Source organism: Salvia splendens, chromosome 6 (genome assembly GCF_004379255.2).
Source record: "Salvia splendens isolate huo1 chromosome 6, SspV2, whole genome shotgun sequence".
NCBI lineage: Eukaryota > Viridiplantae > Streptophyta > Magnoliopsida > Lamiales > Lamiaceae > Salvia > Salvia splendens.
Window position 1 is genome coordinate 3,716,407 of NC_056037.1, and position 60,948 is coordinate 3,777,354.

The following is a 60,948-nucleotide window of genomic DNA, read 5'->3' on the forward strand; positions in this document are numbered from 1 at the left end:
AATTTATAGAGTCATCGACATACATAGTAAACATGTCCAAATTAGCCAATAAACAATTTTCCAATTTAGTTTCATTATTAATATATTACATTATATTAATATATCACATATCAATTTTGCATTTTATTGAAGTAAATAATTAAAATAAACCATTTTTAATACAATCCTTAAATATTTTGGGGGGTTTTATAATTGTATAGGGATAGTTTGAATTCCATAGGGTGGAACTGTAGTTGGTCTTTTGAGTCAATTTAGTAACGACAAGTTAGATGTCACGCTAATCTTAATTACGTAATAAAAGATGAGTATAATATATATAAATAAGATATGAATAAAAGGATCACATATACGTATATATAATTAGCACTTGGGTTAGTTGGTGCGTTGCTACCACTTTCTATAATTAGAAAGGCGGTGATCCGTCAACATTGTTGTTTGTATTTTTTTTCATATTTCTCTCAATTTCTTTTCATCAACATGTAAACCTTTTTAATTACTACTACTAGACTTCAACTCGATAAGTAACTGATTATTTTTCTATAATTGCATGAATTAAGAATTAATCAACTCTCATCCTTAATCAAGTTCATGAATCTAGCTAGTTTCTTAGATAGCTCTAGCTAGCTAGTTAGGCACAACTCTATCTCTCTCTCAAATATAAAAATAAAATAAAATGATGTTTCATGGAAACCTCGTATGATCTAGTAGCCAGCTTCTCGAACAACACAAAATTGTTTAATTTATTCAAGTGCAGCCACAAAATTACAAAATGTAAACAGAGAGGCGAATATATAAATTGAAGGATTTAATTGTCACTATCAAATATGGGTAAATCAATCATAGTGATAAATTAGGTCATCATCGGAGTATTTCTACTGATACAGAGTACTTAGTCGATTTTTTTTTAAAATCTCTACGTTTCTTTCTTCCCATGGTCCTAGTTATAAATCATTAATTTATCTCCTTTCCTCTTTCTTGGAAAATTTTGTATTAATTGTGACATTCCAAACACTTACTAGTTCACACTTGGTTTAACCGGATGTTATAGATATGAATTTTGGGAAACAGAGGATTTCGTCCAGTTATATGCGAGTTAACACTTTCGTAATTTTTAAAGTTATAATTTGTTGTTTGAAGTCAAAAGTTAATAATTAGATCAATCTAGTACAATGTATTTACAAGAATATGTCTATTCGACGTAGGTGTCCGGTAATTATGTTACTTATGACTTATTGCGATTCTTAGAGTTAAAATCGGTATATTCCGCAACATGTTCCAATTTTTTAGTCGTATGGAGTAACATATAAAAAAGAATATTACTCCATAATTTTCGAATTTATTTTGCAACTAGTTTCCATATGGTGAAAGCAACTGACAACATCGTCACTGAAAACCTATAGAAATACGTCTAATAAAAGATATCAAGGCGGAAATGGACGTATATTGGACAGGGTGAACAAGCGATTGACGAGGGAAAAAAAATTGATTTTTGGACTATTTTTAAATATCTATACAATTTTATCTATTTTCGGCATCAGAATATCTATACAGTCATCTGAATGCGACGTGGAACATGCGCTATCTCTCGCACATGCTCATAAACGATGACACCATTCTAATATTACAAATAACATTTCGATCCGTAAAATTGGCTAATATACTCTCTCTGTTCCATAATAAGTGTCACATTTTGTCATTTCGATCCGTCCCACAATAAAAGTCATATTTCAATTTTATTATTATTAGTAAATAGGGCATACATTCCACTAACTCACTTCACTCATATTTTATTACAAAATCTAAACAAAAAAGTGTGTCTCATATTCCACTAACTTTTCTAACCCACTATTATAAAGTACATTTTTTAAAATCTGTGTCCATGTCAAATGTGACTCCTATAATGGGACGGACCGAGTAAAACATATCAACAAAAACTAAATCATTTTTATTTGTGCATTAAATAATTATATGCAGCACTCCATATTTGTTTCTTAGTGGACTGAACGTGATGGACTCACTAATAGTTTTGGACAAAATATCAGGCCCGGCCCATATTTAATAAAGCCCGTTATCCGTTGTCATTCAGTTATGGGCTGAACTACAACCGACAATTACTCGTAATTTTGTTTCCTTTATACAAAATGGCAAAATAATACTAGTAATTAATAAGTTAGGTATGTAGATAGGGTATTTTGATTTTATTTTTGGTAAAAATTTACGTGCAAATAATCTAATAAAAATGTTGAAATATGGGAGATATTGCTACTTGGATAAGTAATTCACCAAAATAAACATTTAAATATTGAATGGCCAATATTGTTTAATCATATCTATATATATATAGCACTTATAAAGTGGAGGATGCCTATTGATGCTCATCATTTTCAGATTAGTAAAGATGTTTAATTTATTTAAGAGAGCTTAGTGGTGAATAATACTTTGCCCCCTAAAGCTGTGTTGTAAACAGTAACACTAATTATTCCCCTATAAATAATCTCTATTAACCGACACCTATTGAAAAACTATGGATTCCCAATTCTTACAAAACATAAGGCTCTAGTTTTTACATTCAACTATTTATTTAATTTGAGTCTATGCCTTTCCACTTTAGTTTACCAGGTTGACTGATTTCAAATAAATTCCACTGAAAAGGAAATTTCAGAAAAATTGTACCAACTCCTACTGGAAGTATCTCATCATTTCAAATAGATAGATTGGTGGTAGTTCAATCATCACTATAATTAAGTTTGAATTTTTCAACTCTGTAGTGAAATTTTCAACTGAATAGTGAGTGATCAATATTTGTCAATACTGAATCGGGCTGACTTCAATAAATCGTTTCACTATTATCTTCCTCTTTCAACATCATGCTTATTTGACCTTCAACTAGAGGTAATATTTCGAGTGTAATACAAACTTAACATGGTCAAATGTGAAACATTTTTTACTTGGGTGAAAGAGAATGTGGGGTTTGATTCCTAGACCTCTCTCTCTTTCATCGCTTATATGCACTCCGCTCATACTCATATGAGTACTATATGATAACTTTGAAATATTACCTTCGTCCCTTAAAAATAGAAACTATTTACATTTTAGGTCGTCCCTTACAATTAAAAACTTTCTCAACTTTCTATTTTAGGACGTGCACACTATAATCCACCAACACTACTTCCACTATTTTTTTTTCTTTTCCTCTCTCTTACTTTACTAATTCTTTTTTTCTTACTTTAGCAATTATGCATTTAAACCTGTATCATTTTAAATGTTTCTATTTTTCAAGGAGATAATAGTAAAAGTTACAAAGCCAAGTCGCAATTAGGGGAAAAATGCTTCAGAAGAAGCACCGCTAGAAATGCAAAATCAAAACCTAGTTATTTCTTATGTTTTTTATCATCGAGAAGCTCATCAAGGAGCGTATCGTCGTAGTACTCGAACTCGAACACCTGTCGTCCCTGCTGCGAGCCACCGCCCGGGGCAGCGAAGTGAGAGGAGCTGCTGGGCAGATTGTACTCCTCGGGGAAGTTGAGGATCGCCAAATGGCCCCTCATGTCGTAGGCCGCCCGGTCATACGCCCTCGCTGCCTCCTCGGCCGTGTTGAACGTCCCCAGCCACACCCTCGTGCCCTGCCTCGAGGTGTCGCGTATCTCCGCCGCGTACTTCCCCCACTGCCGCTTCCTCACGCCCCGGTACTTCACCTCCTCCTTCTCCCCGCCGCTTCTCTTGCCTCTGTTGCTCGGACCTTCTTCCATGATTTTGTGTTTTTTTTTGGTATGTTGTTGGATGTTTGTGGCATTTATATACTTATCGTGGAACATTCTAATAAAGCCTTAAAGGAGACATGGAGTTTTTTTATTACATAATCTTAGTCCCACTAATTATTAATTAAAAGTATCTAGGTCAATTAATACTCTCGAATGTTTAGTATATTAAGGCTAAAAGAATAAAGTAGATAAATAAAAGGACTATAGAGTACGATCTCTCATTTATCTCGGGACACCGAAAAATAAGTTCACGTCTTATTTTTGTCGTAGGTTAGAAGGAGAATATTTTTAACTGATTTTGATTAATTTTGCGATGGAGACTGATTTCCGCCACATTTTTTAGTGTTCGATATGGTATGTGTCGGTTAATTCATGCAGCAATGCTGATGAATCGGCGAATTTTCGATGATGATAAATGCTCGTAAAAATAAATTACGACACAGAGAATTTTACGTGGTTCGATTTACTGAGGTAAATCTACGTCCACGGGGAGAAATGAGGGCAGGTTTGTATTGCTTGATCTGCGAATTACAGCTTACAACACAGACTTGCTATATGATTATTTCTCTAGAGTGATTCCAACCACTTTCTACCAGGTCTAAGTTCTATTTATACATTGAACTAAGATCGTGGCTTACATCATCACTCTAGGTCGTGGAGGTCGTGTAGGTCATGGCCTAAGATCGTGGCCTGAGTTGACGCCACGTGGTAGTGGGTGTGTTGGAAGTTGTGGAAATCCTGCATGGGTCCACTAACTCCTTGTTCGGTCGAAAACTGAGACCGAACTGCTTTGGTTGCCGATCGGAGAGTAGAGCTTGATGCCGACCTAAGAGCAGAGCTTGATTGGTTGGCTTTTGCCGAGCTGTAGGCTGAGGGCGAACTCTTACTGAGACCGAACTGCTTTGGTTGCCGACTTGAGAGCAGAGCTTGATTGGTTGGCTTTTACCGAGCTGTAGGCTGAGGCCGAACTCTTTGGTAATGCCGGACTCATACTCTTCCTTGGGCTTTGGGCTGATGGGCCGTCACTGCTGTTGGGCTTGTTTAGTCCGTACCCCATCACTACCCCCCCCGAAAGACGAAGTGAATCACTTCGGCGAAGCGAGTCACTTCGGCATTCTGGATAAAGGTACGGGGGAGGCTGACGTCAGGGGACGTGCCTTGCATGTGACTGCATTAAATGCGACAGTAAAATTCGGCCGTTGAATCCTGAAAAGGTGGGATTCGAAACGGTGCGACGATTTTGAAATCTTCGCCGAATCTGATAAATATGCTCTTTCTTCCTCATTTGAACACCTTTGCTGTTGCGTCTTCTATACTCTCTTTCTCGAGAAATTTTCTTCCGCTTTCAAGAGCTTCTTCAGACTTTCTTCACTTTCGAAAAGTAAGAAAAATGTCTTCTTCTTCTTCTTCGGTGTCGGGTAGCGGTAGGAAAGGGGATAAGGGGTCTTCTAGCCGGAAAGAATCCGGGGAGAAGACCGTAGAGTATTTTCACAGTATCTTGAGTAAGGATACTGTGATATCCCTTCACGAGAAATATTTTTTACCTGGGGGGAAGGCGGTGGTTCCCGACGATGATCATAGGGCTAACGACCCGCCGGAGGGTTATGCCACCGTTTACGAAGCCTGCTTAGAATGCGGGCTTCGTTTTCCTCTTCCCCCACCTTTTGTAGAGCTTCTTGATTTTTTTCAACTCCCTTTAGGTCAGGTGACTCCGAACTCTTGGAGGCACTTATCGGCTTTTGCTGCCGAACTGCGTAGGCTAAATAAGGATCTGTCTCTGAGGGCAATCCTTAATTTTTTCCAGTTTAAAAGGAAAGGATCTTGGTTTTACTTGATCCCTTTACAGCCTTTTAGGGCCTTCTGCAAAACCAAGTGGCCGAAATGGCAAAACCGTTTCTTTTTTTATAATAGGACTTCGGCTCCGGGCTTTCCTTGGAGAAGGCCGAAGTCCGTGATTCCCCACCCTCGGTTAGAACCGTTGGCCGAGCTCGAGGGCGAGCTCAATAAGATTCCTATGATTAGGAAACAGTATTCGGAAACTGAGCTCGTCAAGGGCGACCTCGTGTTCAATATCTCGTCTTCGGACGAAGAGGCCGAGGGTGAGGATTTCTCTTTATCTTTATGCTCTACTGCTTTAACGAAGAAAACTAACCTTGTTTTCTTGCTTTTTGGCAGTGTTCATGCTGAATAAGGCTATCCGAAAGTCCTCCGAGCTTGAGGAGCCGGAGAAAGAGAAGGCTACCAGCTCGGCGCCTGATGCCGAGAAGAATCCGAAGAGGCAAAAGACCTCTTCGGGTCCAAAGAAGCCGGAGTCGACTTCGGCAAGTAGGAAGGGGAGGACCCAGAAGCCCCCGAGAGCGCCAGAGAAAGACGTGGTCTTGGCGCCTCCTTCGGAGCATATCTGTGAGCCATTTTTATGGCCCACGGACTTCGCCGAGGTGAATTGTCTTCTTGATTCTTTGGCCTGGCTTCTGTCCTGTATTTTTGGTGCCCTCTGTTGACTTTTTTCCTTATCCATTTTCAGAGGAACGATATGCTCTCCAAGCTCGTCGCCGTCGAACTCTCCAAAGCGTCCAATGACTATGCCGAGATGCAGAGGAAGTTGGCGGCTGCTTGTCATCGGGCCGAACAGGCTGAGGCTAAATTTGAGAAGGCCAGAGCTGCTAGGATTTCGGCCCAGGATGAAGCTCAGTTTGCCAAAAACCAGCTCGTCATCCAGCGAGAGCAGGCGAAGCGGAGCGATGCTGCTGCCGTGGTTGCCCAAGGGGAGGCTCTCCGTGTTTACACGGAGAAACTCTTTTTGAGCAGCCAGTTCTCGGCCTTTGTCGGTAGCCTGGTAAGGCTAATTGCCGATAAGGGCGAGCAGGGGGCCGATGTCGTGCTGCCTCTGTACAGCCGAGAGATAGCAGCTCGGCTTCAGAATCTGCCGCTCCTTGAGGAGCTCGCTTCATCCTCGGTCCTGCTTTCTGCAGACCGAGTCCGGAGTTGTCGAGCTGATCGGGACGAGAACCTGGAGGCTATCTTTGCCTCCGTGGGACCCGTTTCACCCGCTTCGACTTACAACGGAGAGGGTGAGGCCGAGCCGCTGGAGCGGGAGGCCGAAGTCGAGCGAGCCGGGCATCCGGAGAAGGAAGCCGATCAGGAGACGCAGCAGATCGGCTACGGTGGCGCCGAGCAGGCTGAGGAGAGCAAGGAGGCAGAGGCTGAAGCTGAAGCAGATGAGAAGGAAGCTGAACCTCACCGAGAAGGTGGAGACGAAGCTAGCGAAGTATGATTTCGTCTCCCTTCTCTTAGTTTAGTTTCTTCCTTTATGTAAAATGGCCTTGAAGCCCTCCTTGTATAGAAAAATTTTTTTCTTATGAATGAAAAAATTCTTCTTTCTGCTCTTGTGTCTTCGTATAGCCTTTCGTACTCTCTTACTCCTGTTGTGGTTTACTACCTGCTCGGTAAGCTGAAATGCCGAACTGACGTAGCTGCTTTGTATTCTTAACTCTCCAGGAGCTGGAGGTACTTCACTGGAAGCGGCTGTACTCTTCGGCTTTAGACGAAGCTGAGAAAAGAGCTATAGCCGATCAGACGAAGAATGACGAGCTTCTGGCTCGTTTGGTGAAGCTGGATGCCGATAATAAGGACTTAGAGTCCGATAAGAATGATCTGGAGGCCGAGCTGAATACGACCATTGCTGAGAGGACTGCGTACGAGGATTACATCCGTGTGCGCGGGGGAATGACCATATCAGATGTTCAGAGTCGAGTTGACGAATTGTGGGAGGAATATAATGTACTCCGGAGGAACAATGCGCTGGAGAGCTCGGCTTGCCAACAAGTCGTGACATCATTGCGGCGCTGGGCTTCTCGGTACAACATTGTTCTTTCTCGGCGCCCCTCCATAGAAAGATTCCTTCGGCATATCGTGCCAACAGATGCTCGCACTCCAGATCAAACCTTTGATTCACTTGCTCAAAACCGTACTCCAAGTCAGCAACGAACTCTGGAACAGCCGGAAACGTCAAGACGAGAACAGGCTGAAGTTCGTAGAGAAGCTGTGATTATGAGTGAGCAAGATCAACAACTGCTTCGTGAAGAGACTCTTCGCCGCCGAGGTGCTAGGGCTTCCCGGGCTCAGAGAAGAGGTGGCAGGTCGATTAGAGCATCTCGTCGACCTGCTTATTCTGCAGCTGCCTGGAACGCCCGAACTCAGCTTCACGAGGATTTTGTGAATAGATGGCTCAACTTTAGCAACCCTGGACAGTAGAATAGTCCTTTGTAATAGCGTAACGCCATCTTGTAGGGTAGCGGAGTTGTGTGCCGAACAAGATTTGAAAATGAAATTTTGTTTTTGTTTTCGCTTCTAACACTGTGTATTTACAGCTTAGCGAAAAAATTTCATCGTACTTGTCCTCGGTCTTATGAAGTAAACTTCTTTGACCGGACTTGTCTTTGGTCTGATGAAATAAACATCTTTGACCGGACTCGTCTTTGGTCTGATGAAATAAACATCTTTGACCGGACTCGTCTTTGGTCTGATGAAATAAACATCTTTGACCGGACTCGTCTTTGGTCTGATGAAATAAACATCTTTGACCGGACTCGTCTTTGGTCTGATGAAATAAACATCTTTGACCGGACTCGTCTTTGGTCTGATGAAATAAACATCTTTGACCGGACTCGTCTTTGGTCTGATGAAATAAACATCTTTGACCGGACTCGTCTTTGGTCTGATGAAATAAACATCTTTGACCGGACTCGTCTTTGGTCTGATGAAATAAACATCTTTGACCGGACTCGTCTTTGGTCTGATGAAATAAACATCTTTGACCGGACTCGTCTTTGTGTTCTAATTTGGCGATTTTCGTCGCCGGGATCGAACTTTCCCTTGTCCTAATTCGGCGAGTTTTATCGCGTGGATCGGACTTTCCCAGTTAACCGAAGTGGTCTTATGCAGTAAACCTCTTTGACTAGACATGGTCGTCCTCGGTCTTATGAGGTAAACTGCTTTGACCGAACTTGGTCGTCCTAATTCGGCGAGTTTTATCGCGTGGATTGGACTTTCCCTTGTCCTAATTCAGGCAAGTTTTATCGCGAGAATCGGACTTTTGTTGCAGTTCGTTTCAGACGAAGTGCTTGATTCTTAAGCAGAATTGTGGTCTTGTATCTTTAGAAGCTTTGACACACAATCGTGGGCTTGTTGCAGCTCGTTTCAGACGAACTGCTTGTTTAAGCTGAATTGTGGTCTTGTATCCTCTTTAGAAGCTTTGACACACAATCGTGGGCTTGTTGCAGCTCGTTTCAGACGAACTGCTTGTTTAAGCTGAATTGTGGTCTTGTATCCTCTTTAGAAGCTTTGACACACAATCGTGGGCTTGTTGCAGCTCGTTTCAGACGAACTGCTTGTTTAAGCTGAATTGTGGTCTTGTATCTTTAGAAGCTTTGACACACAATCGTGGGCTTGTTGCAGCTCGTTTCAGACGAACTGCTTGTTTAAGCTGAATTGTGGTCTTGTATCCTCTTTAGAAGCTTTGACACACAATCGTGGGCTTGTTGCAGCTCGTTTCAGACGAACTGCTTGTTTAAGCTGAATTGTGGTCTTGTATCTTTAGAAGCTTTGACACACAATCGTGGGCTTGTATGTTCTAAAAAGGGGATCAGCCTTTGAAGAACGAGATACCTCAGTTTTATTTGTAAGAGACGACACTCACATAGACAGACACAACGCACGTAGAGACAAGAACAAGTAAAAAACAAAGAAAACACATAAGACTGACTGACCGGACTGTCTCTTACAAATGGAACTTCTTGAGGTTGGAAACGTACCATGTTCGGGGTACTTGTGCTCCTGACGCGTGAGTCAATTTTTAAGACCCTTTGCCGAGGACTTCTGACACCCGATATGGACCTTCCTATGTGGGCTCGAGTTCGCCCAGCTTTTCTGCTCGGCTTACTTCGTTGTTTCTCAAGACGAGATCTCCCACTTGAAATTGCAGCTTCTTCACCCTTTGGTTGTAATACCGGGCTACTTGCTCCTTGTACTTGGCTGCTTTTAGGCAGGCCAATTCTCTTCTTTCTTCGGCAAGATCTAGTTCGGCTCTCAGTCCATCACCATTCATTTCTGAGGAGAAATTGAGTTCGGGGACTGGATATGCCGATCTCAACCGAATCACGGCTTCAGTGCCGTACACCATCGAGTTCGGCTCCGGTGTGACTTCGGCCATTTCGCCGGCCTCTGATTCCGGCTGCTGTGATTGCTATGCTTGATGGTGCCGAACTGATTGCTCGGCACTTTTAAGCGCAATCTGCGAACACACTTGCTCTTTTTCGATCACCTCGGATGACCGCTATCTCTCCTTTAGTGGAGAAGGTGTTCGGCGAGGATGCCTCTGATCGCTATGACCGGGCTTCTTTTTGTCTTCTCTGGATGAGCTGTCTAAAGACCGTTTTCGACGGTCTGCCTCATCGGCACGAGAAAACTTGTCCGCAATGTCCCACATCTCTTGAGCTGTTTGCGGACCGCACTCCACGAGCTTTCTGTAGAGAGCTCCGGGCAGGATTCCATTTTGGAATGCCGAAAAGACAAGTAGATCATTGAGATTATCTACTTGTAGGCATTCCTTGTGGAATCTCGTCATAAAATCGCTGATCTTTTCGTCGCGACCTTGACGTATAGAAAGCAGCTGAGCCGAAGTGATCCGGGCTTCCGCTTTCTGAAAGAACCTCCTGTGGAAAGCATCCATTAGATCTCGGTAGGATCTAATGCTGCCTTGGGGGAGGCTATCGAACCACCTTCTTGCGTTCCCGATAAGCAGCTCGGGAAACAGCTTGCACATGTGGACCTCGTTGAGACCCTGGTTCGCCATGTTATATTGATAGCGTCCCAAGAAATCATGAGGATCCACGAGTCCGTCATAGGTCATCGACGGAGTTCGGTAGTTCTGTGGTAGGGAAGTTCGGGTAATATCGTCCGAGAACGGAGTCCTCAATGCTCCGTACATGGCGAACCCGACATTTCTTCGGTATGGAGGAGATGGAGTTCTCCTGTGATTCCGGTACCGAGGATTCTTTCTTCTGGAAGACATGATACTACTGCGGTAGTGACTGTCTCGTATGGAGGGAGAGAGAGAATCCGCCGTTTTCGCCTCCGGCTGCTTTTGGCTTCTCTGCAGGAAGGTTAAGAATTCCTCCTGCTTTTCAGCCAAAAACAGATTGACAGCCCCGTTCAAATCGGGCTGATGGGAAGACTCGGTGTGACGGCTTTTGGAGCGGCTTGTTCCTCCGCCATGAGAACTGGTGGTGGATTTATCCCTAGGCTGTTTTCCAGACCTATGGGATGGATTGGCTTCCTCCTGGTTCTCACGGGCAGGAATACGGGTACTCTGCGATCTGGTATGCATTTTTTGGGTTGAAAAAATGGTCAAAAATTCGCTTTATCACAAATTTGGTTCTCTGCTTCCCACAGACGGCGCCAGTGATGAATCGGCGAATTTTCGATGATGATAAATGCTCGTAAAAATAAATTACGACACAGAGAATTTTACGTGGTTCGATTTACTGAGGTAAATCTACGTCCACGGGGAGAAATGAGGGCAGGTTTGTATTGCTTGATCTGCGAATTACAGCTTACAACACAGACTTGCTATATGATTATTTCTCTAGAGTGATTCCAACCACTTTCTACCAGGTCTAAGTTCTATTTATACATTGAACTAAGATCGTGGCTTACATCATCACTCTAGGTCGTGGAGGTCGTGTAGGTCATGGCCTAAGATCGTGGCCTGAGTTGACGCCACGTGGTAGTGGGTGTGTTGGAAGTTGTGGAAATCCTGCATGGGTCCACTAACTCCTTGTTCGGTCGAAAACTGAGACCGAACTGCTTTGGTTGCCGATCGGAGAGTAGAGCTTGATGCCGACCTAAGAGCAGAGCTTGATTGGTTGGCTTTTGCCGAGCTGTAGGCTGAGGGCGAACTCTTACTGAGACCGAACTGCTTTGGTTGCCGACTTGAGAGCAGAGCTTGATTGGTTGGCTTTTACCGAGCTGTAGGCTGAGGCCGAACTCTTTGGTAATGCCGGACTCATACTCTTCCTTGGGCTTTGGGCTGATGGGCCGTCACTGCTGTTGGGCTTGTTTAGTCCGTACCCCATCAAATGCCAACGACTATATAAAGTGATTAAGTACGTAGATGATTTTAGGCGATCATGCTAGCCTTGATTAACGTATGATAATTTATATAGTACTCTCTCCGTCCGCAGTCACGTGTTTCATTTTTTTTTATTTTGGTTTGTCCGCCAATAAGAGTCCCCGGTTTATTTTTATTATAAATGGTAAATAGGTCTTACATTTCACTAACTTTTTTCAATCATATTATGAAACTAATATATAAAAGTAGGATTTATATTTCAATATCTTTTTTTTACCTATTTTTCTTTATATTATTTCTTAAAATCCACCCAAACTTAATTGAGACTTCTATTAAGGACTGAGAAAGTATTATTTTATTATGTTATGACTCGATATAGTTGGAAGAGTAGTTTGTAACGACATTTTTTTCAAACAATTTGATGTAACGTAATAAAAATTGTTATGTGATTAGATGAGTGGGTTCTAATGGTATTGACAAAAGAATGGTTCAAGATTTGCCATGTAAGATTATCATATGAAGGAAAAGTGTTTGACACGTGGGAGAAATGTCTAATGTTGACCAAATATATGACATGCTCTGAATCTGGCCTAGTCAATGTGATGGCTTTAGAATTTCTTTATTTTCGAATGTTGGTATACATCGATGTAAAAGGCCCAACAAAAATTTAATCACATGATTCCTATTCGCTTCCTAGAGCGGGATAAATTGGTTAATGGGCACTTTACATACTATACATTTATAATAAGAGTTTTTATTAACTATTTTTGTTAATAATTGTAAAGCAAGATTAGATCATAATTAACTGTAGAAAAATTGAATTGACAATCAGTAGTCTTGTTCGAAATTTCAAACAATGTTATTGGGCACTTTATATTCTATATACAGTATATTATTAGAGTTTTAATTTTCTATTCTTGTTGATACTACTATGTAAAGGAAGATTAGATCTTAATTAATTGTGGAACAATTCAATTGTCAATCGGTAGTCTTGTTTGAAATTTCGATTCTGCACATTTGGTTAAAATGAATTTGTCTTTGTAAAAAGAATTAGTTTATGAATTTTCTCTAGTTTTAAACACTAAAACAATGATCTAATAAATGGACAGTGAAGTCAGTTTAGGTGACGTCCCGTATGACGTAGTGTAGACAGTGACCGATCTTTACCTTAAACTTTACGATTATAGCTAGGATTTGAGGTGGTACTATATATTCATAATTAATTAATTAACGATTTTAGAAGGACAATCGAAGGGAATTTTTGTGGGTCCATGATCAAATTAGCTTGATTTGATTCGCGTGACGTCACCGCTTCTAATCCAATGACAACATGTTCTAAGAGCACCAGCAGTGGCGCGGAATTCCAAAAAAGATCTTCTGTCACGTCATACGGACTTTTCACTGCACTGCCACGTCATAAGGACTTCCCACTACACAGTTGCGGACATCCCAAAACTTCCCGAAGGACTTCACACAATTAAAAAAACCACAAATTCACAAATCAAACAATTTCCGGAATTAAACAATTTACGGAATTAAAATTTCGACACAAATAAGAAAAAAAATTCTATTAAATAAAAAAAAGTACATTTCACCAAATTAAAAAAACCATTTCAACAATTAAAAACTACATCAACGACGACCCATCCGCTTTAATAATATCGTTCTGGAGCCGAACATGGGCTTGTCTTTGGCGCATGTCGTCAAATGCATGGACTCGATCGACATCGTCATGGGGTATCCCCATGCGTACATTGCTAGTGGCCACGTCGTGGCTTCGACCCGCAGCACCAACATCATCATTGGTCCAATCAGCCAGTGTTGGACCTTCATCTTCGACAATCATGTTGTGCATGATAATACATGCGTACATGATGTCGGCGATGCTGTCAACATACCACAGACGTGTTGGACCCTTCACTGCCGCTCATCGAGCCTTGAGCACACCAAATGCCCGCTCCACATCTTTGCGCGCTGCCTCCTAGCGACCCGCAAAATATATCTTCTTTTTATCTGCTGGGCATCTGATCGTCTTCACAAAGACGGGCCACATAGGGTATATCACATCCGCCAAATAATAGCCCATATTGTGCTGGTTATCGTTGGCGATGAAGTTGACGGCCGGACCAACGCCCATGCACTGCTCGTTGAAAAGAGGCGATGACCGGAGGACGTTGATGTCGTTATATATTGAAATTTTAAAAAAAATTAATGCAATAAACGGAAATTCCGCGCGGACGTCCGTGGGAGTCAACGCAATGGCGGACGTCCGCATGCCCGTAGCGATGGAATTCCGCCTAACGCCGCGGAACTGCGGTGTCCTCGGCGGAATTCCATATCCGTGCATACCATGCACAATGGCGGACGTTCGCCGGGACGGGCGCCATTGTTGATGCTTTAATGTAAACGGAATTAAAGACTAAAGAGGCATTGTTAAATAATTCGAATTAAAGAAGTATTGTTGATTTCTGATTATATAATGGTGGATAGTAATCTGCATAAAGGGAAGAAAGCAAGAAAAGTGCTCTAGAATAAATCAAATTATAAATCCATAATTAAGCAATATATGTAACTTCCTTGTTCACTCCATTTATATATAAATAAATACTATATTCACATCAGTTCCTCGGAGTTGAGATAAAATTTGTCATCAAGACTTCAATTTTGGCCTCTCCAAGTATGGTATAGGTTTTGATCTCTAGAAAATACATCGATTTAGAGATGACAAACAATATGTTTGTGGTGTTGAGGATTGCATGGTCTCAAGACTCTTTTGCCTTTTGGGGTAGTACAAAGATGAATAAGAACTTCACATGTATGATAATTGATACTTTCGAATTTATATCTGAAAAGTGAAAATTGTAGTACTAACATTAGCTACAAACATTCTTTACAGAAACTGAAGTATTGTTCATGTCAAGTGTCGACCATATCGGAAGTTGCCACTAATCATAATCATCAAACATACTTAGTTACAAATTGAAGTGGATGGGTAAAATAAAACCAACAAAATGCTCTCAGATTAACCACAGTTATACATGCATTGCTGCTGTCAAACAATTCAAAATAACAACAGTTATTTGTGGATATGTAATGGACAAGATTCATCAACAAGTACAAGTCACAAGAACCTTTCTCTAAACCATGTTAATTTGGGCAAGTTTAATACTAGTACTTATTTACAGAAATACTTGATTATACTTTCTCTTCAATAATTAAAATAGTCCGCTATAATCTATCTAGCAGATCTAGAATAGCTAATCAAACTTCATCTAGACTTGACACATAAATTACCAGAAAAGCTTCACCTGCTCACAGCATTCAACCCTTGCGCTTTCTTCTGCTGCAACATGAACTCGTGACATCTCTCCGCTTTTCGCCTCATCTCTGCCAGCATCTCCTCCGTTTCAGCAATGATCTGTTGAGGCTCGTATACCGCCACAAAATCAAGCCATTCGCCCAACGTCATCTTACTCAAATCTGCCACCATCTCCCCTTTACTAGTAGTAGCTCCACCAGCAACACATTCTTCCACTCCAGCGCTTCTCACTTCATCAGCTGCAATATCTGATCTGTTTTCCTTTTCTTGTTTTGCTTCTTCATTCTCTGTTTCTTCACAAATAGTCTCCACAACTAGCTTATTCCTCCCCCTTCCTCTGCCTCTCGTTGCCTTTTTGCCCTCGATCAGGCTCGAATCGACTACAGTTTCTTCGACATTGTCTTCCCTCCTCTTCCTCCTAGTGCTTACACCTCTCAATCCTTTGATTTCACTTGGCCCCAAATCATTATCCTCTTCAACATTCAAAACTGAACTAGCAGTAGCTCCAGCAGCAACACATTCTTCCATTCCAGAGTTTCTCACTTCATCAGCTGCAATATCTGATCTGTTATTCTTTTTTTCGCTCTCCCGATTTGCTTCTTCATTCTCTGTTTCTTCACAAATAGTCTCCACAATCAGCTTCTTCCTCCCCCTTCCTCCACCTCTCGTTGCCTTTTTGCCCTCAATCAGGCTCGAATCGACTACAGTTTCTTCGACATTGTCTTCCCTCCTCTTCTTCCTGGTGCTTACGCCTCTCGATCCTTTGATTTCACTTGGCCCCAAATCATTATCCTCTTCAACATTCAAAACCTTGGCCAAATTCACATTTCTCGCCGAACTTCTAGTCCGCCTAGCGCTTACGCCTTTATCCTCTTCCACATTCAAATCCTGGGCCAAATTCTTACTTCTCGTCGAATTTCTGGTCGTCCTAGTGTTCGCATTCCTCCCCTGATTCACCTCAACTTCGATTTTAACCTCGTCGACATTGTTCTGTAACCCTAGCTCGGCAAACTCGTCAATTACCCCCAAATCGACGACCTGCTCCCTCACGCGCCGCCGCGTGTTCCTCCTGACCTCGGAAACAACTTCATTATCCTCCCCGCTAAGGATCTCCACCCTAATCGACGTTTCCTCGCCGATTTTGATAACGTCTCCATGGGACAGAACCGCCGATTCGAATGGCTCGAGCTGCGCGCCGTTCAGAAAGCTGCCATTCGAGGAATCGAGGTCGGAGACGGTCCAGCGTCGGCCGTCCGGATCCGGTGCTTCTTCGGCTTGGATGAGCAGGTGTTTGGAGGATATTCCTGAGTCCTTGATAGCTAGCGTGTTGCCACGGACAAGGCGGCCGATCTTGACCGCGGTTCCCGGCCTGAACTCACTTGTGTTTCCGGATAACGGTCCCTTGTCCACGATTAGCTTCAGCGTGGCGCCTTCTCTGGCAGCGGCGGAGGCTGAAGCGGATCTTCTCGGAGGCATTTTCCGGGTTTGGTTTGAACTTTCGGGTAGGGTTAGTGATTTGGGGGAGTATAGAGAAAATAGGTCTTTTCGTAATTTTAGTTTTTGTTTTCTTCAAAAGTTTGAATTTGATTTGAGCGCGAGAAACACTTCAATTAAACGATGCGTTTTAGTCCTATTTTAAAATTGCGAAAAATTGTACTGATAACTGATTATGCAATCTAATTATGAATTTATTGATATATATTAATAAAATCGTAATTGATAAACTAAAATAACTATATATCATTGAATATTATAAACGCTTAACCTTAACAGCAAACTTTAACTAAAATTTGAAAGTTAGTAACAAAACAACTGCATGTAATAAATTGATCATAAAATAAGCTACTGAATGAACTATGGAATCAAATAAAGGTCTTCGTGGTAAACAAAAAGGTTTAGTGGTAAAATTATTTTGTTCCTCAATAACAAAGTCAAAAGTACCAAAGAAAAATAGGCCGAGTTCCAATCGATTTACAACTTGAAGGTTTATTCTTCCAAAAATATTATACTCCTACTTGTGTAGCTTATTGAGCCTTTTGTTGATGGTGTATTTATTTAAAAGAAAAAAGAATTACGAATAGGCGGTAGACCTCAAGCCTCAAGGTTCGGAGAACAAATGTAATTTTTGTGGAGGAGCTAATTGTCCAAAAAATAAGTCGAGTCTGGTAGAGTAATAAGAGCATCTCCAATGGTCGGCGTCACCACCGGAGCGCCGATTTTTCGCCCACGCCGGTTTGACGCCGAACCATTGGAACCGGCGTGGGCGAAATCGGCGTCAAAATCGGCGTCGCCATGCCGATTCCCGCGCTGACGCCGGTTCCCACGCCGATCCTCACGGGCGCCATTGTGGCTCCCGGATCGGCGCCAAACCGGCGTCGGATTTAAATATTTTTTTTTTTTTTTCGCAAAACACAATATATACGCGCGTTGAACCTCATTTTCATTCGCACCACTTGTTTTAACGAGTACTCTCTCTCTACCTTACTTTCTGTACAAGATCAATAACGAGCAATGGAGAACAACTACGAAGGTACTCCAGTTAATCCCGGGGGATGGTCTCAGACTCCCCCGGCTCCCGGTGTAGGGTCTCAGACGCCCCCGACTCCCGGGGCAGGGTCCCATACTTCCCCGGCTCCTGGGGGAGGTGGTTGGCCTCCAATGAGCGGGTACTACAACGTGTACCCGTGGCAGCAGATGATTCCGGGGTGGGCACCCGGCATGCAGCCCCCTATGCAGATGATGCCGGGGTGGGCACCCGGCATGCAGCCACCGGCGCAGCAGATGATGCCACCGGCGCAACATATGATTCCACAGTCGCAGGCGACGCACGGGGGGGACAACGCCTATCGGCCGACTTTTGATTTTTCCACCGGTTCTTCGCACACATCGACCCCAACGGATGCACAGTATTCGGAGACCTTCTCCTTAGCGGACTTGGGTTTTGATATTAACGACGTTTCTGAAACTCTCATTCAAAGCCAGGGAGTAGGGCGGGGTAAGAAGAAGGGCAAGGCGAAGAAGGTCGGCGAGTCGTCGCAGCCCCGCGCCGAAATCCGGGGCCGGAGGAAGTGGACGGACGCGGAGAACGTTGCGGTTGCCAAGGCGTGGGTGAGTGTTTGCGACGATCCTCTCGTTTCAAACAACCAGAGGATCGTCAACTTGTGGGCGAAGATAGCTGCAGCCTACAGGGCATTTTGCCCTGAAGGGAGACCGTGCACCGGGGAGGAGGTCCGGAAGTGCTGGGACCGAATCAGGGCTGGCGTCTCTCGATTTTCGGGTTTGTACGCCAACGCCCTCCGCATGCAGACCAGTGGCCAAACAGAGGAAGACTGCAGGAGGATTGCGGAAAGAGCCTACCCCGATCCGGATAAGAAGTACTATGAGTTCACCTACTGGAACTGCTACGTTGTGCTCAACGAGTCGGAGAAATTCCGGGCAGGCGTCGACGCTGGCTGGCCGAAGAGGCAGAGACTGAACTATACCGGAGATTATAGCGGCAGCAGCGGTGGTTCGTCAGACCTCCCCGAGACGGCCCAGGAGGTCCCGACTCCTCGGTCGTTCGGTCGCCGACCTCGCCCGGTTGGGCAAAGGCGGGCGCAGCAGGTTGCGAGGGGGGGCACACCGAGTTCCCAGGATGTCCATTCGGCATCCCCCCTCGGCAGGTCTACCGAGGAGCTCAAATTCTTCGCGCGCCAACAAACGCGCGCTCAAATGGTGAAGACCTTAGCCGACTTCCAAGCGGCGGTGGACCCCGAGGTGAAGGATTTTCTTCGCGTATTGCTCCAGAGCCAGCGTGAAGAACTGGAGGCGATGAGGAGGGACACCGGCGGGAATAGCCGCGGCGTAGGTGGCGACGGAGGCGGCGGCGACGGCAGTGAAGAAGCGTTGGGCGACGACGGAGACGAGGACGGCGGCGATGAGTGATTTTGTTTTACTTTTTTAAATTAATGTACTTTTTACTTTTTGTAATTTTTTTAAATTGTTGTACTTTTTTTTAAAAGTAATGTACTTTTTAAATTTTAATATTATTATTCGAATTTTCCGTATTTGTCTCGTAAATTAAATTATGTATGTTGATACAATTGTAAATTAAATTATATAATTGTTATTAGTGATGTGGATAGGTAGTGTGAAGGCTATTTGATGGCTATTTGATGTCCAGTTGATGTGGCAAGCTGATGTGGCAGGAGAATTGTAGTGCTGATGATGTGGCAGTGTGAAGGCTATTTGACGGCTATTTGACGTCCGCCAGCATTGGAGATGCTCTAAATAGAACAAAAAAAGATCGCGTGAGGTGGAGTAGTAAGGGCGGGCATCCACTACGCGACGCGCCACCGTCCCGCGTTCCGTCGCGGAGGGATGGAACGCTCGCGCGACGCGTTGCGACACGCCGTCCCGTCCTGCTCCCGTGCCTGCGAGACACGGGACGGGCTGTCACGCCACACGCCGTGGCGACATGGCGCGCCCCTGCGCCATGCGTGACGCCCACTCGCCGGCCCGCGAGTGGGCGCGTCACGCTGACGCAATAAATCAAGTTTTTTTCCAAAAAAAATCGAATTTTAAAAAAAAACTTTTCATTTATAAAAATTGTTTTTATATTTAAAAACAATTTTTACAAATAAATAAATACAAGAAATTCGTAATAGCCCACATATATTTGATGGGCTTGCGAATTTATGAAACTCATTCTTGGTTGCTTCTCTTTTATAGAGACAACCTTGAATATTTTATGTTCCACTTTCGATGTGGGACAATGTCATTCTTGATTGCTTCTCTTTTATAGAGACAACCTTGAATGTTTTACGTTTCACTTTCGATGTGGGACAAAGTCATTTTTGGTTGCTTCTCTTTTATAGAGACAACCTTTAATGTTTTATGTTTCACTTTCGATGTGGGACAAAGTCATTCTTGGTTGCTTCTCTTTTATAGAGACAACCTTGAATGTTTTACGTTTCACTTTCGATGTGGAACAAAGTCATTTTTGGTTGCTTCTCTTTTATAGAGACACCCAATAATGATTTTGTCACACATCGAAAGTGAAACATAAAACATTCAAGGATGTCCATATAAAATTGTATTTTAAATTATGTCATTTTTATTTTTTTAAGATTTTAATTATGCTTTTTTTTTTAAATTTTAAGTTGTATTTTTATTTTATGCTGTAATGTTATTTTAATTTTAATGAAGTGTGTTTGTTTTAATTGAATTGTGTTGGAAATATAAATAAAAAAATGAAATTGAATGAATAGTAATTTAAGGGACGGTTTAAGGGATGGTTAAGGGATGGAGCATTGTAGGTTCCGTCCCTTAGTTAAGGGATGGAGTAAAAAAGTACAGTGAGGCTCTCAAATAGTAGTTTAAGGGACAGTTAAGGGACGGTATGGAGACAGCGCAGTGGATGCTCTAATAAATAGGAAAAAAAACAAACAATGATAAGCAGATTGACATAGAGTGAGGTGATAAAATAGAAGGAATAATTAAGATAATTAGATTGACCTAAAGCTCTGGGCATAGATGCAATTTCTTGTTTTTTTTTTTTTTTTTTTTAGATGCAATTTCTTGTTGAGAGTGCATTTGTTCAAAAAGTACAAAAGAATATTAATGAAGCAGGGTATACAGAAATAAAACAAGTGATGTATCTATATATTAGGGTGTTTCTTATGTATTGAATTTTCATTTTAAATAGCGATCTATTGAAGTTGTATGTTGAAATATGGTAATGTGATTTGCGCAAAATTCAAATGATATAGATGGCGCAATATGCCCAGAAAATGGGAATGGTAACAAGCGGATCTAGATCTTGATTAGATATAGATTGGATCCTTCTATTCAAGATCTAGATCCAAATTTTATCTATTTGACTTTCTATGGATCAGATATAAATTGAAGATAAACATATTTAGGTTCAATCATTCCTCTAAAATAAATTCGAAATAAACTAGAAACTATCGTAATCACTACAAAAACCGCTAGATAGTGACGGAAAGTAGTGACGGCGGCTGCTAGCTCAACAATTAATGACGGAAAAAGCGTAATCACGAAATAGTGACAGATTATTCCGTCATTTGGTGGGATTAATAGCTTTAGTGACGGACAAATCCGTCACTAATATTTTTTATTGACAAGTTTTTTAGTGACATAGTAAGTTGGCAGATCCGTCATTAAAAAACTTGTTGAGCTAGCAGCCGCCGTCACTAATTTCTGTCACTAATTGTTGAGCCAACAGCCACCGTCACTAATTTCCGTCACTATCCAGCATTTTTTTAGTGAATTATCTAAAATCACAATGACACCATAACAATCATCTTATAATAATTGTCTATAGTTTCCACCATCAATGAAAAATATGTTGTTACACTATAATCCATAAAAACATTAGAATCATCTAAAACAAATTATGATACTAGACTTATTCATTAGAAGTAGAACTCAAGTCTACTGGCAATAAATGATCCTCAAACAAACTCATCATTCAGTTTAGATTTGAAGATTAAAAGGAATGATCAAGATCTTTTGGATCATTTAATTACTTGATAATGGCTAAATAAAAAACGTAACGTCAATATATATAGAAGAGACACGATATGGATATTTGAGAAACTATTTTAACTAATCAGATCGACAAAACTATTAGTACAATATAGAGTACTCCATATTCCATAATTTATGGTATAAACCTATTATTTATAATGTCAGTATGTCACAGAGATTAGAGTATTTGTCGAATAATGTCCATAAATATTTTACTGTGTTCTATATTTTTGTTAGGCCATCCACAATAGGCGCCCAGCGACCGCCCAGCCGAGCGCCGGCGTTGGGCGGTTCGCTGGGCGGTCTATTGCAGTCGCCCAGCAGACGATTGGAGAGAGAAACCGCGCAGCGCTGGGCGGTTTCGTGGCGCTGGGCGGTGCGCTGGGCGATCCGCTCGGCGCTATTGCAGCGCCCGGATCGCCCAGCGCGATTTTTTTTTTTAAATTCGAATTTTTGAAATTCGAATTTTAAAAAAAAATCAAATATAAAAAAATAATATTTATTTATAACAATTGTTTTCTATATATAAAAATCAATTTTTATAAATAAATTTATACTAGAAATTCGTAATAGCCCATATATATTTAATGGGCTTGCGAATTTATGAAACTCATTCTTGGTTGTCTCTCTTTTATAAAGACATCCTTGAATGTTTTATGTTCCACTTTCGATGTGGGACAAACTCATTCTTGGTTGCCTCTATTTTATAGAGACATCCTTGAATGTTTTATGTTCCACTTTCGATGTGGGACAAACTCATTCAAGGATGTTTCTCTTTTATAGAGAGATATCCATGAATGTTTTATGTTCCACTTTCGATGTGGGACAAACTCATTCAAGGATGTTTCTCTTTTATAGAGAGATATCCTTGAATGTTTTATGTTCCACTTTCGATGTGGGACAATCTCATTCAAGGATGTTTCTCTTTTATAAAGAGATATCCTTGAATGTTTTATGCTCCACTTTCGATGTGGGACAATCTCATTCAATGATGTTTCTCTTTTATAGAGAGATATCCTTGAATGTTTTATGTTCCACTTTCGACGTGGGACAAACTCATTCAAGGATGTTTCTCTTTTATAAAGAGATATCCTTGAATGTTTTATGCTCCACTTTCAATGTGGGACAATCTCATTCAAGGATGTTTCTCTTTTATAGAGAGATATCCTTGAATGTTTTATGTTCCACTTTCGATGTGGGACAATCTCATTCAAGGATGTTTCTCTTTTATAGAGAGATATCCTTGAATGTTTTATGTTCCACTTTCGATGTGGGACAATCTCATTCAAGGATTTTCTATAAAATTGTATTTTAAATTACGTCATTTTTATTTTTTTAAGATTTTAATTATGTCTTTTTTTTATTTTTTAACTTTAAGTTGTAATGTTATTTTAAATTTTCATTTGTAAATTTAATTAATGTAATTTTTTTAATCATGTAATTTTTTTTAATTATGTACTTTTTAAATTTTATTAATATTAGTGAATTTTCTCGTATATGTCTCGTAAATTAAATTTCGTATATTGCGTTATTGTTAATTATTGCATTTTGTATATATTTGTTAATAGTGATGTGGATAGTATGTGGCTAGGCTATGGCTGGGCTATTGGTGGGCTATTTGCTTGTTTTGATGATGTGACAGGAGGATTTTTAGTGCTGATGATGTGGCAGTGGCTAGGTTATAGCTGGGCTATTGCTGGACTATTTCTATTGTGGATGGCCTTAACTAAGAAATCGAGACTAGTAAATCTTATCCCAATTTTCAAAGTTTAATTATAACTACATTCCGTCATGGCCGTGAAACGAACTCGCGCCTACAGAAGGCCACGTGTTCACTTAGATACATCACAAGATCATTCTTATTGGTTGCGCAAACGTGGCCCATTGCCGTTAACTACAAGTCGGATACAACTGCGCGCTAAATCTGAGCTTTCGGTACTCGCGCGTGTGGGCAATCTATAAACCATATACTTTTGTTTTTAGGGCAATACTTATTTCAGTGAGGCCGCTGTTTTTTGTCTAAATTTGTTGAGTTATTATAGTATTTTCGACTAACAGTGTTCAAACAGACTTCATAACATATGTTTTATACGACTCCTCAACCGACAATAATTACTACTATTATTTTACTAAATGATTGGGATACGTTTAATATTACTCCCTCCATCCCACAATAGGAGTAGGGGCAGATCTAGCCTTTGTCTGGATGGGGCAATTGCCCCTCCTCACTCCCATAAATCCTTCTCTATTTTGATACAAATTTCCAAATATATATCAACTTCTTCACTAAATGTCCCCTTATTAAAATTCATAAAATCACCCTGGATATAATTTTGACCCCTATGGCATGATTTTCTGGCTATGCCCTTGAATAGGAGGCACATTTAGTGTGGGTACAATTTGAAGAAATTAAAAAATAGTGGATTGAAAAGGTTAGTAAAATATGAATTACTGAAGTAAATTAGTAAAATATGAGATCTACATACCCCCGTCCCAAGTTACTTGCACTTTTCATTTTAGACCGTAAATTTGGGATTGATTTTTTAGTGTAATTAAAATAGAATTTGAAGTGTAACGAGACATTTCTTAATAAAGGACCTCTTAACTTAATCCAACATATTAATTAAATACATTAATTCTAACTTCAACTAGAAATAGTGTAAATAGTTTGTGACGAGTCGAAAAATAACAGTGCAAGTAACATGGAACGGAGGGAGTACCATTTATGATAAAAGTGAAATGTTACTCTTATTGTGAGACGGACTGAAATAACAAAATGTGACTCTTATTGTGTGACAGATGGAATAATAGTTACTGTATTAATTTTAGTCAATTTTTTTAATAATTATTCCATATATCTGTAATTTCATTTCAACAGTTGAATCGTGACATATGTGTTGGATAATAGTAGTAGTAATTTATTTTGAGTAATCTGCTTTGTAAATAAAGTTAAATATGAGAAATTTTATTTTAAGTTTTGAACAATTATTATAGTATAAAATGACTGAAAATATTGATACTACAAATTAGAAAAGGTGAGTATAAAATTGAAAAGTTGGGAAAATTGAAATAAAATTGATACCTCTACTTAAATTAGATAGAGATATAGTAGTAACTGATACCTTATAAATATTGGCTTAAATTTAATAAAATCATTAAACAATACAAGCATTCGAATTTTCATAATAAGTCGAATTTTGTGGAAAATTTAGATAGAGAGAAAAAAATGCAATATTCATAAAATTTCCAATTCAAACATCACGAATTCAAGTCGCCTCTTTTGAATCTTTGCCATTTTAAAGAGCCCCAAATATAGAGAGACTTCAATTCATTATCTAGAGAGAGAAGAAAGACAGCTCAAACAGGGAGACAATGGCGTTCATTTCTTTCCTCGGTAGACTCCTGTTCGTCTCTGTCTTCGTTCTCTCCGCCTACCAAGAGTAAGACTTCTGCCTCTTACATAGATCTGCGTTCCTTTCACCGCTCGTGAGTTTGTATGTTTGGTGCTTTTCAATCGTTTTGTATTGAGCTTGTTGAAGTGTGAAAAAGTTTCGAGCTCTGTTTAACTTGGTTTCACCTTCTATTTGTGACTTTGGAGTGAATCTACACGATTGGATCTGATGAATATGTCAATAGATTGTGTACTGAGGACTTTTCATTTGAGTTTCGTGATCTTACAATTTTGAGCTATGTGGTGATGAATCGATGTTTTCGAGTTGGATATATTCTCTGCCTCAATTCGAAGATTGGTAGTATCGATTTCATTGGTGTTGATTAAGAAAGTTCAAACTGAAGCGATAACAATGTAAAATAAAATTCTAAGTTAATTTTGGTATAAATGTCACTGTTTGATTAGATCAGGGTTGACTAGTTATTGTTGTTTTCGGAACTGCATTCTTCAGCAATGCTACCCTGTTCTTGCAGGTCAATGATCTCTCATGTTTGTGAGGATCAATAGATCGAAGCTACTACCGGAATTTTGCTGAAATATGATTATGTATAGCTAATTTAGGTGTTTCAGACTTTGCTAGTATTTTTGAAGAAGCTAATATGTTTAGTTACAAATTGCATACCAGAATTTGATCCTATGCGTCCAATTGCTACATTGTTTACGCAGAGCCTGAGATTTTGTTACCTTTGTTGATCTAGATCTTTTTAAGAGTTGTTTTATGTTTTGCATGTGTGTGGTGGTAATGGGAAAATGGTTAGTGCGCTTCTGAAATTGTTGGTTGAACCAGATTTCTTTTGTATGATGGAGATGCTTTTACATAATTTTTATTCCTTATAAACATTCGAAATGCTATACGATAGTTACTTACGAAGCCATGTGTCTGTTAATTACTCAATGTTTTACTTATCTGTTGATTTTGAATGAAGCTACATCTAGTCGGAAATGGTAATTTGTAGGAGTACAAGAATTACTATTCATTTGTTTCATGTGCAGCACCATCAAGCCATACATGAATGTATGAAGTGCCTTCTTATGCAACCCATTGTAAACTTTTGTAGGTTCAATGAATTCGGTAATGATGGTGGACCAGCGGCAAGGCAATTAAGGCCAAAGTTCAATGTTTTCTCAAAACATGTTGCTACTCACACTGGATTTCAAATTCCCCATGTTGAGGTAAGGAAAATATTAATTTATTCGCAATACACATCCCTGTTACACGACTATGCACATACTCACAAAGACCCATATATATGTGCTAGCATGAATTTATAGATTGAGGAAATTGTTTATTTCAGATGAAACATTTGATATTGGGAGCAATCATCATGAAGTCTCTTGGTAGCCTTTTGTTCGTCTTCAGCAGCTCTTTTGGAGCTGTGATTCTGGTACACGCTGTACCAATCCTTCTTCCATATATATATATATATAATATATAAACTCAATCATTGTTGCTTAAAGTTCTTTTGTATTCTCAGCTACTCCATCAAGCTATTTCAACACCTATCTTGTATGACTTCTACAACTACGAAGCTGACAAAAAGGAATTTGTTCAGCTCTTCGTCAAGTTCACTCAGGTACGCATTCAATCTAAGAACCATTCACCAACAAACAAATGAGTGTTAGCAAATTCATTTATGTGACTAGTTACTCCTCATCATGCTGCATTCATTATTCATTACTGACATTACAACTCACTCCAACTTTCTGGCCAGAACTTGGCGCTGCTCGGGGCTTTGCTCTTCTTTGTTGGCATGACGAACTCAATGCCACGGAGATCTTCAAAGAAGAAGGCTTCTAAGGCAAAAACTAACTAGAGGTCTGACAAAAGTGATTGGTTTTAGTTGCTTCATTAAATTGCTTTAATGATCTGGTTAGGGAGTACTGGAACCAGTTTTTTGTAAGTTGTATTGTATCATCAGCAGCAGCAGTAGAGTGTCTGCGATTTCGTTTTGTCTTTCTTTTTTTGGACGATGTTGTCTCGGCTATGCCATGATCTCTTTTGAAACTCATGAATTTATATGTATGTTACAGTTTTTCCAGGAATTAATCACAGATGAGGCTATTAAGTTTGATTATTCACTCTTGATTGATTTAATTGTGTTTTCATTCCAATTTTATGTTTTATTTTAAATTTGCAATTATTGATTTTTTTGGGGCATTGGCTGGAGTTTATAATTATCTTTTTATCGTTGATCTTACTTAATAATTGGTCGTTACAAATTTTATTTAATACTAAGTGATTGCTAATATAGGTTTTTTTTAATAATGGCATATATTTTGATATTATAATCAAATTAGTATAGGATATAACAGAGAACTCAAGTTATCTAGAACTTTGCAGTGGTGGATCCGGGCATATTTATAAGTGGAGTAGTATATTTATATGATAAAGAAGGATTAGCTTCTTCTTTTCATAATTTTATTGGCATTTACTTTTTATTAAGATATCATAGTAATTCACTAAATTTTAAGATCTTATTATAATATTATGTTGAATTATATATATTTATCATATTTCAATCTGATCAATGTCAAACCGATTTTACCAATTGATAACTTTGGTAGTTCGTTTATTAGTCCGATTGTAAAACATTGTTTTTGTGTTCTCTAGATCTAACACTCAGACAGTGGTAGATCCGGGCATTAATTACTATTGTTGTGTTTTTCTAATCTTAAAGCACTCCGAATTATACTTCTTCCATTCCACTTTAGGAGTTTTGGTTTTCTCGCCTTAGAAGTTCTAGTAAGAATATTTTATAAATGGTAACAGACCTCACATTTCATTAACTTTATTCAATTCACATTTTATAGTACTAGTAGTATATAAAAATGAAGTCTATATTCCACTATCTTTTTTCACTAACTTTTTCTTGATATTTTTAAAAATCTGTGCCAAACTTAAATTGGGACGCTTGAAGTGGAGCGAAGGGTGTACTGTGATAAAAAGGTTTAGCTCAAGTGGTTGCAAAAAAATAGTACTACCATATTCAAGTTTTTTGTTTTATTAAAAGAATCATTCTAGTGCTAATCTGTAGATTTTCTTCGAATAATTTGGCCACTTTTATACCTGATCAATCTGGTATCATATCTTTCATTCTGATTTTAATGTTGGTTTACTGTAGTAAGTTTATATAGTTAATCAATTTCATTATATTTTCAATTAGAATTTTAATTATTTTTTAATACTCAGCATGTAATTGAGCTGTGGTAGGCCGATATGTTTGAGAACATCACCTCCTAAAGAGGGTGTCATATCAATATAAAATACTTACTCCTTTATTGCAAAAAAGGACAAAAGAGTGATGGAATGTAAGATAAGTTGATGAAATAGTTTACACAAACCCATATTTTGCACTCAACTGAAGGTTTATGGTCCGATTAAGGAGCTGCTGTCGGAAGAGAATCCACCTGTTTATAGGGAGGCCAAAGGGGAAGAGATTATAGCTTGTAGATATGCAAAGGGAATGGAGGCTAACACCCCATTGTTGTCCTATTTTAAGCTCAATTAGCCCTTTGATTTCATCCAAATAATCTCTCTTATTATTACTATGACTGTCTGTGGCTTTCTTTACAACTTTGAACCTAAATTATCAATGCATATATTTATATTGATAATTCAAGGTAGTTTTAGTTATTACAAATGTTGATTACAAATATAGGAGAAATGAAGCTATAGATGAAGGCTGTGTTACATTTCAACTCCAAAAGGCTAACCTTTGGTTGGAAGTGAAGTAAAGCAGAAGTGCCATCAAGGCCCTTCTTGCAAAAGTAGTCACTATACTCTTCGGACGTTGTGGCGCGGTACTTGGGAGGGTTTGTCTCCGACAACAGCTCCTTGATTGGGGCATGAACGATCGAGCTTGGTCCCGAATCCCTCCCAAAGAAGCTGGCAACTGATATCCTCGGGCCAGCCTTGCTCGACACCACCCTGTGCTCCACGCTTTTGTACTTATCATTTGTTACCAGCTGCAAGATTGATATTATTGATGTGTTACAGAGGGAGGATCCATTTGGTCTATATGTTTCACACAATCAACGTGAGACAGTACTGGAGTACGTTACAGATGCTTACTTGAAGAAGATCTCCAATGTTGACGACTAAGGCTCCTCGGAGAGGAGGAACATCCACCCACTGGTTCTGATGCACCACTTGGAGCCCTCCAAGGTTGTCCTGCAGAAGCACGGTTGCAAAGTCATTGTCTGAGTGTCTCGTCGCGCCTAATGTGAGCTCAGGCTCTGGGCACGAGGGGTAGTAATGGCAGACCATGAAAAGTGAGTGTGCACACTCCATTTGTAGGAGATGATTTGTGCTGAGTCCAAGACCTTCAGACAGCAACTCAAACAAACTCCTCCCTAATCCCATCACTTGCTTAGAGTACTCCATCATGATTTCCCTAAAACACACCAATCTTCATCACAAGGCCTAAATTCCACTTTAATCAATTCAATTGAACACCATCTCTAACACTAGTATAGTTACAGAAGAATAATCGAATAATCATGAATTGACAAAGGAAGCTTCTAGATTTTCATAGACCGGCAAGTTTGAGGCAGTGGTTGAGGATTAGGAAGCAAGAACACAACTGAACACAATACAAAGACTCCTTAAACACACAATCATCCAATTTTTTCCACTTCAATCAATTCAATCCAACACCATCTGCAGCACTACTCTAGCTATAGAAGAATAATCACATACTAATCAAGGAAGCTTCTAGAATGTTACACACCTGCAAATTTGAGGCAGGTGTTGAGGCTGTGGAGGATTAGGAGCAAGAGCACAGTAAAAAGAGTCCCTCCAATTAGTCGCCGGAGCACTAAACAGATCGAAATTACTATTAAACCGAAACTTGTTGGAGGGGTCTCTGGTGTAATATTGCTTCTTCATATCCGTATCTTGCTCCATGAATCCACCAACTCCGTCCAACATATCATCCAAAACTGCTACCGGAATCCCATGATTCACGACTTGGAAGAAACCCCACGTCTCCGCCGCTTCTCGAATCCCGTCCACGACTTTCCGGCGTATGCTCGGATCCTTGTCGAAGCTCTCGAGATCTATCACCGGAAAATCGAAGTGAGTTCCGGTCGGGGTCCCGATATCCTTCAAATTTTGCGGCGGATGGAGGAAGATTGTGGGCAGCTTGGTGATTCCGGCATCGACTAGTCCTTTCACGCCGGCTTTCGTGTCGTCGAAGGCCTGCAACTCGCTCTTCCGATCGGATTTTGCATCCTTGCTGCTTGAAACTACCATTTTTTCCGGCGAAAGTAGGATTTTTGGTGGAAAGCAGCTGCACACTTATTTTAATGGATTGATGGTTGGCACTTGACTCCGCTGGCTGAATATGGATCACTACATGGATTTTTCTACAAATCTTTGTTTATTGGTTTTGAATTATCCACAAAAAAGTTTCAATTCTTTCACACACAAATAGGGTCGAAGCAAAATAAAGGATGTGAACATTGATGTGACCTCTGGTGGCGGCCCGCCTCTTAGGCCATCCACAACGCTGTTCCTATACCGTTCCTAAACCGTTCCTTAAACCACTATTTGAGGGCCCCACTGTACTTTTTTACTCCATTCCTTAACTAAGGAACGGAACCTGCAACCCTCGTTCCTTAACCGTTCCTTAACCGTTCCTTAAATTACTATTCATTCAATTTCATTTTTTTTTAATTTCAACTCAATTCAATTAAAAAAACACACTACAAACATACTTTATTAAAAAACAAACATACTTTATTAAAAAACACACAATATTAAAAAAAATTACAACTTAAACTTAAAAAAATTAAAAAAAACACACAATTCAAATCCTAAAAAAATAAAAAACACACAATAAAAAACACACAATTAAACGTGGGAAAATAAAAAAACTACTCCGCCGGCGAATCATCCTCCGGAGGCGGTCGAGGTTTAGGGGGAGGGGGAAGACCAAGTAGTCCTGCCATATGCACAATTCCGTTCCACCAGGCCGTGAATTGGGCGTACGAGAAGCGGGAAGTGTCCGCCATTGTGGCGGTTATGTACGCCACCATAAGTGTGTTCGAGCCTCCTTGTGAGCCCGATCCCGAGGCCGACTGGCTTGATTCTCCTCGGCCCTTCCTCGCTCTAGCCGCTTTCGCCGCCTTCGTCCCTTGCGGACGACGGCGCCCACGGCTAGATCCCTCGTACTCGGCGGCCGTAACCCCAACCTCCTGCGTGCCACGATCACTGGGCGCATCGGTGTCACCAGACGAGTACTGGCCGCTCGTCGTGTGCTTCGTCCGCTTTGAGGTTGATCCCGAGCTGGAGCGGACACCACCGGCCCACCTTTCCTCGTCCTTGACGAGCTGCCAAATATCAACATATTTGAACTGTACACCGGTGTCCTGGTGGAAGGCGCGCATAGCCGCCCTCAGTATGTCGGCGCCCGAAGCTCCGCTTTGGTAGTGCGCCGCTTCGGAGGAGTAGATCCCGCAGAATTTTTTGACCTGTAAATCGACTCGGCCAAAGTGAGCACGAAGCATTGTATATTTGCGCTTCCGGGCCCCTTTCGGCTTAGTCTCGTGGTAGACATCACGGACCTTTTCCCAGAAGCACTTGGCGGCTTGTTGGTTGCCGACGATGGGATCATATGAGACGGTGAGCCAGGCGGTGTACACCGCCTTTGTTTCTTCGTTGGTGTAGGGATGCCGGCCCAGATCCTCCGGCTCCTCCTCCTCATCCTCCTCGGGTGCCTCAGACGCAGCCCTGTAGCTTCCACCGCCTCGGCCTCCTCCCTGAGTGGGTTCAACGGGGATATCCTCCCGAATCTGGGACAAACCCTGGGAAAGCCGCGAGCCGGAGCCTCGAGCGTAGGCATCCACATCGAAAGTGGGTGGTTGGTACCCACCCGGCGTCGCCGACCCCTGTGTGCCCGGCGTCGATGACCCAGAACCACCAAGTGTGTTGTACATGGTCTCCCAATCGCCGAACGCGTTGAGATCCCACCCTCCGGCGCCGCCACCACCGTAATTGCCGTCGCCGGACATTTTTTGAAGAGATAGAATATGAAAATTGGAGAGAAATTGATGTTGATGTAGGAAGAATAGATGTGTAGTTGTGTATAAAATGAATGAATTAGGTGTATTTATAGAATAAGAAAATAAAAATTAAAATTAAAAAAATTAAGAAAAAGTTAAAAAAAACGGTAATGTTACCGTTTAAAAAAATTTTTTTTTTTTTTAAAATTCGATTTTTATAAAAAAAAAATAATTATTGCGTCATTGCTGACGTGTCCCACTCGCGGGCCGGCGAGTGGGAAGCACGCACGCACGGGGATCGGCCACGTCGCCCAGGCGCGTGGCGGCTTGTTCCGTGCCGCGTTACGTGCCGTCGGCACCCGGCACGGAATGGGAACGGGACGGGAGCGGAATGCAGCGCCGCAACGCGTTCCGCGGCGAAACCGTTCCGGCGGAACGGCACGCGGAACGGTTTCGGCACGCGTTGCGGGTGCTCTTATGAATATCAGATAAAATCATTTTGGTTGTGCACAAAATATATTACTCCATAAATCATTTTGGTTGTGCACAAAATATACTACAACAAAGTTAATGATTCTTCAAAATGTTCAATTTGTAAAACATTTCATTACTTTACCGCATAAATCTATTCACAGAAAATAGAAATTTGCATGAAAGAAATGAAACTGAAACGCAAAAGCAAAATGTAAGAACCCGTTTCCGTCAAAAAGAAAATTTTCAATTTATTTAGTACTCAAAATTTGTTCAAAACAGCATTAGAAGCAAGAGATCTAAAACCAAGATAAAATCAACTGGCGAGCATTTCTGATTTTGTATTTACAAGCATGTCAGGCAGAACAATTCCCAACTGCATGATCAAGCTTATAAGGAGCATCATCGCACACAAAATCAAGCGGCAGGTGGCCTGAGCTCATGATCTTGAGATGTGTCACGAGCAGACGGAGGTAGGTACTGCCACATTGGTACGAGACTGTAGCCAGGGTACATCGGCATCTTGTTTGGGGCAGCAGGGTATACCTGTGGATGTGCATGCATGAAACCAGTAGGAGGAACAGCCATGCTTTTCAGTTGCTGCTCCATCCTCTCTTTATCTGTCTTGAGCACCAATTTCTCTTCACGAAGTTCATTTTTCTCAGCCTGTTTTAGATATGACATAGTTATAGAGCTGAAAAGGGTTTTCTACTGACTCAAAAACATGGCAATTTGAGGTGGTTAGGTAATGTCCGACCTTCAAAGTTTTTATCTCTTCTAAAAGCTTCTCATTCATCTCTTTATACTCCTCCGATTCAGTTTTTAGCTGGTCTAGAATTCTGATGGCATCACCAAGTATGGCCAGTTTGTCAGTTTTTGCAGGTCTCCCGGGTTCTAGCGTAGCAGACAATTCTGTAAACCTGCACCAAGCCCAAACCAGTTCTTTATTGAAACAATCTATCTAGTCCTTCACATAATGCACTACCACAATCTCTCACTTTCTTTCGGGAAATAGTAGGTACTACCTGTCGTTCAATTTTTCTCTCCTCATTCTCTCACGGCATGCTTTGTTTCCTGTTCCACCACATTGTTGACTGCGACCCCTGTAGAATGGGTGCAACAAGGCCAAGAGTTTAGTTGGCTTTGTTTGAAAAAAATGGTGATGAAGCATTTATCCATAACGAGTTGAAGTAGATTTGCAATAGGAAAAGAACATTAAAAACATAACCAAACTTCCCTTCGCAAGTCCATTTGCGAAAACCTTACCTTATGTAGATACTAGATATGAAGACCAAAGACTAGCCATTTCATACATTGAAGGAACTAGCCATTAAACAAAATGATAGCCTGTAATTAGACGTGCTTCAGGTTTTTGAACAATAAAGAGCAGCTTTAAGACAGCAAGATTCCATGTAGCACATTCAAACTCCATACATGTAGAGTGAGAAATGACTCAAAATTGCCATATCACGATTTTTAGTACTTCCGTGAATCCAGCTGAATCACATTATATGATTATAGAAGCTATATAAGTTCTTCCAGCAACAGAAATACACATTATATTACAGATTACCTCTTTTTTGGGTTTTCTCGCTCTTCCACTGAATCACTGATATGTGATGTAGTTCCACTAAACGACACATCATTCGCCACGCAAGTGCTTCAATTAAGTAATGATCATATCAATGACAAATATTGTGACAGATTTACAGCAGGTAATATATTTAGCAATAGAATTGTAATACTAGTAAGCAAAAGAGTAGCCAAGACACTGTGTTATAACTTTAATAAGTACATCACTAGTTAATACCACACCTTGTTTATAAGATTAAGAGCAACGAGCAAGTCGGGCTCTTAAAAATTTCATGGCTGAAACCTAAAACCACCTAAGAATAACTTTAGACTCCAAACTCGAGCTCAAAAAGCTCGACTTCAGCACAGATGCAGCCTTTTGGATTCAAGATTACCTTATCAAAGAAATATTTGAAATGGAGGGATGACCACAAGTCATATCCAGATATTCTTTGATTGTCCAGTCCCAAGTAACTCATCGTCTTGCTTTTTCTATTGTGCAACATCGATGCTCTTCTAACGATATCACAGGGAGTTAGGTGAAGTAAGCTGCAACTTGGGATGTATTGTTGCAATATTCAAAGGACGGACTATGCGGATTATTTAACCATGACTATAATCTGGAATCTTATCAGCTGATCAACAAATGACCGCCTAATGAGCTCCTGGAACACTATAAGCACCTCAATGTTTACAAAAAATCTAGACATGAGCTCAAATTTCGCTCTATGTCTATTTATAACCGTAAGAACCGCTTACAAATCCTCTAGATATGTCTTTTTCAGTTTTGCTGAATATTTCGATAGCTGCATTGGATTAAATCTCGATTTGCACTGAAAAACTATTAATAACGAAATAAATCTACAAAACGATTTCCTATCTCGAACTTTCAATCCCAAACATTGGCATAAATCTATAAAACCACATCCTATAGATCAGGGACGCAGAAAATCATTCATAAAGTCAAATCGAAAATTAAAAAATTCCAATCAAGCACACAAACCAGTAATTACTGTCATAGAAAAAATAATCCAAAACAAACTCACTTTTGCGCCGGTGGCTGAGGGTTCAAATAAAGGTCCGCGGTCGGGACGGCGTCGTCCAAGAGGAAGCTGTAATCGATTAACTCGGTCCAGCAATTCTCGTCGAGTGAATCCACGTGATGTGCATAGCCATTCATCATCACAATCACGTGTGATTAGGGCAAAGAATTGGGGTAGGCGAGTCAAATTAATAATTGGGGATTTTGAATGCGATTTCGATTTCGATTTCAACTTTTGAGGGAAAAATGGATTGATGGCAATTAATTTGAGGGTGAAAAGCAGGATATGATTCGACGGGTAGTGGGAAGCCACCCATTGAGGGGGCGACACGTGGACGACGGCGTCAATTATTGGCTATGCCGTAATCAACGAAGTTGCTATTTGCGCCGCCGTATATATGCGTGAAAATCAAAGTACAAAAGCGGTGAAATGATTTAAGTGCGATTTTCATATGCGATGCCATTGGCAGTTTCTTTTATTCGACTAATTGATATGAATTCTTGTTGTTATCCAATAATACTATTCGCCCTATTATAATCAAGACAATTTTTTGAAATATGGAATTTAAGAAAAGAAAGAATATATTAGGAGAAATAAAATAAAAGAGTTATGTGTTGTTTTTTTTTTTCAAAATATAAGAAGTGATTCAGCAATAGTTTGACTTTCCAAAAGAAATCTTCCTTTCGTCCAAAAAAAAGGACCATTTTCATTTTCTGCACTCATTTTTAAAAAATGATAATAAATAGTTAAAGTGAAGAGAAAGTAGAGAAGTTTCTTTTCTATATTATTCTCTCTCTTACTTTTCTTTCTCTCTACTTTAACTATTTATTATCATTTTTTTAAAACTAGTAAAAAAATGAAAGTGTCATTTTTCATGGACGGAGAGAGTACGATTCAACTATAATAAAATGGAAGAACTAATAAAAATGATTTAAATTCATTCCTATTATGTTTTATTTGATAAAATTTAATATTTGTGCAGATTTTGGAATTTGGGTTTGATTATTTTTAAAATAAAATAGACAGAGAGCATCCAAGAGATTTTGATGTCATCTTATCCTAATTATATTCTCATTCTTGATTTTATTCAATCCTTGGGTACACTAAAGAGCAACGCCCCCAATCAAATGTACCCATTCAATTTCATAGGAATATGGTGGCCTTTCCCATATAGTAAGAGCTAAGGAAAAAGTTAAAATTATAAAGTAAAAAAAATAATTATATAATTAAATCATTGCATTCTACACCTCAGAAATTTAGGAAGAATATTCCAAAATACATTTAAAAGAACAACTGCAAGCTAGCATAAGAGAAACACCGACAAATTTGTTATAGTTTGTCCCACAATTTAAAAATCAGTCTTAAAAAGTTTAAACTCGTAAAATAATATTAATATAATAAATAAATCATAGCAATATGCACCTCAAAAATTTAGAAATGATATTAAGGCCATTCACAATAGGGCCGATAAGCCCGCCCTATGTTATCGACGGGTTTATCGACCCTATTGCACGAGGTTCAAATTTTAATTTTTTTTTAAAAAAATGTGTTCCTAATTTTGACACTAACTTCTCATCTCATTTCATTTACCCCTTCACATATTTCTTTCTATTTTTCCCACTCTCTACTCAAAATGAATGATGACGACGAGCTTATGGGTGCCTTAGAGCGGGCAATATTGGATCATGGTACGTTGTATTACCACAACATGAGCAATGACGGCAACAACAACAAGAACAAGTACCTAGGCCAATCCTCCATCGGGAGCCAGTCTTCCGAAAGCATGTTGTAGCCGCCGAACATAAATACATACCTTGTACGTAAGCAACTGTATTTTTTTTGCCATGAAATAATTGCGAACAAATCAAAACTTCATGATGATACTAACTACCAACTAGGTAGATCATAGGGCTGAATAAAGAACATATCATAACATTCATTACCAGTTTACCACTACAAATGTTTGAAGTTCCAGTGTTTGCAGATAATTTTCACAGAGTCATATAACGCGCGCTTCGTTTTTTAACCTATCAATGAGTTCATCTATACAGAAGAAAGCACTACCCCAGCTTGTCTTTTGGGAGGCTCTATCACTTGAACAACCTCCAAGTCGGATCTGATCTCGACGTTCAGATCCTGCAGAGTGAGCTTCTTTATCACCTTCGACTTTGCCTTCATAATGTTTGGAAGAGTGGCATATCTTGGTTGGTTCAGCCTCAGGTCAGTGCTGCAATAAAGAATGCAGGTCAGAACAGGAACCGCGAGAGAATGAATCATTAAAAGCAAGAAGGGAAAATTTTTACGTGATTACAGGTAAATCCAAGCTCAAGGTCTCGAGACCACCATCAACCTCTCTGTCCACGGTTGCTACTTTATTTCCTTCATCGAGTACAACCTAATGGAATTGAACAAAAAATTGAAGATTCATGTAATGTGTCAAAGTTAGCTTAAGGCCAATGAAAGAAGATACTGTAGCAAGAAACATATAGTCTGGGAGGAAGTAAGCTTCGAATGCCTCGTGTTGGATGTAACAAAATATATTCGATGAAATCGCATAAAGAAAGAGAAAAATGGGATATAACAAGGCATCATAATAGTAGTTTTTTGAAATAATGACTGGGTGACCAAGCAAGTAGTTCTCATCTTCCTCTCGTATTGTAGACATTTCATTAAGACGAAAACATAGTGATCATACTATATCGTCATTTTATAATCTCGTAGAAAAAGGAGCAATGCTACGCTAATCTTGGAGGCAAAGGTTCCTTGAGGCCATTTAAGAAGCCCTGCAATCATTTGCCCCGTTCGGTTGCAATCATCATCGATGGCCTGCATAAATCTGAACATGATAAGCATATAAGATAGGAAGCCCTAACTTAACCCAAAACCATGGTCAAAGGTAAAGGGTTGACTCCCTATTATATGCTATTCCACACTTTCGTGTGAAACCGATGTGGGATCGTATCAATCCATCCCTCTTTTAAACCGGACGTCCACGGACGGCACACGCCACGGGCCCACCATCCGCTTTACGGCCCTTTTTCCTTTCGGGCCCACGTTTTTTTCGGTGGCACCCTTGGTCACACCTACGGGTAGCCCCTTTCCGTAGGACATCCGGATCCACGTTCACCGCACCAATTGATAAGCATATAAGATAGGAAGCCCTAACTTAACCCAAAACCATGGTCAAAGGTAAAGGGTTGACTCCCTATTATATGCTATTCCACACTTTCGTGTGAAACCGATGTGGGATCGTATCAATAAATTGATAAGCATATAAGATAGGAAGCCCTAACTTAACCCAAAACCATGGTCAAAGGTAAAGGGTTGACTCCCTATTATATGCTATTCCACACTTTCGTGTGAAACCGATGTGGGATCGTATCAATCCATCCCTCTTTTAAACCGGACGTCCACGGACGGCACACGCCACGGGCCCACCATCCGCTTTACGGCCCTTTTTCCTTTCGGGCCCACGTTTTTTTCGGTGGCACCCCTTGGTCACACCTACGGGTAGCCCCTTTCCGTAGGACATCCGGATCCACGTTCACCGCACCAAATTGATAAGCATATAAGATAGGAAGCCCTAACTTAACCCAAAACCATGGTCAAAGGTAAAGGGTTGACTCCCTATTATATGCTATTCCACACTTTCGTGTGAAACCGATGTGGGATCGTATCAGAACATCAGAAACAATAATCTGAGGGAGAATCGTAAACCATTAAAAAAAATAAAACGCAGAGAAATATGTCTACATGATGAAATTCAGGCCAGCAAGCAGAAGCAGTCAAATCAAAACAGAAGCATACATTTCTTCCGAGGCATAGATAAAACTCAAACTAAGTGATAACATATGAATATGAAGGCTAACGGGGATCATTTATATCAGAAATGTACATTAAATAGTTAGGAAAAAAAAAACCATTTCTCCTTGAACTAGCTATGCAATAATGTAAAAGCACACCTTTATAAGCAAACTGTAGCAACAACATCATTTTCTTTTCTAGTGAAAAGGATAAAGGGAAGCAAGAACATCATATATTTATATTACATTCCGCACAAATGGACATAAGCGTTTTCAGAATGTCTTAGTGGCGAATACCAAGTAACAACCATATGATCCAAATGTGATACTCCTAGTGGCTGTTCGGTTTGTTAGACAAAATAATCATGAGATGTCTAGGATTGAGTTGTTAAATTCAACCTCATGAACAATACACAATATTACATATTTAATCCCGAGATATAATCTTGCAAACCGAACCCCCCATAAAATATGAAACATCAACTTCATTTCCCACGAGGGGCTGTGTTGGGCTAGTCTACGAGCCGGACATTGGCTAGTTCACAGGCCGAACCCGTCGGAGGGAAGCTAAGTATTCGAGCCACGAGGGGCTGTGTTGGGCTAGTTCACTTGCTGAATGTATCTCGAACTCCTATGTATGATAAAAAAAAAACTTCATTTCCCAAGTAAAAATCGAGAACTTTGTGAGAGAACACAAGCACAAGCAAGACCAAATTATACACAATAACGCAATCTTGCTAGCTTATGCCTTTTGAATGTGAAAACAGAATACAAGTCATAGCTTCCCTACCCAACTAAACCTCACATTTGCAACACTCTCAGTACCTAGAGAAGAGCTATGTCAAGAACACATTGAGTATTTTTATCTAACTTATTAGCATTGCTCCAATTCAAAGGCCATAAAATATCCCCAAAGTGTCAATCCATCCTAGTAAACATTAAATTACTCAATCACAGAACTATATTTATCTATCTATGCTAATACTCAAAACTAAAAATCCTCTGTAAAGTATATGAGAAATCCATAAATCCCAAAATTCCAATCACACAGCAGAAAACATAACTAGCACAGATCACAAACATCTTCACCTCAAATGTAAAAACCAGAAAATGAAACAAAAGAATTTCCTAAAATCCAACTTTATTTTAAAAAAATACTGCTTACCTGTTTTCCGAGAAGGAGAAGGCCGGGCTTTTCAGCATCGACGAGCGCCTTGAAGATCTTAGCAACAGAAAGGGGGTAAAGCGTTCCCGGGAATTCCACGTGGATGGCCCGGTCGGCGCCCTTCGCAAGCCCGGTGCGGAGAGTGTCAGCGCACTGGGCCGGGCCCACGCTCACGACTTCCGAGGCCCGGCCGGACTCCTTGATCCGGAGCGCCTCCTCTAAAGCTATCTCGCAGAATGGATTCATCGACATCTTCACGTTCGAGGTCTCCACACCGCTCTGCAACCAATCATAAATTTAAGAAGGAAAATTGAAATTGAGCTAATTTTCATTCATTTTCTTATCCTATTTTGGGGGCGTTGAGCTTCACAGCTTGTCAGGTTTGACCCGGATTTTGACGGCGTAGTCCACGACCCGTTTGACGGCTACCATGATCTTCATGATCGCCGGAACAAAAATTTGGTCGGAAACTGTTTTTCTTCTTTCTTTCTCGACTGGGAATCAATAACTCAATTTTATTTAATTTCCATTTTTTAAGAAATATTGTTTTGGGCTCAATTTTTCCTTCTGGCCCAAGTCTTTAACTAAGCCCAAACCCAATCTCCGAGACTAGATGTTCAATCGGATAATTACTTGTTACCCGAGCTCTGACCCGGAAAAGATCCGTATTATCAATCCAAAATCATGTGAAATATCGTTCGAGTTATTCAATTCTGAACTACTTTATCTCAATATCTCTTTTTTAAGAGATTTTCTTCTTCTCTCTTTGTTTTTATTGGGTTGTTGTGACTTGTGAGCATTGTTCTTGTGGTAATAAATCTTATGCACAATTAAATGAACCATTCTTGAACTTTGGTTATTGTTCGAGGATATTCATAGAATTGATGATTTGAGTAAGATTTATGAGTTGCATGCGAGATTCGTTGATTTAACTTCATGTCTATTGGGCAAAGCTTCTATGTGAAGCTAGCCTAGTGGTTCGTGACAGGGTGAGGGTTTTGAGGTTGCTTTCTCCCTCGTGATTATTTGGATTAATATATTATATATATAAGTACTTGAATATGTATGCTTTTCATGTCGATCCAATATTTCTTGCATAATTGTTATAAATTTTTGTATAGATATTGTAGTGATTTCTTTGGTTGTAACGATTTGTCGATTGTGAGCTAATCACGTCATATTTATCATAAGGAAGTATCCATTATATAGGGAATAAATACCTAGCGGGTCAGATTAATTTCAAAATTTTATTATAAATTTAAAATATTAGAGTAAGGGTTGTGTATATGAATACGACAGAAATGAATATTTTAGTATGAAAAGTAACTCTAGTAGATTGAACCATAGTTATTGATGATGAGTGATGATAGCCTAAATAAGTGTTCTATAGTCTTCTTTGGTTAAGGATGCCCCACGGCCCCCACCTAACATTGTTTCTTACTTTTGTGTTGAGAAAAAATGATTGTTTTCTATTAAAACAAAGGAGTAATAAATTTGTAATGTCATAATGATTGAAGGAAAGGTATCTACGTTTTGATTATCATATAGGTGTGTTAAAGTAAGATACATTACATTTGAAGTGTGCACATTTAGTTTATTAAGATTTTTTTATCATAAATTATGCACAAAACAAAAATTTTATGTTGTCGTTTAGTTGAAAAGATATAGAAAGTAGTTATTCATATCGGGCACTTATTATGCAATTATTGGATAGAGCTTAGGAAGGCTTGGAGGCTATTGTGGAATTGACCCTCTGAAGTTATTGACGGAATTGACCCCCTTGTATTAATAAGTTTACAAGTTTCTGATAAGCAGTTTGCATTTCCATCATTGTCGACTCCACTCAACCAAAAACTTGTACACATTCCTTGTTCTAGCGCAAAGTCTCACTAAATCTCCCCACTAAGTGGCTCATTCAAAAAGGGTTCCGATGAGCAATTTCCAGCAATGTCTACTTCACTTTGCAAAACCTCCCGACTTAAAACATCAATGATTTTAACGTGTGAGCTTTTAAAAACCAAAAGCCACAAATACGAAGATTTGACCTTTAATCCTTGGTGATTTTGGGTTCAGATTCCAAGTCAGAAACCTTGCGACCCAAAGGATCAATGATTTCAATGGCAATTTTGGGTTCAACGTTCAAGCCATACATAGTTACGTATGCATATTCGAATTCTATTAAATTCAAGTGAACAGTGCGAGCTTTATCCGATTTCTCGTGCCCTCAAGTTCTCACAATCGTGGTACTAAACAATAAAATAATACTTCCTTTATTTTTTTAAAAGTATAAATTATTTCCTTATTAATATGTCCTTTAAAAATATAAACTTTCCAATTTTGAAATAGTTAAACAACACCTCCCTACACATCAATTTATTTACAATTTTTACCATTATACTATAATACTAATGATGAGGAGTTCACTCTCCAGTGACACTACTTACACTATCTTTTATATTTCTCCTATTTTACCAATTATACATTAAATACGGGTTGAACTAAATGTTCATACTTTTTAAGACGAGTTAAAGTATGAAGATTTGACTTTAAATACTTGCATTTTCGGGCAACTGTATAATGATTAATAAATCAATTAAAGAATTAAGGGCACCCGCAACGCTGTGCCGTTGCGGTTCCTATGCCGTTCCGGCGGAACGGTTCCGCGGCGGCACGCGTTGCAGGCCTCGTTCCGTCGCCATGCCGTTCCCATACCGTGCCGCGTTCCGTTCCGGAGGAACGCGGAACGAAACGTTCCGCCACGCGCCGAGGCGACGTGGCGGCCGCCCATTCGACGCGTGAAGCCCACTCGCTGCCCCGCGAGTGGGCTTCGTCCCGGTGACGCAATAATTCAATTTTTTTTAAAAAAATTCGAAGTTAATAAATTTTTTTTGCAACGGTAATGTGACCGTTTTTTTATATCCGTTTTGTATTTTTTTTTATTTATTTACTCTATAAATACTCCTATTTCATACTCATTTCAATCACAAACACACATTTATTCCTCTCTATTTCCACCCCAATTTTCATCTCAAATCAACTCTGCTTTCCTTCTCCCAAATTTTGGCGGATGAAATTATTAAAATTGTGTACTTTTATTTTTTAGGATTTTAATTGTGTGCTTTTTATTTTTTAAGGATTTTAATTGTGTGCTTTTTATTTTTCTAAAAGTTTAAATTTTTTTTAATGTTGTGTGTTTTTTAATAAAGTGTGTTTATTTTTTAATAAAGTGTGTTTATTTAAATTGAATTGGGTTGGAAATAAAAAAAAAATGAAATTGAATGAATAGTAATTTAAGGAACGGTTAAGGAATGGTTAAGGAACAGAGAGTTGCAGGTTCCGTTCCTTAGTTAAGGAATGGAGTAAAAAAGTACAGTGGGGCCCTCAAATAGTGGTTTAAGGAACGATATAGGAACGGTATAGGAACAACGTTGTGGATGGTCTAAAAACGGGTTTAAGAAATCATAGATAACCAAAAAGAAATAGTACTACTCCTAGACAGTGTGGTGCAAATAGAAATCATACGTACTAGAAAGGAGGGAAATGGAATGACCGGAGGATCACGCGGGCCAATGGAGCGTGAGGAAACTCGGCGATCCGGCAACGGAAATCCAGATGTATTCCGACAACGAAATCTGAGTTCAGGGGTAGAACGGTCATTTCCTACTGGAGTTGCCATTTCTTTAACATTTTCAAGCTATTTAAAATTATTCTCAATTTCCAATTCTGTCTACGGTTGATTAGGGTTTCTGAGTTAATTTACTGTATTTTTCTGAGGAGCATGTAATGTATATTTGTGTATATATCTGAATTCTCACTTTTGCAAATTGAATTCTTCGGAATGCGTGCATTTTATTGCTTCAGTTTTTGCACCGATTTAGGTTTTGCGCGGCATCAGCTAATTCAGTTGAGTTGTTGATCAGCCTTTGCATGAATTCTTACTATTTCTATTGTTTTCTGCAGAATTAGAAGCCCTAACTCTGTTCAATTCGTGCTGCTTTCTGCAATTTTGAGTTGATGATAATCATTCTCCTGAGGTATGTCATTTTGTTTGATCGTGCAGCTTTTCCTAATGTAACATTATATCCATCGAGTAGAATGTGCTTTAATTTCAGTAGCAACAAGTCTGATTGAAACAAACATGACCGAAGGTTACTAAAAAAGAGGTTTTGAGCAATTAAGGAGTTCAAATTTGAGTTTACGATAACTATAGCTAATTATATGTCATTTTTATTTGATCGTGCAGCTTTGCCTAATGTAGTGGTATATCCATTGACTTGAATGTGCTTTAATTTTGGTAGCAACAAGTCCGATTAAAACAAGCATGATCGAAGGTTACTAGAAAAGAGGTTTTGAGCAATTAAAGGAATTAAAATTTGAGTTTACGATAACTATAGCTAGCTATATGTCATTTTTGTTTGATCGTACAGCTTTTCCTTCTGTAGTGGTATATCCATCGAGTTGAATGTGCTTTAATTTCATTAGCAACAAGTCTGATTGAAACAAGCATGAACCGAGGTTACTAGAAAAGAGTTTTTGAGCAGTTTAAGGAATTAATATTTGAATTTACGTTAACTATAGCTAATTATATGCTTCAACAAGTCTCAAATGAACTTGCTCTATTGAAGGAAGTCCACTTTTGTTATATCTTTGTTGGCCTGAACATGTCCTTACACCTCCTGGTTGAATTTTTATTCATATTATAGGATTATTTTAGCCATATTCGTTACATGTTACAGAGCCTAAATGACTAGTGAGCCAGAAAAAGAGTCTATGGACATTGACAGCCCGGGAGATACTAAAGAGCTGCCATATGAGCTTGTTAGAAATGGTCTCAATCTGTACCCAGTCTCTGTTCATGATTCGGGTGAAGGCCTTCCATATGCTCCTCAAGATTGGCCTAGTCCTGGTGATAACTGGCGCTGGAAAGTCGGGAAAAGAATTTCTGCTTCAGGATACTTTATAGATAGATATTTGTATGTTCCCACCAGGTTCCGCAAGATAGGAGATAGAAAAGGCTTCGCCAGCAGGCTGTCACTTGTATACTATATTCGAGAAAAATTCCCCGGTGCAGATGTTGATGCTTTCTTTGCCTCTTTCAGCTGGAGAATCCCTTCAAAAGTTATCAAGAAAGGTTTGCATCATGCTTTGGTTGTGTTATAAAGTTTGTTTTGGTTTAACTTTTCATCTGAATACATTAAAATAAAACCTTATTTAACATATTGCTCTGTTATTATGCTTCAAATTCAGCTGATAGAGATATGCTCAGGGTCCTTCCAGAGCCAGCAGAAGATCCAGTATCTGATGGTGTAGCATGTTGTAAAGCTGGCAATAGATTCTGCAGCAGCTTAGCTGCACGAGAGGACTCTGGTTCACAAATCATGTTCTGTGATATTTGCTGTGGTGAAGCTGGTTTCTGCAGAGATTGTTGTTGTATATTATGTTCTCAAACTATTGAGAAAGCTTCTGAAGAATACAATTCCATTAGATGTGAAGCTGATATTGAGGGTGGTGCTTGCGGACATAGTTGTCATATTGACTGTGCTCTACGAGCTTACTTGGCTGGGACAGTTGGAGGGAGTATTGGTTTGGATGCAGAGTATTATTGCCGTCGCTGTGATACGCGAACCGATCTGGTTTTACATGTTACCAGACTAGTAAAGAAATGTAAATCAAATGACTCGCCAGATGAGATTGAGAAGATCTTGAATGTTGGCATTCGTGTGCTGCGTGGGTCGAATAGAACATGCGCAGCGCAGCTGTTGCATCATTTTCAGCTAGCCATGTCAAAGGTATCTGAAGTGAATGGTAGGCTAATAATTATTTCTCAATACGAATACAGTTATACTTTCTTGTCTGTACGCCCTTTTCAATTGCCACAATAATTACCTATTGATTATATTCATCAGCTTAAGAATGGAAGTTATCTGGAAGATATCTGGAATATGGAAGATGTCTGTGAAGATGCTTCTGGTATATTGTTCTTAACATTTTTTTTCTTCTTCGAATTTTCACCTATGCTGTTTTAGAAATTCCAAAATTGTTTTAGGAAAAATCGTCTCATTCAGCTTAGATCTTCTTCGTAAGACTGACTGCAGGAGCCATTACACCTTCATTGAGTGAGATTTGACACACCTTTTAAGAGAGTTGCTTTCTTCAAGAGAAAATGGAACTATTCTTAGCTTCAATTAGGCATTTGAGTCTTATCCTTCCTGCTTTCCTCATGCATTCTTCTCATTTTACGATTATTAATAGGGCTGTCACGAAATGGCAACAGTGTACTGGAAACCCCAAAGAGCGAGCTGGAAGACTTCCAACTGGAGTCGCCTCCAGTGTTGTCATCAAAATTTGACTATCGAGTGGAATCGCTAAAACTCGAGAATGAAATTGATTACATCCTGGACGAACTAAGGAAGTCGCAAGAGATTGAATATAGACTAGCTGAGGAAAGGCTTTCAGCTCAGAAGAAGTATATCATTAATCTCTACGAAGAGCTTGAGAAAGAGAGGTGTGCCCTGCTGAAGCATACATCTATATCCGAGAAGCAGGACTCATTGCTCGATGCTGTCTTGAGTAGAGTTTCTCAGGTGAAGCGGGAAGTGTCCCGGCTCAAGGACATGGGAGAAGTCTCCAAGGGATTCGGTAGAGTTCCTAAACGTATTCTCGAGGAACAATTTAGTCTAGAAATTGAGCATTGACAAAGCTTTCTGAAGGGAAACTCCACAGAAAACTCTGATGCTTGAACCACAGTTTTGCACCTCTGCCAAATGCAGAATAAATGTTTTCTTGTAATGAATATGTTTGTTTCAATGATTCAAAATTTTGTTGTTTCTTTAGTAGTCCGTTTATTCCTTTAATTTCAACGCATTTCAACTCCATATTGAATAATCCTTCAGATTCGAGGCTCACTCCGTCAATGATATTGAACATCCTATATTTTATTTACTTGAATATGTATAATAGTATTTTGATAGGGGTTTATTCAGCTCTATAATGAAGTAGTATGATTCATTGGCCAGTTCACTTCCAAATGCACTTGAAATTGTTTTATAACGAAATAGGGAGAGAGCTCACTCTCACTCATTTCATCCAACATATTGCAGTCATTAATTCGTAGTCATGGCTCAGCCTCTCCCCTCCGCCGCACTCCACCCCGTCCCGGCGCCCCACCGCCACCCACCCAACTTCGCCCATCTCATCTCCACCGCCACTTCCCTCCCCCACCTCAAGCAAATCCAAGCTCAAATCCTCCGCAACTCCCACCACCACCACCACCTCTTCCAACTCCTCCTCTATTCCCTCCCATTCCCTTCCTACGCCCTCTCGTTACTCTCCTTCATCCCCGCCGACATCCCTCCGCCGCGCCAGCTCCCCAACAAGATCCTCAAACACCTCTCCCGCTCAGACAACCCCCACAAGGCGCTCGTGTTTTTCCAAGCGATGCAGAACAAATTCTTCCCCATCGACAGGTTCAGCTTCCCGCCGCTGCTAAAAGCGGCGTCGAGAGCTCTATCTCTCAGTGAAGGGAAGATGATTCACGGGCTGGCCGCGAAGCTTGGGTTCGAATCCGACCCTTTTGTGCAAACTGCGTTGCTGGGAATGTACGCCGCTTGTGGGCTAATCTCAGAGGCCCGTACAGTGTTCGATAAAATGCCTCAACGAGATGTCGTCACTTGGAATATCATGATCGATGGGTGAGTTTTATTGGAAATTTTTTGAAGAAAATTCTACTCCTAACAAACTTCAAAATTTTGATTGCTTACATACGTATATTAGTGTGAAACTGTTAATAGCAATAAACATGGAATTGGATTAATATCATAATCGCACATTGAATTTTAAGAGTTGAATGAGGATCGAATTTTGTTGTTGCAAGTGAAGGAATCATTATTCTTGGTTGTAATTTTGAGTTGTTGATCAAGCAGATATTGTCAAAGCCGGCTTTTTGATGATGTCTTAGCCCTCTTGGAAGAGATGAAGAGCTCTGATATAAAACCCGACGCTAGAGTTTTTACTACCATTCTTGCTGCATGCAGCCGTGTTGGGAATTTGGATATTGGGAGGCTAGTGCAAGAATACATATCTGAGAGCAACGTCGTAGTTGATTATCAGTTGCAGACTGCGCTTTTGAACATGTATATCAACTTTGGTGCCATGGACAAAGCACAATGTTTCTACGACGAGCTGAAGCCAAAAAATGTTGTGGCTTCAACTGCCATGATCACAGGGTATTCAAAAAAAGGCAATCTTGAAGCTGCTCGATTAATTTTTGATGAAATGGTTGATAAAGATCTTGTGTGTTGGAGCGCCATGATTTCTTGTTATGCGAATAGTGATGAGCCTCGTGAAGCTCTTGAGATATTTCGTGAAATGCAGCAACTTGGAGTTAAGCCTGATCAAGTCACCATGTTGAGTGTTATCTCAGCATGTGCTCGTCTTGGCGCGCTGGATAAAGCTGAACAAATCCATTTGTATGTGGACGAGAAAGGTTTTGGAACGGCTTTGCCTATCAATAATGCCCTGATTGATATGTATGCCAAATGTGGCAGTCTAGACAGAGCGGAGGAAGTTTATGACCGTGTGCGTAGGAAAAACGTCATATCTTGGACAAGCATGATCAATGCTTTTGCCACTCACGGGGACGTGGACAACGCCCTGAGACATTTTCGACAGATGAGAGTTGAAAATGTGGAACCAAACTGGATTACGTTTGTGGGTGTTCTGTATGCTTGTAGTCATGCAGGATTAGTCGAAGAGGGAGAGAAGTTGTTTGAATCAATGGTGAAACAATATGGAATAGCTCCGAGGCTAGAGCATTATGGATGCATGGTGGACCTCTATGGTCGAGCTGGTCGTCTCAGAGATGCTCTGGAGATAGTCGAGAGTATGCAAATGGCTCCAAGCGTTGTCATATGGGGATCGTTGATGGCTGCCTGCCGTATTCATGGTGAGTCCGAGTTGGGCGAATTTGCAGCAAAACGTCTTCTCAATATAGATCCTGATCACGATGGAGCCCTTGTGTTTTTATCAAACATATATGCCAAAGAGAGGAAGTGGGAGAATGTCGGAGCTGTGAGGAATGCCATGAAGCATAAAGGCATATCAAAGGAACGAGGATGCAGCATGATTGAGATAAATGGTGATATGCACACGTTCCTGACAGCAGACAAGAGCCATAGACGAACAGATGAGATCTACGCCAAGTTAGGTGAGGTGGTTGACAAGCTGAGAGAGGTAGGCTACACTCCAAACACCAACTGTGTTTTGGTGGATTTGAGCGAAGATGAAAAGAAAGAGGCCGTTCTTTGGCACAGCGAGAAGCTAGCTTTGTGTTACGGGCTGATAAGCAGGGAGAAACAATCCACAATTCGTATAATTAAAAACCTTAGGATCTGTGAGGACTGCCACGAATTCATGAAGATGGCTTCGAAGGTATTGGATACAGAAATCATTATTAGAGATAGAACTAGATTTCATCAATGTAGAGATGGTGTGTGTTCTTGCAAAGACTATTGGTGAAAATAAATATGTTCAGTTCTTTAATATTGCAAACATTTCTTGTCTACATATTACTACTCATTATATATGCCCTTGTTCAAGAAACAGCACCATGAACTAAAATTTCTAAACATGAAGAGCTTCTCATGAGGATTGAGAAGAGATGACTAAATATCTCATGTAGGAGGCGCAATGCGCCCTCGTCTATCTTCAGAATTTTGGCTGCTGAACGCAGGTGCCAACCAAAACTCTCTCTTCATCTTCTTGAACTGGCTTGTGAGCTTGAATCTCAAGAACTCCACTGCAGCTGAGACCAACTTCGGGTTGTGCCCAATGAAGCTCCTTCTGTACTCGAGGATCCATGTGTTCGACTCAAGCTGCACCACCGAGGTACTCCATTTTTTCTGTGTCCATGAACTGTTACCAGCGTCCCGAACCAGATACTCAGCACCCCCATTTGACCACTAGCAAAATTAATCCAGAAATAATAGATCAGAGCTATAAAAATGGTGTAAAATATACAAATCTAGATTGTGTTGTTACCTCTCTAACTCTTCCTGTTATGACTGTGTATGATCTTGTTGAATACTCAGCTGCAAGCAATCCAGCAGTCTGCAGCGGCCAGCCCCAAATGCTTACTTCCTCTATCATCGATTCATAGAGCACACATCGCGAGGTTAGCAGCCTTCCATCCTAAATTCCATATCACAATGTCTCAATTAAACAGAAGCAAAAGAACAAAATGAGTCACACACACAACACACGCAGACTACACAAACTAACAAACCTGATTGATTCTCCACAAGGAGTGATCAACAGAGCTGCAGCTTGAGACATCTCCACCAACCAACCCTTCCAATTCATTCTTCAAGAACTCCAACCTTCCACTCAAACTTTCAAAAACCCCGAATTTCAATCCCAAATTGTTGACAAAATCCGGGGATAACCTAGCCCTCGCAACCCCAGAGACCAACCAAGAAGCCCCGTACTCCGCCCCTAAAACAAGGATCAAACACCATAATGTTGTCAAGGAAAACACCCCATATCCCAAACCATCCCTTCTCCTCTTCTCGTCCTTGCGATGGCTGATTGTTTCAGTTGAACTGGGAGGCGGAGAGGCCACCACAGGCGTGATCGTCTGAGCACTTGATTTAGGTGTGGAGAGATTGACCGAGAAAGAGTTGAAATAAATGGGGCTTCTTGGAATGAAGGTGCGTGGGGCGTAGGATTTTCTGAACGAGCTTCGGTTCGAGCTCTGTGGCATCAAGTCGAGAGTCGCGTTGATGCTGGCGATGCAGATCTCGCACTTGCAGTTGGCATTTTTCTTGCAGCCTGGGAAATAGAAAAGATCTCGACTTTCTGATGGAGTGCTGCTGCTGTCGACTGTGAGCGATGATTTGACAGAAGAAATTGGGGTGTGCATCGCCATTGCCATCTTCGTGGCTTCTTCGAGGGTTCTGTGTTTTCTTGAAATCATATTCTATTTTTTTTGTGGGATTTGAATTTCTTGGTGTTTTGCTCTCTACTTATATTTGGTGCAGAGAGGATACCTAAAATACTCTTGCCTTTTTTGAAATTTTGATTCTCTAACGGTCGACAGGATACCAAAAATATTAAATCTCTCTGTCTCTCTCTCTCACACACACAAACAAACACACACACACAGACACACATTTGCACACACTTATTATGGGCTTTTGCGAATAGCTGGCCTTTAAGGGCATTGAAATGAGATTTGGGCTGAGAATTCTTAAAAAGTAAACTTTAATTTATTAATTTCAAAATACGATATTGGGTGTGTCGATAGAAATAGTAAATCGAATACCTTTTTTGTAATAACAATACAAAAATCCAATCTTTATCTTGAGAAATAATTCTATAGCACCAAATTTGCTATAACTAAATATCTCAAATGTTGAGTCACAACATTCCAAAATATATGAGATCTAAATAGTTTTATAAAATATGGAGTATTAATTTATAAGCCAAAATTCAAATAATTTATATAGGTTTGCTTGTGTGCTATAATTATTTATATCATTATCAGGTACATTAAATCAATTTTTTCTTCTTTTCTTTATTGACCATTGGTCTGCCTTAGAGTTGAATATAACAAAAATCACAAAAAGTAGTAGTAGTATTTCTTAACTTCTCTCCAATCACAAGCTAAGAAAACTGTTGAAAAACAGCTGAAGACAAGAAAACATCGTTGATTTGATTATGGAATATAGCAAAAATAAATTAAAAATTACCCTTCATATTGTTCTTGCTGTTTGTATGGTTATGAACCAGAATCACACACACACAGTAAATATATACTACTATTATATTATATCGTGTCTTTCTCTTAATTCTCTCTCATGTCTCAGTCTCAGCACACCCCCTCTCTCTCCTGAAGAATTATTGGGGGGTTTTTTAAATAAGGAGAGAATTTTGGTTGTATGCATATGTTGTTGCTCACCACAGAATTGTTAGGAGGACTGATGATCATACATATATATGCATCCACACCCACCATGTGACATGTTATTGCAGATATATAATATTATCTACCTTTGATGTAACATAGAAAATGAGTCGAATTAATTACAACGAGGTGACATACTATCTAACCTAATTCCTAAAATGGTAATCTTGGTGCTACCTCCACGTATATATTACCTTACACTACATGTGATTATGTATTCATATACCACAAAAAATAGTCTTAGTATTAAACAATCCATGTTTTAATCCAAAATTGGTTAAGTAATTCCTAATAAAAAAAATGGGATCCATATGATTAGAGATAAACTTACTACTACTATATATAGATTGTGACAAATTTTGAGAGATGGGCCAAAATAGAAAAACAACATTATTGTTTTAACTGTACAAGGTTGTAAATAATGGCAACCACTGCATATAATGTGACTGATGTATGTATATTATACTTATGGCCATAATTTTAGGGAGTACATAATAGTGATGAAATCATTGGGCAAATTAAGTTGAGTTGGTTGATGCTTTTTTGACAAATTTTATATAATGCCTTTTGACCAAGTTGGCAAACTAATAACTTGAAAAAGATATGCTTAATGATGACTCATCTAGTTGAGATATCTTCTTCTACATTGGTACTCAATTGGGTTATATACGTACTAATACATTTTGTGTTTATAAATATATCGTATTAAAATATGTAAAGCATATATCACGATTCTCATACTCCACACTTTTCTCGTTTAAGTGGGAAGTTGACCTATCTTAATTATATGCATATCCTCCTCCCTTTTAATCTTTCTCCAAACACATAAATTTGCAGAAAAAAATGGTTTCATTACTTTCTTGCAATTAAATCCAAAGCTAGAATCACTTTTCCCCCACAAAAAATTCTACATCATCGTAAGAGGAGAAGGATTTCATTACATCCAATAAAAATAAAGATACCAAAAAAAAAAGAAAGAAATTAAGCTATACAAACCGTGACAAGAAGATGATGATCATCAGAGTTAACTTAATTAACCTTATTCCAAATTGACACAAACAAATTAAGCTAGTAAAATCCGACCTGCGACGTGCTCGACGATCTAGAATACTTCTTAGACGAAGACGAAGACGAGGGCGAAGAGAGATCGCTCCTCCTCCTCAGCATCTGCCTCATGCCGTCAGCGACGTTCACGGCCGGATTGGACTTATAGTTGCGGCAGAAGGAGATGTGGGCCTTGACGGCCTCGTCCAAGCCGGACCGGGCCTTGCCTCGGCTAAGCTCGTCGCTAACGGCCTCGGAGCAGAGACCGCAGAGCCATTTTCCTTGGAATTTCGACTTCACTTGAGTGATGTAATCTTGTGTGCAGTCTTCCCTTAGTCCACAGCACTCGCACTTTGCTGATTCAATCTCCATTAATTTTTTTTTTCTTTTTCTATGGACTGTTGTATTGATGAATGGTGGGAGAGAGAGGGATTTATAGTAGGGAGAGATCTGCCACAATTTTCTCCATGTTAAAAGGGACACAGGGGTTGTGGAATATGAGACAGTCAGGCCCCATTTTTTTTTCTTTTTTGAAATTCATCCAATTCTTTATCATTTTTTTCGGTGTTTGGATTTTTCCTCGGCTTCATAATTGGCAGTTACTTTCGGTTATTCACATAGTTTAGTAAAACATGGGAGATATAAAACAAGACTATCATATTTCCATAACTTTAAATCGGGTTATAATTAATATATCAAGTATAAAATCATAAAATTTGGTCAAATTCTGGTTTTCCACATACATTTCAAACTTTGAATGACAAATTACGAAGTTTTAAAATTTTTCAATTGTCCCACGATGATTTTTTTAGTATAATGCTAAAATGGTGTACACGTGTAAAATTTTTGTCATCTTGATGAACATTTACATAAACGTGCATTGATGTTTCGACGTGAATGGCTAAATGTCGTTGTTTTGAACATAATGTAAAAAAAATGGTCAAATGAGACAATTCAAAACTTTTGAAACTTGGTGACTTATTATTCCAACTTTAAGGGTGTGGGACTGACCGAAAAATTACTCATTCTTTGTGATTTTATAGCTAGACAATTAACCATTTTGAATTATGTCACGAGGCCCAAATTTCAGCATGAAAAATTTATGAATTATTGCACGCTAGATTTGACATGCACCACTCTTAGGGAGGGGGGTGTATATTTCCACCTCAAATTCTATTTTGTTCAATAATGAGTAGAGTAACTCATGAGACTAGACTAGTAGTTGTATATTTTCACTTCAAATTAGATATGTAAGCTAATTAATTAATTGGTGATAAGTAGATTGGACTATTTTTCGAATTGGATATGTGTTAGATCCACAATTTGATGCTAGAAACTACAAAGAATTTAATTGAGACAGCTACGAACGTTGGATGGCTGAAAATTACACATACATAAGTGTAATGTCTTGACACTGATGACAAAGTTGCATGGATTGGTGATTCGCCAATTAAGGCAAGATTTATTATGTTGATAAAAGTTGCTGGGATTTTGGGCTTGGCTGGCAGACAGTATTTCTTGCTCTAGAAATTTGAGTCATACACGTTGTCATATTTCTAACATGGGATGATTCACTATATTATATATCTTGGTTGCTTCAATTTAAACTTTGATACTATTTCATTTTTTAGGTACAAGAAAATGTCAAATCACACTAAACACAAAGTACATAAAACCTAAAAAAAATACAAAACCTCCCAAATAGCTAGACTAACATATATAGAAGTAGACCTCGCGAAACGAGTACTCACACCTGATTTCGGCCAGATTCCCTATTGCATACACAGATGTCGATCATTTTATCCGTTGCGAGACCTGTTGGGAAGGGTTCGCGCGGGCCCTGACTCGTGGCGTCCTAATGTAATTGAGCCTATAATAGCAGTCAAGTTCTCTATTGATAAGGTAACTGAGAGTGGAAAACTGGGGCACCCTCTTCAAATCCACTAATGATCGAAGTCGAAATTAACATTTAATTATTCTCCACGTCTCAATTTGGTTCGAATTGCTCGGTAGGATGTGATATTAATTTATTGAATATGATGTGAATGATAATACTTCAATAAGCAATGAATTCCACTTAATTGCATGTTTAGTGACTTTTGGACTATTGTGTTATATTATTGATTGATTTATCTTTTTACTGTTATGCATAGGTGTGTACATAGTTTGAGGCCATATTTATGGCACGAAATGGTGGCATCTTTCGACATGGGCAACCAACCATTTTGAAATATGTTAATATTATTAATGGGTCGGTGAGAAGTTTTGCAAAAAAAAAAAGAAACAATTTACATCTCTTTTACAAATGCTTGATTATGTTTGATTGGAGTTTGTACATAAATTACTAGGTATTTCTTGAATGATGGTTTTCCAAGATTTGGTAGAGCTCACTTTTATGATCTAAAATGTTTGTCTATTTAGATTCAGATATGCATAATTTTACATGGATAGTTCTACATGCATAATTTTATACTTGACTCGGGTTCTTCGCCTATTAATTGAACGAGAAGCATCTTTTACCGTGCAAATATTAAATTTTTTTTAATGATAATTCAATTAATTAAATTATCTACAATGAGTTTCTCCACTTATCTCGAGTTTACTTTTTATTTATTTTATAAAAGATAGTAGAAGATATGTCATTAAATAGAAGTTGGACTCACATCACGATCTTCAACTATACCTATACTAGTAGCCTCGACATCTTTGAGTTGACTCGAAAACATAAAGATGGTCTCATAATTAATCATTTGATTATAGCTAGTGAAGATTCATGATTTTGAAGAGAACATAATTGATCACAATTCAATTGATTTTCTATGCTAATTTATTGTATCGTATCTATCACGAAATGTTGATAACATAATTTCATCATCATGAAAATGACACATGAATAATTAAAGCATGATACTCGAAGATTTTCCACATTATAGTTTAGTGGTTGGTTTAATAAGGGTATATCTTTTCCACCCCAACAATATTAGGGTTGCTTTCACTTGTAATTGTGTTTGATTATGTTGACTTGACTTGAATCACCCTTTTTCAGTACCACGTCAAAATAAATGGGTAACAATAGGCTTTCAAAAATAATTTTGATGGAAATATGCAGACAAATATATTTGGAGTAGTTTGTTTTGGAATCATCTCACAAATTTAAATGCAAAGTCGTTCCGGTTGGAACTTTTTTAAAATGAAAACTTTGAGGATTGAAAATTATATTATAATTGATACATTAATATCAGTTGACATCATAAAATATATAATATATAAGTTACTGAATTTAAATGCAAAGTCATTCCGGTTGGAACTTTTTTAAAATGAAAACTTTGAGGATTGAAAATTATATTATAATTGATATATTAATATCAGTTGGCATCATAAAATATATAAGTTACTGATATTGAGTTAGAAACTAATAATATATATATGAATCAACAAATTGATATTGAGTCCAAAACTAATTACTTTTGTAATAATAACAGATATTGATGTATTTAAAAACCGATACAGTTATATATTCTTACTTTTTAAAAAAGATTATACCAACTGAAATAATATTATTGCATATCAAAAGACAAGTTAGTTAACTATGTTTGAATTAAATATTATATTCATGCATTACTATGTGTGAAATACTTATAAAATATTTTTAAAAGCTTTGTAGTATTTTACGGAGCCAAATTTTTCGACAAAGTTCAATGCATGACCATATGTAGTAGTAGTACTTAGTAGTATTTAAATAAATATTCAAATTTTGAATTAACAATTGGTTTCTTTAATCTGAACCCTACATAGGTTACATGCACGGAAAAGACTATTTTATTTCGTCAAGACAAAGATATACATTTGTTATCATTATAACTATTATACACAAATCATGTAGTTAGTCACATAATAAAGTAAAATAATTGAAACCAACATATAACTGTTTATCAACAGTTAGAATTTAATTAAAAAATGGATTTCTTAGCTAGTGGCATAAAATGACCAAGATTCACGTTATCCAACAATCTGAGACTGAGAGTATGATTATTTACCAAATTCACATGTAATAAAATAATGAGAAGTGAGGTCATATAGTAAAATAATTTAATCGTCTAGTCCAATATGCATTTATATACTACTCCTATACTTTTGAGTCAAAAATATGATGCTGTGAATAGACGTGATTTAATTTTTATATATATAAACATATTACATACATATCTTACAATTTGTTTATTTTATTTTATTTTATTTGTAATGTAAAGTAGCATTGTTTAATATAGTCGTCCTTTTTATATTACTATTTTTACAAGACAATGTATCGTGCCTTTGTCTTTCTAGTAAGGAAGAAAAAAGTGACCAAATTATCTAAGACTCTAAGAGAAAAATTACCATTTCTTTAAGAATTTGACTTTTGATAGTCGCCCCATAAATTGACATAGATTAAATCCAAACTTCAATTAATACATTATTTAAGCGTTGTAAATAAAATTATTTAGTGAGTTTATATAAAATAATGACATGTTCTGCTGATTTGTGCATCAATTCGATCATAAATATTGTCTGAAAATATGCATTACATTTGTCATGTGATTTCCAGTGATTTGGTTGGATTTGTTCAGTTGAATTTGGATTTTTATTGATTCTGTTCTTTCTTCTTTTTTTGGCATTTTTTGGATGATCTTGTACTAGATAATCCCTCTCTAATTATGTGAATTATTTATGAGTAACCATGATAAAATATAGTTTTTTTTCTTAATTTTCAATTTTGTTAGGAATTTAGGATGGAAAAAAAGGTTATATGTCTTGAAATACATCTGGAAATAATAATAACATTTTAAAACTAAAAGGTGGGTGAAGCAATTTGATTAGACAAGAACATGACTTGGTTCCCACCAGAAATGGATAATTAATTGATTTGTCACATACACTTAATCTATGCCAAAATGTGTTAAATCACTAAATCTTTATTTGCTAACCGACTTAGATTTGATCTTCCATATATACCTTTTGCAACCCAAAGTCATTGAACACATTTAATTCCCTAACTCAAAAAACACGAAGAAAAAAAAATACAAAAAGAAATTAAAAAATTATTGTTGCACATGAGAACTAGTACATTACATTCAATTATGAAAAAACATCTTTTAATATCACATCAGGTTACTCTCATCGTTTGATTGCAATAAAACTGAAAAGGTGGGAATATTATTAAAATATTTTAAAATTAGATATAACTACAATGTAATACGATCGAAAAACGGAGCTAGATTTAAATATCAATTAACATGAGTTATTATACTGAAATTTAATTCGTTTTCGTAAAAACATTTAACATATTGAATTTACGTGTATTGAAAAATTGTGGTACGAATTGAAGCCGAGGCCTTTGATCTTTCATATAGAGGTACATTTCCAACTTATAAATAGATGGAGTTTAGAGAGAAATACGTAACATAACAAGCAAGCTCCAAGTAATATCCCTTTTATAATTTATCTTGTGGAAATTGAGCTTCATCGACCAAACTTATAGTCTAGTTATTTCATTGTTATCAATTTATCATCATAATTTCCGTCTTTATTTTATTTTTTACATATTTTATAATTTCATTCGGTTGGAGTAATTGTTACCGCTACACAACTTGGATTTTATACAATGTTTCTAACAAAATGATCTTGTAAATAATTGTAAATTGAGCTCCATTTAAAAAAAAAATATGAACCATCACACTGAAATACTTTATGAATTTTGTTGGTAAAATATATGAATTCAAAAATTAAATATTTGTTACCTAAGATATTCAAACCCAAGACCACGAATCTATTCAATAAATTCATCATAGATTTTCAATAGCTGAAAATAATTCTTAATTTCATTAATTATATTTTTTTTTTTATTTAGCCAACACCTATGTAAAATTGTAAACATATGTAGATAGATTAAGACATTCAAATGATTCATAGCTAATGAAAATGATATCTTCTAATTAAACCAGCCATATATACATACACACACACGTCACTGGCATATCTAAAATGAGACATCGATCCAACTTGTAAAAATAATATAATAAAATATGTGATTAGATGAAGAAAACCTAAATTCTACGTCTAAATTATAGACCACATGAAAATGAAAAGGTGCAAAAATTGTCTTAGTCTCCAAATTGATCACTCGATTTGTCAAGTTGGCAGCAGGCAATTCCAGTGGCTACATACAATTTGCCTTCCTGTTTCAAATCTTCATCTAACTCTAGCTATATTTCATAATTCTTACACAACTTAATTATTCATATCTTTAAGAATTAATGGTACTTTTTGGATGTAGATCAGTTTGGACATTAACTAAAACCCATCACTTCGATTATAATGTTAAATCCATCACATCAAATAATTTCTCAAGACAACATTTGAAACTTATATACGTTGATTTTGGGAATAAAAGACCTACTCCTGAATGTAATAGTATTGACGAAGCAAGAGGCATAAAAAGGTCAAGACTTAGAAAATTTTGCATATTAAATAAGAGACTATGAATAGGCAACATAAAATTCTTGTCAAAGCTTCTAAATGGTCCTAATTCCTAATTACGAAATAATAGAACAACAAATACCCAAAAAGGAAATTTATACTGTTATAAGGTTTAGTTAACAATCACTTCAACATTAATTATTTTTATAACACACAAACTTGTACAAATTCAATGATTCAATAAATGTAGCTCTAAATGCATTGCTCAATTATTCCTCACATGGCTTCTTGTTTTCTTCCTCCATATCTTAATCATATGAAACTATGAAATTTGTATTCAAATGTCGTTCACATAGCTTTCCCACATGCACATTTTACCTATGTATAAATAATATATATGGATATATTATATATAACCACTTATTCCTTAGTCTCAACCAATTTGCAAAAATTTATTCATTCACACCGCAATAATCCAAACTATTTCAAGCAAATTAATTTCGCATGTATAGATTATTATGATATGCGTCTAACTAAGTTGCTAGATTTGGTTTGTCTTTTATTTGTGTGTGTGTGTGTTAAAATAATTGTGAATAATTGATATATGGCCTATGAGATGATAATTCACTGTCATTATTGATATTTGTGCGGCGGTTAAGTTTTATAATGGCAATTATTGTGACTATAAGAGAAAAATGGGATTTATAAGTGCACTAATAGAATCTTCAAGTTGTGGACTTAATGTAATGATTAGATGTCTTACTATATGGTTTGATCAGGATTCAACCACATACTAATAGTCTATGCTAAAACAAATTGCGCAATTATTTTAATAATTTTCTTTAATTTTTTCAAAACAAATTTATGTGTAAAATGTAGCCAAAGTTATACATATATGGGGTGTATTTTTAAAATCTGATTGATAAATTGTTATTATCCAAACCTATGTAATTAACAAGATATAATTATATAATAGAGTCATTAGAGATAATCAAACAAAGAAAACTTTCTAGATAAAAATAAAGATGTACTCCCTCCGTCCGCGAATAGGAGTCTCATTTCTATCCGGCACGGGTTTTAAGATATGTTAAGAAAAGTGAGTGGAAAAAAGTTAGTGGAATATGAGTCTCACTTGTATATATTAGTTTTAAATGATATGTGAGTGAAATGAGTTGGTGGAATGTGAGGCATTTTTACCATTTATGGTAATTATGAACCGGGACTCTTATTCGCG

General features: G+C 38.6%; 10 protein-coding genes across 17 annotated transcripts; 3 read left to right on the forward strand and 7 right to left on the reverse strand.

Annotated features, from left to right (window-relative positions):
* Positions 1 to 3,371: 3,371 nt before the first annotated feature.
* LOC121806724 (ethylene-responsive transcription factor 14-like) lies at positions 3,372 to 3,749 on the reverse strand. The gene has a single exon (XM_042206849.1). It carries the CDS (start codon positions 3,747 to 3,749, stop codon positions 3,372 to 3,374), a length of 378 nt encoding a protein of 125 aa, XP_042062783.1.
* An 11,141-nt stretch (positions 3,750 to 14,890) lies between these two features.
* On the reverse strand, positions 14,891 to 16,751 carry LOC121806407 (FHA domain-containing protein At4g14490). The gene has a single exon (XM_042206430.1). It carries the CDS (start codon positions 16,685 to 16,687, stop codon positions 15,197 to 15,199), a length of 1,491 nt encoding a protein of 496 aa, XP_042062364.1. The 5' UTR covers positions 16,688 to 16,751; the 3' UTR covers positions 14,891 to 15,196.
* An 8,223-nt stretch (positions 16,752 to 24,974) lies between these two features.
* LOC121806435 lies at positions 24,975 to 27,268 on the forward strand. The gene is made up of 5 exons (XM_042206472.1): positions 24,975 to 25,182; positions 26,252 to 26,366; positions 26,489 to 26,578; positions 26,669 to 26,767; positions 26,906 to 27,268. Exons 1-5 carry the CDS (start codon positions 25,115 to 25,117, stop codon positions 27,005 to 27,007), a joined length of 474 nt encoding a protein of 157 aa, XP_042062406.1. The 5' UTR covers positions 24,975 to 25,114; the 3' UTR covers positions 27,008 to 27,268.
* Positions 27,269 to 28,493: 1,225 nt separating this feature from the next.
* On the reverse strand, positions 28,494 to 30,678 carry LOC121808103 (1-aminocyclopropane-1-carboxylate oxidase homolog 1-like). 2 transcript variants are annotated; one of them, XM_042208462.1, is made up of 4 exons: positions 29,924 to 30,678; positions 29,458 to 29,587; positions 29,266 to 29,364; positions 28,494 to 29,159 (listed from the first exon to the last, which is right to left on the reverse strand). In XM_042208462.1, the coding sequence occupies exons 1-4, from the start codon at positions 30,445 to 30,447 to the stop codon at positions 28,821 to 28,823; spliced, it is 1,092 nt and encodes a 363-aa protein (XP_042064396.1). In that variant the 5' UTR covers positions 30,448 to 30,678; the 3' UTR covers positions 28,494 to 28,820. The 2 variants fall into 2 exon arrangements, with proteins under 2 accessions (XP_042064396.1, XP_042064395.1); XM_042208461.1 differs by having other exon boundaries at positions 29,266 to 29,587; positions 29,924 to 30,676.
* A 2,216-nt stretch (positions 30,679 to 32,894) lies between these two features.
* LOC121808105 (transcription factor bHLH104-like) lies at positions 32,895 to 35,689 on the reverse strand. The gene is made up of 5 exons (XM_042208463.1): positions 35,288 to 35,689; positions 34,243 to 34,329; positions 33,695 to 33,772; positions 33,427 to 33,589; positions 32,895 to 33,335 (listed from the first exon to the last, which is right to left on the reverse strand). The coding sequence occupies exons 1-5, from the start codon at positions 35,422 to 35,424 to the stop codon at positions 33,087 to 33,089; spliced, it is 714 nt and encodes a 237-aa protein (XP_042064397.1). The 5' UTR covers positions 35,425 to 35,689; the 3' UTR covers positions 32,895 to 33,086.
* Positions 35,690 to 37,167: 1,478 nt separating this feature from the next.
* On the reverse strand, positions 37,168 to 40,896 carry LOC121806451 (electron transfer flavoprotein subunit beta, mitochondrial-like). Of its 2 annotated transcripts, none has more exons than XM_042206494.1 (4): positions 40,640 to 40,896; positions 40,253 to 40,531; positions 37,588 to 37,679; positions 37,168 to 37,511 (listed from the first exon to the last, which is right to left on the reverse strand). In XM_042206494.1, the coding sequence occupies exons 1-4, from the start codon at positions 40,691 to 40,693 to the stop codon at positions 37,328 to 37,330; spliced, it is 609 nt and encodes a 202-aa protein (XP_042062428.1). In that variant the 5' UTR covers positions 40,694 to 40,896; the 3' UTR covers positions 37,168 to 37,327. The 2 variants fall into 2 exon arrangements, with proteins under 2 accessions (XP_042062428.1, XP_042062429.1); XM_042206495.1 differs by having other exon boundaries at positions 37,375 to 37,511; positions 37,596 to 37,679; positions 40,640 to 40,885.
* A 2,859-nt stretch (positions 40,897 to 43,755) lies between these two features.
* On the forward strand, positions 43,756 to 47,088 carry LOC121806449 (protein OBERON 2-like). 5 transcript variants are annotated; one of them, XM_042206488.1, is made up of 6 exons: positions 43,756 to 43,896; positions 44,213 to 44,286; positions 44,989 to 45,383; positions 45,500 to 46,041; positions 46,159 to 46,222; positions 46,505 to 47,088. In XM_042206488.1, the coding sequence occupies exons 3-6, from the start codon at positions 44,996 to 44,998 to the stop codon at positions 46,945 to 46,947; spliced, it is 1,437 nt and encodes a 478-aa protein (XP_042062422.1). In that variant the 5' UTR covers positions 43,756 to 43,896; positions 44,213 to 44,286; positions 44,989 to 44,995; the 3' UTR covers positions 46,948 to 47,088. The 5 variants fall into 5 exon arrangements, with proteins under 5 accessions (XP_042062422.1, XP_042062424.1, XP_042062425.1 ...); XM_042206490.1 differs by having other exon boundaries at positions 43,768 to 43,904; XM_042206491.1 differs by lacking the exon at positions 43,756 to 43,896 and adding an exon at positions 43,966 to 44,032.
* Positions 47,089 to 47,290: 202 nt separating this feature from the next.
* On the forward strand, positions 47,291 to 50,787 carry LOC121806448 (pentatricopeptide repeat-containing protein At4g14820-like). Of its 2 annotated transcripts, XM_042206486.1 has the most exons (4): positions 47,291 to 47,943; positions 48,175 to 49,982; positions 50,055 to 50,137; positions 50,341 to 50,787. In XM_042206486.1, the coding sequence occupies exons 1-2, from the start codon at positions 47,369 to 47,371 to the stop codon at positions 49,766 to 49,768; spliced, it is 2,169 nt and encodes a 722-aa protein (XP_042062420.1). In that variant the 5' UTR covers positions 47,291 to 47,368; the 3' UTR covers positions 49,769 to 49,982; positions 50,055 to 50,137; positions 50,341 to 50,787. The 2 variants fall into 2 exon arrangements, with proteins under 2 accessions (XP_042062420.1, XP_042062419.1); XM_042206485.1 differs by having other exon boundaries at positions 48,175 to 50,137.
* LOC121806450 lies at positions 49,766 to 51,286 on the reverse strand. Its single transcript, XM_042206493.1, has 3 exons — positions 50,535 to 51,286; positions 50,291 to 50,440; positions 49,766 to 50,211 (listed from the first exon to the last, which is right to left on the reverse strand). The coding sequence occupies exons 1-3, from the start codon at positions 51,222 to 51,224 to the stop codon at positions 49,924 to 49,926; spliced, it is 1,128 nt and encodes a 375-aa protein (XP_042062427.1). The 5' UTR covers positions 51,225 to 51,286; the 3' UTR covers positions 49,766 to 49,923.
* Positions 51,287 to 53,282: 1,996 nt separating this feature from the next.
* On the reverse strand, positions 53,283 to 53,630 carry LOC121807967. The gene has a single exon (XM_042208305.1). The coding sequence runs from the start codon at positions 53,628 to 53,630 to the stop codon at positions 53,283 to 53,285; it is 348 nt and encodes a 115-aa protein (XP_042064239.1).
* Positions 53,631 to 60,948: the final 7,318 nt, after the last annotated feature.

Coding starts and splice junctions, on each gene's coding strand:
- LOC121806724 (XM_042206849.1), bottom strand. CDS start 3,749: ATGGAAGAAGGTCCGAGCAACAGAGGCAAGAGAAGCGGCGGGGAGAAG.
- LOC121806407 (XM_042206430.1), bottom strand. CDS start 16,687: ATGCCTCCGAGAAGATCCGCTTCAGCCTCCGCCGCTGCCAGAGAAGGC.
- LOC121806435 (XM_042206472.1), top strand. CDS start 25,115: ATGGCGTTCATTTCTTTCCTCGGTAGACTCCTGTTCGTCTCTGTCTTC. Junction 25,183..26,251: donor GTTCTCTCCGCCTACCAAGA/GTAAGACTTCTG, acceptor AAACTTTTGTAG/GTTCAATGAATTCGGTAATG. Junction 26,768..26,905: donor TCTTCGTCAAGTTCACTCAG/GTACGCATTCAA, acceptor CTTTCTGGCCAG/AACTTGGCGCTGCTCGGGGC.
- LOC121808103 (XM_042208461.1), bottom strand. CDS start 30,447: ATGGTAGTTTCAAGCAGCAAGGATGCAAAATCCGATCGGAAGAGCGAG. Junction 29,588..29,923: donor CACCTGCCTCAAATTTGCAG/GTGTGTAACATT, acceptor GGTGTGTTTTAG/GGAAATCATGATGGAGTACT. Junction 29,160..29,265: donor ACATTGGAGATCTTCTTCAA/GTAAGCATCTGT, acceptor TCAATCTTGCAG/CTGGTAACAAATGATAAGTA.
- LOC121808105 (XM_042208463.1), bottom strand. CDS start 35,424: ATGATGAATGGCTATGCACATCACGTGGATTCACTCGACGAGAATTGC. Junction 34,330..35,287: donor CCTCAGCCACCGGCGCAAAA/GTGAGTTTGTTT, acceptor ACTTAATTGAAG/CACTTGCGTGGCGAATGATG. Junction 33,590..33,694: donor AGAGAAAAATTGAACGACAG/GTAGTACCTACT, acceptor GGCTTGGTGCAG/GTTTACAGAATTGTCTGCTA.
- LOC121806451 (XM_042206494.1), bottom strand. CDS start 40,693: ATGAAGATCATGGTAGCCGTCAAACGGGTCGTGGACTACGCCGTCAAA. Junction 37,680..40,252: donor TTCTCCTTCTCGGAAAACAG/GTAAGCAGTATT, acceptor CAATTCCATTAG/GTTGTACTCGATGAAGGAAA. Junction 37,512..37,587: donor TTGGATTTACCTGTAATCAC/GTAAAAATTTTC, acceptor TCTTTATTGCAG/CACTGACCTGAGGCTGAACC.
- LOC121806449 (XM_042206488.1), top strand. CDS start 44,996: ATGACTAGTGAGCCAGAAAAAGAGTCTATGGACATTGACAGCCCGGGA. Junction 45,384..45,499: donor TTCAAAAGTTATCAAGAAAG/GTTTGCATCATG, acceptor CTTCAAATTCAG/CTGATAGAGATATGCTCAGG. Junction 46,042..46,158: donor TTCAGCTAGCCATGTCAAAG/GTATCTGAAGTG, acceptor TATATTCATCAG/CTTAAGAATGGAAGTTATCT.
- LOC121806448 (XM_042206485.1), top strand. CDS start 47,369: ATGGCTCAGCCTCTCCCCTCCGCCGCACTCCACCCCGTCCCGGCGCCC. Junction 47,944..48,174: donor TGGAATATCATGATCGATGG/GTGAGTTTTATT, acceptor TTGATCAAGCAG/ATATTGTCAAAGCCGGCTTT.
- LOC121806450 (XM_042206493.1), bottom strand. CDS start 51,224: ATGATTTCAAGAAAACACAGAACCCTCGAAGAAGCCACGAAGATGGCA. Junction 50,441..50,534: donor CCTTGTGGAGAATCAATCAG/GTTTGTTAGTTT, acceptor TATGGAATTTAG/GATGGAAGGCTGCTAACCTC. Junction 50,212..50,290: donor TAACAGGAAGAGTTAGAGAG/GTAACAACACAA, acceptor TAATTTTGCTAG/TGGTCAAATGGGGGTGCTGA.
- LOC121807967 (XM_042208305.1), bottom strand. CDS start 53,630: ATGGAGATTGAATCAGCAAAGTGCGAGTGCTGTGGACTAAGGGAAGAC.